We start from the raw sequence: 71,526 nt of genomic DNA, 5'->3' as shown, positions 1-71,526 counted from the left end.
CAACCTTTCGTCCGTGGAGCACTGACTCCTGCTAATGAGACTTCTAGACATGAGCTGGCAAACACACACACACACACACACACACACAAAAGCAAAGAGAAGGCCTAGATGAGCATGCAATCCTGAGAGCGCATTAAAGGGCTTGCTCTCTCTCTCTCTCTCTCTCTCTCTCTCTCTCTCAGAGTCTCTCTCTATCCAATCAGCCCAGTTGCTGAATAATACAAAGCAAACACTGACCTACTTTTACAGGCCGGGAACATGCAAGTACAAAAACCAGGAATGGATCAGCAGGGAAGTGGCATTAGAGAGGTACAGAGCTGAGAAAGACCGGAGACTAGACTAATCTGTGTTTGTTCAGCTGGGGCGTTGGAGAGGCGCTCAGGTATGAGGTGCCTTTGAACGGGCCCAGAGTCTTCAAACACACCTGGCAAGTTCCGACTACTGAGTTAGGAAGTCATGTTTACGACATGGCATGCATGCAAGCAACGAAAGTCCTGAAAAAAAGCCGTTGAACCAGCGGTGAATATGCCTGAATGACTTTTTTGCCCAGAAATCTGCTGAGTTCAGCTTGCACAGATCCTACAAATGGACGCGTAACGGTCATAAACGTTGTCGTAAAAATGTCACAATGCAAAAAAATCTTAACGATCCTAAAAATAGGCTCTCTTTATAGAAAATATCAATTTATTATGGGGTTAAATGTGACCTGGACGTGCTTTCAAGAGATCAAACTCCACCTGAAGGCTACACGTGTGTATGTGTGTGTTGAAGAATTGACTCCGGGTCTGTGGATTGCTGCTCCTCTGCATTCTCTCACTCCGGGTTTTCTGAGTGTTTGTAATGTGATTAAACACAGAGGCACCCAGAATACCACAGGCAGGAGGGCCTCTCCTCTCCTAGAGGCCAGTCACACGTCCTTCCCTCTCTCGATGTGGTATGAACATACACACACTCAGAACGGGGGCCTCACGCATATGTCAGAATATCAATCTCTCTATTACACACACACACACACACACACACACACACACCTCATTATCAGTGATGCAGGAGGAAGGATTTCTCAGTTCCATCCCGGCAGTGCTCCAAACAAGATCAGACAGGCCATTCCTGAGCTCCCCTGAAGCCAAAACACATCCAAGTCTTGCTCCGAACACCAGCTGATGTTGAGTGGACCGAATTCTTCTCAACTACTCTGTCTTTTTTTTTTTTGAAGTCTGGAGAAGTTGAACAATGTCTCCTCTAATGCTGAGAGAAAGACTGCAGTTTGAAAGAAATACTCAATTTGTCAACTGTCTGACAGACAAACGAGGGTTTAAATGATCCCGGATGAATACATTTCAAACACTGAAGCCAATAGCATCATCATTGGGAAGACCTTCATACTAGGCTCAGACATGACTCGGCAGAAGATAACCTGAAAAATATTCCCAAATGAGATCTTTTCCACAAGTTTAGCATAAGAAACAAAGAAAGATCAATGCAATTTTAATAGGCCTTTTTTTAACGCACAGAAATGCTGAAAGACATAAGCAGTCACAAAAGTATATATATCATATTGTGAACTGCTATGCATGACTATTTGTCAAGCTATACCAAAATAGACAGTGTTAGCATGCAAAATAATTATCAGTTTCAATAATGTTCGAATGTCTTTGTAATGTGCGGTCATCACTCACTTTTATTTATAATTAAGAACTGAATGAAAAACATGCAGCTCTTCTCCTTCAGCCGGTCAGCAGATCCTCATTCGTGATGATGATTCATTCATCTCATTTGCAAATGAGTGCAGGAACGAAATTACCAACTGGTTCAGGGGTGTAGAGGGTCAGAGGGTTTGAGTTCAGAGGGTTTGAGTTCAGAGGGTCAAACCAATGACATACTCATTCACAGCCTGATCTCGAATGCTATTGGCTTGTGCTATATTCAGTCTTTACAGGCATGAAAAGCACTAGAGCTCATTGGCTTTGAAAGGGAGAGACGTCAGTGAACCGATTCGTTCACAGAGCGCAATTCCAAATTCAGCGGTCTCTAACTTTCAAACTACGTTAAACTTGACATGTAATACAGCAAATAAAATGCATATTTTATTAACTCTACCCCCCCCCCCAATCCAAACACCAACCCTAAACATAAACGTCAGTGGAGTAAAAATGCAACTCAAAGGTGAAGCGAATAATATTCATTTCCTAACAAGGACACATGTCAAGGTCTGGGTAGATCTGATGTAGCGAACAATCAGTTCTTGTAGTCGACGTGTTGAATGCAGGAGAAATGTGCAGGAATAAAGACCTGAGTGACTTTGACAAGAGCTAAATTGTAATGGTCAGACGACTGGGTCAGAGCATCTCTGAAACGGCTTGTGGGGTGCTCCCGGTCAGCAGTGGTGAGTACCTACCGACAGTGGTCTGAGGAGGGACAAACCACAAACTGGCGACAGAGTGTTGGGCGCCCAATACTCATCGATGCACAAGGGCAACGAAGGCTGTGTATGGAGCTGTGTAGCCACAGACTGGTCAGATTGCCCATGATGACCCCTGGCCACCAGCACAAGTGCCTACAATGGGTGCGGGAGCATCAGAACTGGACCTTGGAGTAGTGGAAGAAGGTCGCCTGGTCCGATGAGTCCCCTTTTCTTTTACATCACGTGGACGGCCGTGTACATGTGCGCCATTTACCTGGGGAGATGTTGATGGCACCAGGATGCACTGTGGGAAGACGACAAGCCGGTGGAGGGAGTGTGATGCTCTGGGCAATGTTCTGGGTCCGGCCATTCAATTTGACGTCAATTTGACACGTGCCACCTACCTAAACATAGTTGCAGACCAGGCACACCCCTTCATGGCAATGGTATTCCATGATGGCAGTGGCCTCTTTCAGCAGGATAATGCGCCCTGCCACACTGCACACATTGTTCAGGAATGCTTTGGGGAACATGATGAAGAATTCAAGGTGTTGCCCTGGCCTCCAAATTCCCCAGATCTCAATCCGATTGAGCATCTGAGGGATGTGTTGGACCAACAAGTCCAATCCATGGTGGCTCCAGCTCGCAACTTACAGGACTTGAAGGATCTGCTGCTGATGTCTTGGTGCCAGATGCCACAGGACACCTTCAGGGGTCTTGTAGAGTCCTTGCCTCAGCGGGTTGGTGCTGTTTTAGTGGCACACGGAGGACCAACAACATATTAGGCAGGTGATCATAATGTTTTGTCTCATCGGTGTATATATACGATTTAATAAAATAATCAAAACCTATCAGGACCTCTATTTAAATTATTGACTCAAAATGATTTATGACAAAAAGACTATAAAACCTTTAAGGGTCTAATTGCAGTCATAATTTTTAAGAGGACAGGTCGTGCCTTTGATCTTCCTGGATGTGCTATAATAACTGCAGGAGGAGAGAGGCAGCAGAGAGGTGTTAGGTGTTCCAGGAGAAGAGGCCCTGAGGTGGGCAGAGAGTGTCGAGAGGCCCCTGAGATTTTGGGATATGTGCATTCATGCAGGAGTAGGACATCAACAAAACGATGACCCTTTCATCCTGACCAAAACCGCTCACTGAAGCTAATCAAAACAGATTGAGCGACAGAGACAGAAAAGGAGGGAGAGAGAGGGAAAAGCTTATCTCCATTGCAGTTATTCAGCTGTTGCAAGCAGCCTTCTTGGCTCATGGACGGAAACAAACTCTGTTCTCAGTTAAATGTTGCAAAAAAACTATTTAGTCAGAATGACATGGCTACTTCTGATGTCAATGGAGAAAGCTGCTTTTGTCCCCAAAATAAAAAGTATACTTACAATCTACCAGCAGGGGTAAACTGGACCATGCTAACAAGCCAAACCGTGACCTCGCGGCCCATCCCAGAGAGCATTTATGGTGTACAGTGACATCTCTGGGATTTACACTTCTGTTGAGGTCAAAATGTTGCTGCAAGTTCAATTTGGGACTCTAGCGATGACGAAAGTGTTTATGAAAGAATCTGAAGCGTTGCCAAAGCACTGTCAAGTAAATAGCAGCTAAACAAAAAGTATTTTTTGTGAGAAGCTACATTATATACATATGAGCTATTGTGCAGTTTATCCCTTCTGTGTGTGTGTGTGTGTGTGTGTGTGTGTGTGTGTGTGTGTGTGTGTGTGTGTCTAAGGTCATGCCCGCACTACTTGTATGATAGATTACCAATATTGCAATACTCAATTTACAATTTACAAAATTGTTCTTGACATCAGCCACGATGTTGTCATTGCAGTGCGAATAATACTAGTTGCATCACATAAATACCTTAAAGAAAGTCACAATTGTTTACGGGACTTTGCCAAAATTGAGCCGCTGGCTCGTTCAAGTTCACATTTATGCATTTGACGTTTTTAAACATTTTAATCCAAATGATATTCATGCAAAATAAAAATTAAATATCAGATTTTACCAATTCAAAAGGATGTTGCTGGGTACATCCTGATTGTTTAAAAAGAAAATGTCATTCTTGCATTGTTCGCGAATCCTAATTGTTTTTGAGCACATTTTTTGGTGGAAAACTCAATTAGGTTGTGACGTGAATTGAAAAAGAAAATTTCGTTGAATATCCAAATTGTTTGCGCAGGAAATAAAATTAAGAAAAGAAGTAGAAAGTAAATATTGCGAAAGAAAATATCGTTCCTGCATCGTTCGTGAATGTCCAAAAAATATTTAGTGGAAAATAAAATAGTGAAGCGGTGAGTGGTAAATATAGTAAAAGAAAGTTGCATTCATGCATCGATCGTGAATGTTCAAATTGTTTTTGCACTAATATTTTGCGTAAAACAAAATGAGGAAGTGGCGAAGAAAGTAAATAAAGCGAAAGGAAATATTAGTCATGCATCGTTCCTGAATGTCCAAATTGTTTTTGTGGAAAATAAAATTAGGGATTGGTGAGAAAGTAAATACAGCAAAACAAAGGGGGGTCTGGGTAGCTCAGCGAGTATTGACGTTGACTATCACACCTGGAGTCGCGAGTTTGAATCCAGGGCGTGCCGAGTGACTCCAGTCAGGTCTCCTAAGCAACCAAATTGGATAACAGTTTTTTTTTTAAAACGGCCTTTTTGCTTAAAACAGAATGAGGAAGTGGCTTAGAAAGCAAATATAGCAAAAAAATATATAGTGTTTGCATCATTTTTGAATATCCAAATTGAATCCAATTTTTATATTTAGCTAAAAATAAAGAACATTTTAAGTAAATATAGCAAAACAGAATATTGTTTTTGTATCGTTCATATCGAAATAATCATAAAAAGGTGCATAAAGTAAAATAGCAAAATAATATACACTACATCGCTCACACTATATAATTATGTTATAATATGTGATATCAAACTTGTTTGAAAATATCGGAACATCTACGACTCAAGATTGCCTCAGATTGCACCGCTTGCATTTAATGTGCAGTGACGACCACAGCAATCACCGATTTGTGTTTTTATCACAGATCTTAAACATTCACCTGCAACAGTAAAAATTGTGTAGTTAGTGCAAGGCCTCAGATTGATCTCACTGTGAATTCGGCGACGGTAGGTAGAAAGTTCTTCAGCTGAAATCAGTGTGCATCCTGAAATTCAAACCACTGCCCCCAGTGGCCGAAGCTGGAAGTGTTGTTAATAATAATAATTCCTTACATTTATATAGTGCTTTTCTAGGCACTCAAAGCGCTTTACATAGCATAGGGATGATGATCATAGTGCCCCACCACACACCAGCTATTGGTGGGGAGGAGAGAGTAAAGTGATGTAGCCAATTCAGGGATGGAGATAAATACGAGGGCATGATAGATAGGGGCCAATGGGGGGAATTTGGCCAGGACACCGGGGTTACACCCCTACTCTTTACGAGAAGTGCCCTGGGATTTTTAATGACCACAGAGAGTCAGGACCTCAGTTTAACATCTCATCCAAAGGACAGTGCCTTTTTACAGTATAGTGTCTCCGTCACTATACTGGGGCATTAGGACCCACACAGACCGTAGGGTGAGCACCCCCTGCTGGTCTCCCTAATACCACTTCCAGCAGCAACCTTGGTTTTCCCCAGGAGGTCTCCCATCCAGGTGCTGGCCAGGCTCAACCCTGCTTAGCTTTAGTGGGCAACTAGGCAACAGCTGCAGGGTGTAGGGGCACAAGTGTGCTCCAGATACTAGGAGAAAAGTTTATAGTGCGGCACCAAATGTGAGTTGTATTTTTAGTTGTAAATGATGTAACAGTTACATCATGCATATTTTATTAACTACTCCATAACCCAAACCTAATCGTCAGTATAGCTACAAAGTAAACACACCTTAATTTATGTAAAAATCACCGAGTTTATTGCAGCATTGGGTCAATTTCAGGGTTTTGGACCATTTGATAGCAACATGTCGATTTCCTGTGTTCATGTTGATGGCCTTAATAAGTGCTGGAAGATTCAAACTTCAAAAACTTTGTGAATGATAAGTGGTTAATTTACAGTAACTCTTCAGAGAGTGTTGTGCGTGGGTGTGGTTGAGAGCACATCCAGGAAGAGGGGGAGAGAGAGAGCTCAGATTGGCTAATGGGAGATGTCATAGCGAGCACTCTCTTTGTTTCCATGGGAACAGCAGACAGCTCTTGTTGCGGAGTAAACTTCATCACGGGAAATGTGACAGGATGCTGGTGGGTATAGATGCATGTGTATGTGTGTTGCTGACAGACGGTTGCAATAAGAGAGGAAAACTATGAAGAGACCAACATAAGCAGAGTCCATACAGCCAGTGGCTTTGTTAAGATTAGCATATTACCACCAACACTATTTCTGCAGTGTCGAGTATGTACACGGTGCACAGTATGTTCATTTTTGGTATGTAGTCAATGCCTTGATGACCTACTTCAAATCATAATTTGAATATGTTATACAATTTTTACTCAAATCTGAATAAAACTTATTTGCTGAGTTAAACATGCAATGTAGTGAGGTCATGTCACAACAAAACGTTTATATTATACACTGTTTAACATACTATTTAAAGAAAATGCAGTATGCAATGAGCTAAATGCTAGTAATCCATTCCATAGCTTCAGTGTCTGTGAGAAATTCCATTAAAATCCTGATCACAGTAACATGATCTTATCGCAATGTTATTATACTCGCTGATATGCACGCTACATGTTGCTTTAGAATACAGATAACATCATAAAACTGGGCCATTTGAAAGCTTTGGACAGAGTTCTCATATGAAGCGTACAAGAGACACAATGTTATGTTAGCATGTTGCTAAGCTAACAATGTGACACTCTGACAAGCATAAAAATGGATAGTACATACATATTGGGTAAAATAATGTTTTCAATTACATTTAAGCATTTTTGACAGTTTTCGGTACACTCAACATTTATCTTGCTTCTTTCACCATTTTAGAGACTCGACAGTATGTTAGCATGTTGCTAAGCTAACAACGTGACATTCTAACAAGCATAAAAATGCATACTACACACAAATTGAGTAAAATAATGAATTTTTTATTTAGATTTAAGTATTTTTGATACTTTGATACATGTAAAATTTTTCTCCCTTTTTCCACCATCTTGGAGACTCGACGGTACATTAGCATGTTGCTAAGATAACAATGTGAAACTCTGACAAGCATAAAAATGCATAGTACATACATATTAGGTAAAATAATGTTTTCAATTATGTTTAAGGATTTGTGACACTTTTCGGTACACTCAACATTGATCTTGCTTCTTTCACCATTTTGGAGACTTGACGGTATGTTAGCATGTTGCTAAGCTAAAAATGTGACTAGCTCTGACAAGCATAAAAATGCATAGTACATACATATTGGGTAAAATAATATGTTTTCAATTAAATTAGATTTTTGATACTATGATACATTCAACATTTCTCTTGCTTCGTCCACCATCTTGGAGCTCATTGCAATGCATTCTGGGATTACCTTCTTTAGCAAAAGATACCTGCAATGCTGCCTTAGAATTTGACCAAAACAAAGTATCTTAGACAACACAATTTTGCCATGAATTGTTTGGGAGTCTTCATCGCAAGATTTCCATATGCATCCTTAAAATATTGTCTGGGTAGGTTGCAAGATGTGAAGATGTGTTCTGTAGACCTGTGATGTCATAAAGATTGTAAAATGATTTGTCTATTCAGCGTACCAGCTGTGCTAAAATACACTAGTAACAGCTATTACAACAATATAGCACAAACTTATGTACCATATTGATTAATTTAGGTGTGTAACAAGTGTGTTTGAGCAGATTTGAAGGTCATGTGACTCACCGCTGGCTTCACCTGGCTGGGACATTCCTCACCTCCACTACCCGTGTCTCAAATAAAGTGCAAATGCAAAACACCGCCAACGTGACCAACACAGACACAGGCGATAAGGAAATGCTAAAAATAGGGGATGAAAGAGATCTACAGAATAATCTGAATTTTATTGACAAGTGTGGCTGTGCTTTAAAAGAAAAGAGAAAACATGGTTAATCTATTTGTATTTCGCTTCATTTATCTCAAAATGGGATTTCCAAACAGGGAGATTGACAGGTAAAACCTGCTTCCTGATATTCTCCTGAAACAGAGATCTCAACAAGACACCGACCGTGTGATTAAAGGGACAGTTCACCTAAAAATTAAAATTCTCTCATCATTTACTCACCCTCATGCTAAAGGGTTAGGAGATGTGACTTTCTTTCTTCAGCAGAACACAAAACAAAGATTTAGAAGAATATCTCAGCTCTGTAGGTCCATACAAAGCAAGTGAATGGTGACCAGAACGTCGAAGCTCCAAAAACCACATATGTGGCATAAAAGTAATCTCCACTTTCAATTTCCCTTCCACATTCTTCTTTTGCTTTTGTCAATTCATATTCTTCGTTTATAAATCGCAATAGTACATAGATACTTTTTAAAGGACTTAAGTATTTATTTGTATCTCACCCACACCTATCATATCACTTCTGAAGACATGGATTAAACCACTGAATTTTTACAGATTATTTTTATGCTGCCTTTGTGTGCTTTTTGGAGATTTAAACTTTTAGTCACCATGAACTTTTGTTCACAGCAGAAAACCGATGGATTGCGTACTCCGGGTAGGGAAGGAGGTATTGCCCCAAGTGAAGGAGTTCAAGTACCTCGGGGTCTTGTTCACGAGTGACGGGACAATGGAGCGGGAGGTTGGCCGGAGAATCGGGGCAGCGGGGGCAGTATTGCACTCGCTCTATCGCACCGTTGTCACGAAAAGAGAGCTGAGCTGGAAGGCAAAGCTCTCGATCTACCGGTCAATTTTTGTTCCTACCCTCACCTATGGTCATGAAGGCTGGGTCATGACCGAAAGAACTAGGTCACGAGTACAAGCGGCCGAAATGGGTTTCCTCAGAAGGGTGGCGGGCTTCTCCCTTAGAGATAGGGTGAGGAGCTCAGTCATCCGTGAGGAGCTCGGAGTACAGCCGCTGCTCCTTTGCGTCGAAAGGAGTCAGTTGAGGTGGTTTGGGCATCTGGTAAGGATGCCCCCTGGCCGCCTCCCTAGGGAGGTGTTTCAGGCACGTCCAGCTGGGAGGTCGTCTCGGGGAAGACCCAGGATTAGGTGGAGAAATTACATCTCCACACTGGCCTGGGAACGCCTCGGGGTCCCCCAGTCAGAGCTGGTTAATGTGTCTCAGGATAGGGAAGTTTGGGGGGGCCAAAGCTGGAGCAGCTGCACCCACGACCCGACTTCAGATAAGCTGTTGAAGATTGATGAACTTTTGTCACATTGTATGGACCTACAGAACCGAAATCTTCTTCTAAAAATCTTAATTTGTGTTCAGCAGATGAAAGAAAGTCACACACATCTGGGATGGCGAGAGGGTGAGTAAATGATGAGAGAATTTTCATTTTGGGGTGAACTATCCCTTTAAGCAACATCTTAATTCATTCATCCCACCTGATCATTTCCTGTCCTGAATTTTAGATCCTCTTATGCAGCTTGTTTTACTGCTGAGCACATTTTGATAATCCTGAATTGAACTTCAAAAAAGAAAATGGTATATTCTGTTCCAGCAGAGAGCCCTAAATAATGAAAATATGCAGGTGGACAAACCTGCTGACCAACGTTTTTACCAGTTTGAGGTATCAGTCATGTCTGTAGCACAAATGCTGCAGGACATGTTACAAACTGAAGTTTATCACTTAAGTGTTAAAGGTGTTTTCAAATCACCCTAAGCATGAGGAATAGTAATAGTGATGCTTGCCTCTCTTAATTCCCCTCTACAGAGAACATCCTGCTTAGTCACGGTTGCACAGATGCCCGAGTCCAGATCACTAGCAGGTCAAAGTCCCAGAGAAACCCTTCTCTCATATTGTGTGCTTCAGAAACACACAAACTGCCTTTTATAGCCCAAAAAGGAAATTAAACATGACATCAGTTGGTGTTTTGGCAAACATCTGTTATAAAACCGAGATATTTAGTTCTTGCCTGATCTTAAGAAAATAACATGACTCTGGCGACATTTGGAAAATTAAATGTCCACTGTGTGGCACTAAAAGTGAGATAAATGTTCTCCAAAACAGATTTATAGATTAAACCTAACCGATAGTGTCCTAAAAAGCAAATGTGAGATGAAAAACACAACGATGATACAGTTTGTGGCGCTTCTATGACACATTCGGCTCATGTCAACTCCCGTTTTTTGCATCACAAATGCAATGCGATATAATAATTGTGATATGCCAAACGTATTGGCAGTGACATAAATTTTGTTTCACAAGTTTTCTGCTTCAGTTGTTGTGGTGTTGATTCACATTGTTTCTAGATTATTGTGCAGAGTGATCAAATGCATTTTAAATAATTGCAAAAAGCTTAATTGGCAAAAAAAAATAACTTTACTGTACAAGGATTGGACAGCAGAAGACTGGTGATAAGTTATTTTTCTCTGATGAAGCCCCCTTCCGAATGTTTGGGACATCTGGAAAATCGATAGTCTGGAGAAGAAAAGGTGAACGCTACCATGAGTCCTGTGTCGTGCCAACAGTGAAGCATCCTGAGACCATCCATATGTGGGGTTGCTTTTCATCACAGGGAGTGGGCCCTCTCACAATCCTGCCCAAAATCACTGCCATGAATAAAGAATGGTATCCAAACGTCCTGCAAGAGCAACTTCTCCCAACGATCCAGGAGCAATTTGGTGATGATCCGTGCATTTTCCAGCATGATGGAGCACCATGTCACAAGACAAGAGTGATAATGAAGTGGCTCGGAGGTCATTAAATTGAGATTTTGGATCCGTGGACAGACAACCCCCCCGGATCTTAATCCCATAGAGAACCTGTGGTCAATCCTCAAAAGGCGAGTGGACAAGCAGAAGCCCATAAATTGTGTTCAACTCAGAGCACTAATACGGCAAGAATGGATCATCAGTCAGGATTTGGCACAGAAGCTGATATCCAGCATGCCAGAGTGAAATTCCAAGGTTATGAAGAACAAGGGTCAACACTGTAAATATTGACTCTTTGCATATATTGAATGTTTTTGCCAATAAAAGCCTTTAAAACTCATGAAATGCTTATCATTTTTTTCCAGTATACCATAGAAACATGTGAAAACGTAATCTACAAATACTGAAGCAGCAAACTTTGCAAAACACAAAATGTATGTCACTGCCAACACTTTTGGCCATGGCTGTAGTTGGTTTTGTAATGCAAATGTTGAAACAAGTCATGCACTATAGTAAAAGTGTTTATATGTCATAATATAGTATGATGTGAGGAACAGTAAGTGTTTATGAACTGATAATCAGCAGTTTTTGGTTGTTTTGTTGGTGATCTGTAAAGTACAGTAGAGTTGGACAGGATCCAAAAACTCATAATGGTATGACCCTTTGCTTGACTCTGGGGTCATGTTGACCTCTGACCTCTGCAGTGTGATTTAAAGAAATAAAATATGGTCTGGATCTGCTTACAAAACTTACCGTTAATCCTGCATTCAGATGGAAGGCCGGTATGTGCAAACAGTTTGGCACAACATCTCCATTAGTGTTCAATTAAAGACTGAAAACACAGATGTCTGCACTCTCACGCTTATCCATCACTTATCCATCAGAGAGCTGTTACAGAAACTCCACACAAACAGACACACTCCGATTCCCACAGATTCACAAAACATCGACAAAAATCACATCTTTCCCCACAAGGCTACTGATGCAACTACTGACTTATTATACTTTGGTTTTCTGTGTAAAGTTCCACAAATGCACATTTTGTCAACAGCACAGTACGTGCATACTGTACGAGTGCAGCCTAATTTTTCCAGACACACGGACAGTCTGCAACTTTGCACGTCGTAGGCGTATGCATCTGCTGTAGACTGTATCAAAAAGCAGTGGTAGTGCGCATGGGCTCCCAGTCAAAATAAGACACTTTGATAAGGATGAGCACTTGACTGAGCGGTTGTTGTGAAATAGTGTGAATCTGGGGCGCAACTATCTGGCTGGATATTAGCGTCTAAACCGAACTTCTGCTCGTAGATCAGTCAGTAATGTGACGCTAATTTTTTTTAATGATTTCAGACAAAACAATTATTGAATACACCACTACTATGATGAACATGTTTTCAATTTAAGTCATTTTGACTTTTTTTCTTCTTAAAGTCAAAAATGTCATGTGGTGTAATCGTGAATGTCAAATATTTCTAACTGTTTTCAACTCGGACAACCTTAATTGTCATTGACCCAGATGCCCAAACTACTCCATTCTTTTTAAGATCTCGCAATGCTCCTATGCGGTTTTAGGGAGTTTTCGCTGATTTGCTGAAATATTTCTGTTCCAATGTAGCTCTAAGGTAATTTGTGCTTTTATGCAATTGAAAAGTGGTGCCATTGGATGTGTTAGACAGCATTGGTTGACAATTTCTATGAGATGTGCTTGAAAACACTGTTACAAATGGAAATAGAGAGCTCTGGCAGAAGGGAATATTGACAGTGAACAATGACAGAAATTTTAGTTATTTAGCAAAACATCTCTCTTTGCATTCTACAGAAGAAAGTTATACGGGTTTGACATGACATAGCTGAGACGAAGGTGTGGCAATGCCCCCTATATTTACCTCGAGCTCCATCCAGAAACTTCTGATTCCCCCACCCTGACTGACAGTGAAACAATCAAGGGGCACTTTGCCCCCTCCCCAGGACTGATGGCAAAAAGATCAACTCAGTTTGGAACAACATTGACATAGCCAGGTCTAAGGCAGGCATTGCCCCCCTAGATTTGCCTCAAGCCCCTGCCAGAAATTTCTGAATGCCCCCGCCTGACTGACAGCTAATAAAGGGCCACTCTGTCCTCCGGACTGATGGTGAAATTATCAACGCAGTTTGGAACAACCTGACATAGCCGGGTTTTTGGGGGGGGGTGGGGGGCATTGCCCACCTACATTTTCCTCAAGCCCCCTCACTCCAGAAACATTTGATACCCCATGACCTGACTGACAGCGAAATGATCAAGGGGTACTCCACATCCAGTGCAGACGGTGAAATGATCAATGCAGTTTGAAACAACATTCCCCCCAATGTGTCCTAAGATTGACGTCCTACATAAATGTCCAAAACTTGGTGATATCTCATTCCGTTCAAGAGTTATAACCATCTAATTAAATGTGGCCATGCCCACTTTTAACATTTTGGCATACCGTTGTGGCGATAAATCGAAAGTTAAAACTTTTTGGGATAATTACTGACATTGGGATTCCAGAGAATCTCTCTTCACAGATTTGGTTCAGATCGGGCAAACGTCCTAGGACTAGTTTGAAAAAGTGGTTTAATTAAATGAAAATATAATATTTAACAAACCTTTGATTCACACCAATGCTTCTTAAGGCAAAGTTGTTCAGAATGAGGAAATCTAACATATGGTATGAATAACACGTGTCTGATTGAAACACAGCGGAATATAAACCAATTTACAAGCATGAAAAACACGATAGCGCCTCCCGGTGGCTATTTTTTTAAACTTTTGCACAGACCTCTTGGGCCAAGAGAAATACAGGCTTACCACGTTTCATTCTGATCTGCCTTTCTAACCCCATCTATTAGCTGCTAAATGTTGATTGGTCAATGGTGGCCATGTTTTTCAAGATACGAGACTGTCCCCAAAGATATTTATGGCACCTTGGACAAAGACACTGCATGCAAAATACCAAGCTGATCGGAACAAGGGTTCCATAGTTAGAGCCATTTTATGATTTGTTTATTATAATAGCGCCACCAAGAGGCAGTGGCATGGATTTTGGTGTGTGTCCTCAGAATGACCCCATACACATATGTACAAAATTTGGTAATATCTCATTCTGTTCATGAGTTACAACCATACGGTTAAACAGTTCAATAGTTATGGCCCAAAATCTTTTGTTTGTTTGTTTTGTTCACTGGAGTGCCCCACTTTGGCCAATTGGGGAGAGTCCATGCGTATGGTTAGCCAGCTGGAGTACTACCATTCCCCAAAGTTTCAAGTCCTTCGGTGCTTGGCTCCTAAAAATCCATCACACATTATACTAGAAACCACTTGTTGGTTGATCAAGGCCATGACAAGTTATTCCAGAAGATGTAATAAATGTTTAAAACAGAATAGGCGAAGATTCCTTTTACAAGATTTAGTCAGTAGACAAAATTTACCCCACTTGAAGAATCACTCTTATAGTGTCTAAATCTGATCAAATCTGTCCAATTTCATTCTAAAATTGTTCCAAAACATGAATTGCTCCAGAGCGCCACCATGAGGGTGTTCATGTATCTGCGCCATTGGCTGTTTCCTTTCGAGACTGCCTTCAATTCCAGGACCCAAGAATGACCCAAGAATGACCCAACACTATTGATGACATAACAGTCACAATTTGTTTTCATAATAAGATATTGATTATTTATTAAACCCTATGGATCCTTAGCCCCAAACCTAACAATTACACAAACCTTTTGACATTATTAGATTTGAAGCAAAATGTGATTTGGCGATTTCTGAGGCGTTCAAGTGAAAAGCAATTCTAATGTCCAGGTTTGGTCATGTTTCACTATATTCATTCAATCATTTTCAAACATCTGGCCCTCACAAGTACAGCCAAACTTGCCCACGTGCACACACAGGCTCAGTTTTCCCACAAACACACCACTGCGACCTCACCTGCTAAAAACAGGCGAGGGTTAGCACTAGCTTATCTTAACTAGTCTAACCTGAGTCTTTCATAATTAAATCTCCATGTGCCAGTTCAGGCCACCCCAGAGCATCAGACGCACCTGAATTCCTCAGAATTACAAGCTGCAAACACAAAAGAGATTGTTGTTTGGCTTGGTCATTTCAAAACAAGGATCACAAGGGATCAATCAATGGGCTAAACGCTGAAAATAGCAGTTAAACACTTGAGCGATTCTCAGCCCGCGTGTTGTTTTGAGAGACCAGCACGTACACACACTCCACCGTGGGTGGCCTAGAACTGAAATGATCAAAAATCATATACTGTAGTAAGTTTTACTCATTTTGGTGCCAACACTGTGGTGATACAGTAATGAGTATCAGATGGTAATACTACATACATTGATGGTAATTTAAGATACTTCAAATAATACTTCAAGTATTGTCCAAAAACCTAGAATACCAAAAATGGTAAATGTCCAAAAAACATGGTATTACTACGATATCATGTGCAAAAAAACATGGCAATACCATAGCATAGATGTTTTTGTAAGTGAAAACAATGACAGGTACATTACCACGCCCAATTGGAAAAGTGACCTAGAATTTAAAGAATGGGACATTTTGAAAAACTAAACAAAAAAACATTTGGTATTACCATGATATCGTGTACAAAAACATAGTAATACCAAATTACTTTTTTGTGAGTAAATACGTCAGATCTAGTGACCAAGAATAACAAAAATGGTACATATCCAAAAAAGCATGGCAATACCATAGTATTTTTAATTGTTTTGTAAGTGAAAACCTCATATCTTTGTAAGAAAACAATGTACATTTACATTTATGCATTTGGCTGATGCTTTTATCCAAAGTGACTTACAGTGCACTAATTACAGGGACAATCCCCCCGGAACAACCTGGAGTTAAGTGTCTTACTCAAGGACAAAATGGTGGTGGCTGTGGGGCTCGAACCAGCAACCTTCTGATTACCATTTATGTGCTTTAGCCCACCACACCACCATTCACAGACTAAAATTTAGTTTGGATGTAAACAAAATTTAGTGACCCAGAATATCAAAAATGGTTCATGTCCAAAAAACTAATTGGCATTACCATGATCAGGGTGGCCAACTTTGGATGCCAGTCTGGAGTGAGTTTTTGATGCCATGGCCAGGGCTGCATTAATGAACAGGCAAATCGATGTTGAAGCCCAGGGGCCCCGTGCCACCTTAATGTGTCCCTGGACATACAGTGTGCATACTTGATACTAGTAGACCTTCTATCTTTAATGTCTAACACCAAAACAAGACCTCATCCAACCCTTCAAGGCAAATAAATTTTTGCCACACATATGCCAATTTACCATAATTCACAATTTCAAAACACCCATACTCTATGACACAACCAGGGAATTGACTCTAGCGGTGGCTGAGGTAACAAGCTCACCCACATGCTCAAAGTTGGTTGGTTACATAATTGCAATTAATTACTAATTAACAGAAATCGCTAATTGGCGCCCAGGGGGAGCGATCTCATCCTGTAGGTCCGTGGTCTGGTCTGCATTGGTGCCCCCCACCACCCCCCAACCCTGACCAGGCCATCATTTCCAAAAACATGGTAATATTGTATTTTTTTTAAGTGAAAGCCTCGTATATTTGAAAGAAAAATATGCAAACTACATTTTGTGACCCAGAATTTGGAAAATGGTACATTTCGAAAAAATAAAGTGTTACTATGATATCATGTCCAAAAACATGGTAATACCATAGTGCTTTTTGTTAGTGAAAACCCAATATCTGTAGCAGAAAAATATGTAAATACAATAACTTTGGTGACCTAGAATACAGAAAATGGAACACATCCAAAAAACAAACAAACTTGGTATTATTATGGAACAGGAAAAACAAATAAAATGGTTATACTATGGTACATGACCAGAAACTTCCACGTAACAGCATATTGCTCTTTTGTAAGTGAGGACCTCATGTACAGTGCTGTGAAAAATTATTTGCCCCTTCCTGATTTCGTCTATCTTTGTGTATATTTCTTATAAACTGTTTTAGATCTCTAAAGGAGATATAACATAAAACAAATGCAGCCACAGTAAACACAAAATACAGTTTCATATATATATATATATATATATATATATATATATATATATATATATATATATATATATTTTTTTTTTTATTGAAGCAAAACAATTATCCAACACCTATATCACCCATGTGAAAAACTAAATGCCCCCTTAAACTTAATAGCTTGTTGTGCCACCCTTAGATGCAACAACTGCAACCAAACACTTCTGATAACTGGAGATCAATGTTTCACAACGCTGTCTGGGAATTTTGGACCAATCTTCTTTCAGCCACATTGGAGGGTTTTCAAGCTTGAACTGCCTGTTTAATGTCCTGCCACAGCATCTCAATCGGGTTCCAGTCAGGACTTTGACAAGGCCACTCCAAAACTTTTATTTGGCTTCTTTTGAGTCATTCAGAGGTGGACTTACTCCTATGCTTTGGATCATTGTCTTGCTGCATACAGACACGGACTGATGACCGGACAATCTCCTTTAGGATTTTGGTAGAGAGCAGAATTCTCGTTTCCCTTTATTATTGCAAGTCGCCCTGAAGCAGCAAATCATCCAAACATCATCACACTGCCACCACCATGCTTGACCATAGATGTGATGTTCTTTTAGTGGAATTCTGTGTTACACCAGATGTAACGGGACCCCTGTCTTCCAAACAGTTCCATTTTCCCAAAAGCTTTGAGGACCATCAAGGTGTTTTGGCAAAATTTAGACTAGCCTTAATGTTCATCTGGGTTTGCAGTGGTTGTCGCCTCTTCACTCTTCCATGGGAGGCGTTTTTGGCCAGTGTCTTTCTGACAGTGGAGTCATGAATAGCGACATATATTGATGCGAGAGAGGCCTGCAGTTCCTCGGATTTGGGCTTTTTTGTGACTTCCTGGATGAGTCGTCGCTGTGCTATTGGAGGAAGGACGGCCACTTCTGGGATGGTTCACTACTGTGCCATGTTTCTTCCATTTGGAGCATGGCTCTCACTGTTGTTCTTGGGAGTCTCAGAGCCTTTGAAACCCTCCCCAAACTGATGTAGTCCAATCAACTTTTTCCTCATTTCTGGAATTTCTTTCGACCTTGGCATAGCGTGCAACTTCCTGCAGCTGAAAAAAGTTCTATTCAGGTGTTGATTTGATTGAACCGGGCTGGCAGTAATCAGGTCTGGGTGTGTCTAGACCAGCTGCACCTCTTTATGAATGCAGATTCATAGATTTGGGGATTTAGTTACTAAGGCACAAATACTTTTTCACCAGTTGGTATTGGATAATCTTTTTGCTTCAGTAAACAACAGATTTTGTCAGATTTTGTCTGAATTTTTGAAACAATTTTGAGTGAGATACACACAAAAACATAAGAAATCAGGATGGGGGCAAATACTTTTTCACAGCACTGCATCTTTGACAAAGATATTTAAACTAAATATAGTGATCTAGTACACTGAGGAAAAAAAAGAGGGAAAAAAGCTTGTTAGCAAACAGCAGCAAGATAATCCGATTGTTGCTTATCACGTGGTGACCTCTCATCAGGGGTCAGTTGCGGCGGGTTTTACCGGCTAGAACAGGATCTAGATTAGTGTCAGAAAAAAATAGCTCTTAAAGACCATGGAGATGATCTATAAAGGTCTGGAAGTTTTGTGGATTTCATGGGTATGAAGTACAAATCCACAAAAATCACAAACAGGTGACACAAAGTGGAAAAAAACGGCATATTTTCAACTATTATATTTTAATCAGAAAACGACATAATTACTTTAGGTAGCTGAAGAGACGACATTAGTAAAACATGCCATTAAATATTATTGAGTTACATTTCTGAAACGGGAATATAGTGTCCATTTTAATTTGTGCAAAAGAAGTATAAAATATACGTCTAATTTCAGTAACGATCCTTTTAGTGACATTAAAATGAGACTTCCTGATGTTAGCGTCTGACATCTCGGGTTGTGCTCCACTCGTTTCCTCTATTGAGCATCTCTCACCGCTCTGTCGCCATGGCAATGCCTCCCACGTCTGTGAGCCAGTGAGATGTGTTCATTAGAGCCTTAATTTACCTCCCACTATCTCTCTTCCTCTATTCTGAGGCTTTATACAGTTTACATTATATATATATATATATATATTTGGCTAAGTCCTGATATTTAATGGTAGAAAACATTCCCTGTCTTAGGTCAGTTGGATCACTACTTTATTTTAAGAATGTGAAATGTCCGAATAATATTAGAGAGAATGATTTATTTCAGCTTTTATTTCTTTCATCACATTCCTAGTGGGTCAGAAGTTTACATACACTTTGTTAGTATTTGGCAGCATTGCCTTTAAATGGTTTAACTTGGGTCAAATGTTTTGGGTATCCTTCCACAAGCTTCTCACAATAAGTTGCTGGAATTTTGTCCCATTCCTCCAGACAGAACTGGTGTAACGGAGTCAGGATTGTTGGCCTTCTTGCTCACACGCTTTTTCAGTTCTACCCATCAGATTGAGGTCAGGGCTTTATGATGGTCACTCCAATATCTTGACTGTTGCCATTAAGCCATTTTGCCACAACTTTGGAGGTATGCTTAGAGTCATTGTCCATTTGGAAGACCCATTTGTGACCGAGCTTTAACTTCCTGTCTGATGTCTTGAGATGTTGCTTCAAAATATCCACATACATTTTCTTCCTCATGATGTCATCTATTTAGTGAAGTGCACCAGTCCCTCCTGCAGCAAAGCACCCCCACAACATGATGCTGCACCCCCATGCTTCACGGTTGGGATGGTGTTCTTCAGCTTGCAAGCCTCACTCTTTTCCCTCCAAACATATCGATGGTCATTATGGCCAAACAGTTCAATTTTTGTTTCATCAGACCATTTCACCTAAAAGTAAGATTTTTGTCCCCTTGTGCACTTTTTTATGGTGGTTTTGGAGCAGTGGTTTCTTCCTTGCGGAGCAGCCTTTCAGGTTACGTCGATATAGGACTTGTATTACTGTGGATATAGATACTCGTCTACCTGTTTCCTCCAGCATCTTCATAAGGTCCTTTGCTGTTGTTCTGGGATTGATTTGCATTTTTCTTACCAAACTACGTTCATCTCTAGGAGACAGAATGCATCTCCTTCCAGAGTGCTATGATGGCTGTGTGGTCACATGGTGTTTATACTGGCGTACTATTGTATGTACAGATGAAATTGCCCCCTAGAATGATCCAGACTTGTGGAGGTCCGCAGTTATTTTCTGAGGTCTTGACTGATTTCCTTTGCTTTTCCCATGATGTCAAGTAAAGAGGCACTGAGTTTGAAGGTAGGCCTAAAAATACATTCTCAGGTACACCTCCAATTAGCCTATCAGAAGCTAACTGCCTTGTCTAAATGCTTGACATCATTTTCTGGAAGTTATCACCGTATTGTGGAAAAAAACTGGAAATGTGCATTAATTATCTTGAACTAGAATTTTATGAAACATTTTGAATGTACTTAGCTACAACGGCTGATAGGATGAATTTAAAAAAAAAATGTTTAAGCAAAATTTTCTAAATGGGGCTCCGGGTTGGTCGTTGCTTGGGGCCTCAGAAATCGTAAACCCGCCCCTGAACTCAAAGGTCAGTCAAAATAAAAGCGCTCTTTCACTGGATCTGTAAAATTAAAGACATTGTGAAAGAAAATTTTTATATTCAAAGTAATAGCAATAACACTACTAATAACAATAATTCAATCAATAAATAAATGGTTTTATTATCATTATTTTAACAACAACAACAGTATTTCATATTTATTATCAATAGCACAAAAGCAAAAGCGTACTGAATATCAGCAGCCCGTGATTCAGTCGGGTAACCAGTGAAATGTTTTTGCAGCATTTTTTCCTATTTGCGTTTGATTAAATTAGTAAGTTTTCATTTGTTGTGATAAAACATGGAATCCAGAACATTATAAATGCACAGCAGAATTTGCAACGGCAAGACTTCATGTAGTGACTTTAATGAAGTCCTTTTCCGTGTCCGTTCATCAGTAATCTGAGGCTAGTTATTTGTTGCCCAAGCATCGATACGGAGGTCCCAGAGCTGGTGTTGTTCCAATGCCAAAATTGTGGTATCGGAGCAACCCTACTGGGGAAAACAAACCCCACTTACCAATTCATATGGGGAAAATGGAGGTATATTTCCAAAATATTTGGCCATTTTTAGAAAGGAACATACAAGTTAAAGCTAAAAGACTGCAGTGAATGCAAGAAATCCAGTGACATGTTAATAAGTGATGCATGTGGAAAACCACAGACTTTAAATGAGTAAAAATGTCAACACTAAAAGTAGGCCTGGATGTCACAAATTGATTTGGTTTCACTGAAATACAGCAGAAAGCTGATAACAGATGATGAGATTATTTAAGAATGGTCAGATATAACTACACTTGAAATGAACGGCTAGATTGCACAGACTCACGTAAAGCCTGGAGTAGTTTGACACCTACTGGATGAATCTAGACAAACACAGAGGACTCAGTCTTTATGTCAGAGTGAGACATCAAACCTCACTGTCTGGACCCCAACTCACACTTTCAGATCTGGTCAAAATGTACATGGGACTGTAGGGTCCCACTCATTGGGACATGAATTGAAATATTCCCCTTTAATATGCTCTCGTGATATTGGAGGCTATTTCAGTTCTGCCTCATATTGCCTATGAATGCTTGCACACTGGCGCTGCCCAGTGGTCATATGAACGACCACACTTCTAAGCCACAGCATGATAAAGGACATGATGGGTTCATGGACCTATCAGGATTCAAATCAAAAACCTTTTCGTTACCAGCCCAGAATTACACCATCCCAGTACGAAGGCTACATATAGATTGCTCAACAAGACTGGAATGTCTGTCTAGAAGTAAGACTGGCATCTAATTTTCAAAGCAAGCCTCTAAAAGGCTGAAATGGCCCAGATAACTTCAGAAACTTGCCATGAAGATGACCCAAGCTGGAAATCAAATTGCTTGCCTACTTTTTTTGTACCCCAATTTTGATCTCATGGGGTATTAATATACATAAACAATATGGAAGAAATAGTCGGGGGTTCCCACAACTTTTAACACCGTTTCCAGCTGATTTTACGATTCGAATTGGGTGATCCGATCCCATGTGGCCAGGTGAGACACACGGCTGGTCAGATTTGGAGGGGAGGGTCTTACATCAATCACTATGTCAGTGTGCTACTGCATGATATTAAAGCGCAACAATGTCAGAAAAGACAAAGCACGAAAAAAAAATGGCGCTCCGTTTCTCCCAGATGTGGATGAAATTTTATCTAAGCACAAATGCAATATGTCCATCAGAACTATATGTTATATTAGTGGATGTATTAAAGGAGCTTCAGGTGTTCACGCTTGTCATCTGTGTTGATATCGGACACACTGAAGAAGATCCGTGAAGCTCTCGTGATTGTGTGTGTATCCACTTTTTTACGTTTTACGATCGGACGGTTATTTCCTTTTAAAGAGGCTCGTAAACGGCAAAGTTTAAACTCTTGTTTTAGCGCAGTGGTTGATTGACAGGTGAGGGGTGGAGCTTCACTGCTGCCAGGGCGCATACAGGACGGATTACTGTTTACACCTCAAATGTGATGTGGTTGAATGCATTTTTAGTGATCCAATCACAAAACATTTTAGACCCCATTAAGACCTGTATTTACGATCAACCGAAATGCATCTTAATACCAGGTGGAAATGGGGTCTTTGACCAATTCATTTCCATTTTCTAGTAGTTTGGGAAAAAAACTAAACAAATAAGGATTTTAAAACTATCTCGAGTATGTCCTCACAAAGAGCACTTTCTAGCCAGCAACATATTTTAGAGCACAGGACAAGAAAAATTGATATTTCGAAATTTAACTAAATTCCATGACTTCTCCAGGCTTCGAAATTCCCATTGTAACATTTTCCATGACTGTGGGAACCCTGTAATGGTGCGTTCACACACAACACGAAAAAAATCGCCTCGCATTGTTCGTGCGAGTTTGACCACTGGATAATAAATGTGTGCTTAAACTTGCGTTTGCTTGAGTAACACAAACCCACGAGTATTCCCGCTTCTCTTCCAGAAAAGGACAGGAGGAGGGGCTTCTACGAGTTGGTTCATAGTAAAGTAAGACCAATAGCTGGAATCAAGTAGACGCGCATATTTTCAGAACTTACCAGGTCGTCCAACTTCCTCGCTCACTTTCCTCCAAGCGACGTCTTTATTCGTCCGGTCTCTGTACATGTATGACGTTGTGTCGTACAACTCCGGGTGTCCACACACCGCTATAACCATTTATTCATCCATTTTTCCAGTTTTCTTCTGCTACTACGTCAGTACGTCAGTGACATCCGGACAATCTCAATACTGATTGACTTTCATGACAACGTGACGAAAGCGGATTTTTTGCTCGAGTTGAAAAATGTCGATTTCGCGCCATTCGCTTCATTTGTGCCACCCGCCGCAAATTCGCATCCATTCACATCTTTGCATTGACTTTGTATGTAATCACGCCGCACGAAACGCTCGCTTCGCATTGTATGTGAACGCACCATTAGATGCCATTATGTCAAAGAAAGACCAGAACATTGCAGACGGTTTTAAATTAATTTATATAAAAAGCAGTTCCTCCACTGAAGCTAATTAAACATTAATCTTGTTTGAAACATATAATCTGTAAGCAGACTGAACAGAATCAAATAATTAAAGCAGACAGATCCAGCCGACACCACAACGCCAACACAGCCTGAAGAAAACAGCAGAAAAAGGAAACAGAACTGTTTAATCAAGTGCAGAACTGGTCTCGTTTACATGTTTAACTGACGGCTCAGGTAAGTTTCTCTCGTCCGGCACATGCAAGTTGGGTGAAATCGGAAATGACACGTCCACTCTGTTCTCTGTGTATGAAAATATGTTGGTGCAACAAGCCAGTTCGCCTGTATTTGGCAGATTTAAAAAACAACAAAAAAAAATACAAAAATCAAGGAAATTTCTTTAACACACATTTTTGTCCATTTTAGAAGTTTCACAACAGAAAGAGAGACAAACATCTTTTCAAATGTCCCATAAACTATTCTGCCTGTATGCTGCTTATTTTATATATATATATATATATATATAATTATTATTGTAATTATTACTTTTTAAAATGTCTCTAGAAATGAAAACACGCCCAGATGCCCTAAGGTGCACGTTTGAACGACAAAATACGGCATATATCCACTACAACGGCTGCAAGAAATTGTTGGGATGCTGTCAGGCATTGCGTACGATGGACTAGCTGCCGAAAGTTTAGGAATATTTTGATCTCTTTAGCTGAAGTCGGGACACCCCACATTCCTAGCAAGCACTATTAAAAAAACAACACACACTCGACACTGGGCTATGAAATATTTGTGGATCTCTGTGTGTAATTCCATAAAGTCGTTCCATTCCAGGACATCACGTTGGCTTTTCACCCTCCGCGAGCGCACCGCTAAACTTTGGAATGTTGGATTGGAGCCAGTGTTCCGCTGTCCGAGTGAGGAAATTCCGATTCCACAAGTCAGAGTTCTGTAATTCTCAGTCGACTGTAAACAACACGAGTTCCAGAGTTCCTGAAGTCAGTTGGGTTCCGAGATCGGGCTTGGACTTCCCAAACAGCGACATTTAAAGCATCAGTCCGCCCAAAAATGAAAATTTATGTCATCTCAAACCTGTATGACTAAAGTATTTCTTACTTTCCTCAAACACAAAAGGAGATTTTTGGGAAAATTATCCTGGCTGCTCTTTTCCTTATAATGCAAGTGAATGACATGCGGGTGAGAAAATGACAGAATTATTATTATTGGGTACGCTATTCCTTTAAGTAGGGTCTCTTGTTCTGGTTGGGATCAACATTTCTTCACCTGGAAGCCCTAAAAGATCATTAAACCTCCCAGATGATGTGCGTTTTGCAAAAGATGCTTCCATATTTTTGGCATGAAGTCCAAAAATACATCATTACCACTCCGAACGGAATCCAAGCCAATCAAACGTCACCTCTGAGCAACATTTGCAGAGTTTATGAACGTGTGTGATAAAATGCCCAGAGTCATGGAACACATGGCAGTTGTTCTGTTTTGAGGTGCAAGTCTTTGTTCAGTCGGCTCTTGATTAATAACACGGAAAACCGGCAGCTTGTCAGAAGAATGGACCACATTCCGACAAATTTTGATGTGTTCTTTTTTGCAAATAGAGTCTGTTTCAATTGGGTTTTCTTATTTTCTTTTTTTTACGTAAAAGCTTTCGGTTTTGGCACCGTGAGTTGAAGAGAAACAGTTATGGCAGAATGAGAAAAAGGAACGAACTCATGACAGAGAGGGACTGAAAGTGTCATTGTGTTTTGAGTAACTAGGCGTGGTTGCCGTGCTGGTTGTGGGTGGAGTCTGTTTCCGGAGTGGTTCCGTTCGCGTCAGACGCGGACTTCTGCTCGTCTTCCTCGGTTTTCAATCGTTTGTTCTCGGGGGGATCGCTTGCTTTTTTTTCTCCGTTCTGTCGCTTCGTGGGGAGGGTGGCAGACGCAGAGGCGTGGGCGGCCAACATATGTAAAGGACTCGACACTGGGGAGAGAGAGAGAGAGAGAGAGAGGTTTAAAGGTTTCATATCTGTTATTTTGTCCATTATAACGTAATATAACATAATATATACACTGATGAGCCAACACATTATAACCACTCACAGGTGAAGCGGATAACGTTGATCATCTCCTCACAAGGCCACAATGGGCCGGAGTAAGTGCTGAGCAACTTTGACAAGGGACAAATTGTAAAGTCCAGATGACAGGATCAGAGCATCTCTGAAACGGCAAGGCTTGTGGGGTGCGAGTACTGACAGCGAGGTCTGAGGAGGGATAAACCACAAACCGGCAAAAGGATGTTGGACATGCGCGAGGGCAAATTAGGCTATCCCGTCTGGTCCGAACCGACAGACGGTCCACTGTGGCACAAGTCAAAGAAATTTGTAATGATGGTAATGAGACGAATGTGTCACAACACACAGTGCATCACACCCTGCTGCGTATGGGGCTGCATAGCCGCAGACTGGTCAGAGTGCCAATGATGGCCCCTGGCGACCATTAAAAGCGCCTAAAATGGACACGCGAGCGTTGGAACTGGACTTTGGAGCAGTGGAAGAAGGTCGCCTGGTCTGATGAGTCGTTTTCTTTTGTATCACGTGGACGCCCGTGTACATGTGCGCCGTTACCTGGGGAAGTGATGGCACCAGGATGCACTTTGGGAAGACGACAAGCCGCTGGAGAGAGTGTGATGCTCTGGGCAATGTTCTGATGGGAAACGCTGGGTACGGCGATTCAATTTGACACGTGCCACCTACCTAAACACAGTTGCAGACCAGGTACACCCCTTCATGGCAATGGTATACCCTGATGGCAGTGCCCTCTTTCAGCAGGATAATGCACCCTGCCACACTGCACACATTGTTCGGGAATGGTTTGAGGAACATGATGAATAGTTCAAGGTCTCCAAATTCCCCAGATCTCAATCCGATTGAGCATCTGTGGGATGTGCTGGAACCAACATGTCCGATCCATGACGGCTCCACCTCGCAACATACAGGACTTGAAGGATCTGCTGCTGATGTCTTGTGCCAAATACCACAGGACACCTTCAGGGGTCTTGTGGAGTCCATGCCTTGGCGGGTCGGTACTGTTTTGGCGGCACGCGGAGGACCAACAGCCAATTAGAGAGGTGGTCATAATGTTTTGGCTTATTGGTGTATAGTAGAATATATCATAACATAACATAATACAAAGGACGATTAGGACTAAGTACTGCATTTTATAAGTGTTAATAAGTGTTTTAAACATAATATTTGTTTAAGTCACTTTATGTAATGATTAGGAATTAATTAATAATACATAATAACATTTCTCTGGATCATCTTTGAGATGTTGCTACACTTTGACTGGAGTCCATAATGAATATTTGTATGAATACCTGAGTTGGTCTGGCTCTGTATCGCTGTGGCAATGGGCACTACATGAGTGCCATTCTGGGCAATGGTTTTAATTGGCAGTTGGTGCTGGCCCAATGGGGCTTGCTGCACTATGGTAACCGTCTGAAGGGGCGTGGCCGCAGAAGTGGTGTGAATGACACTATTGGCTGAGCCTACAGAGGCGTGAGAAATGCCGGGGACCTCCTCTACCTTCACTAAAAAACACAGAAAACATGTTAGTTATTGTACATAAACATGAGATAATAAAACTGTAATTACTTGGGCTCAGAATAATTTGCTTAAAGATCTCAACGTATGAAAACGTTATATCAACGTACCCAAAAGTATCTTGGTAACAATGTTTAGATATTTGTACTAAATTGGGGGAAAACAAACAAACAATATTGCTTGTTTTTTTGCAGGATAGAGCTTTTGGTGTGGACCATCAGAGTCCATCTATGGTTCATTTGTTATTTTAACTTACGCGATGTCTCTCAACAGACAACGCAGTGTGATGCAACGTCTCACCTTTGACCTCCTCATGTTTTCCGTTCTCCTGCATTTCTGTTTTGATGGCGGTCACAGGTCTAACCGCCACAGCCGGGATCTGATGCACCACATGCAGCGTCTGCATGAGCGGCTGCGCAGACGTGGAGGACGTGACAGGGGTGGCCACCGTGTACGTGACTGGTTTGAACGGACGCTGGACCGCGATCAACACCGGCTGACTGCCGATCGGTGATGCTGAGAAATAACGACACACTCAGTGACGTCACTCGAACTATATGACAATTAAATCAATTAAAGTACTTTAAAAACATATAGAGAATAATAAAAACAAAAATGCTATTACTGGACATTACCGATGTGGTCACAGACATTTGGTGTATCCTTACTAAACATCAATAAAAAAATATAGATTAAGGATCTCGAAGAGTAACAGACACATTTAAAGAGGAATGTTGTGTGTGTGTACCGGTGGTGTTCTGGGTGAAACGGGCCTCTTGAATCACGGCTAGTTTGGGCTGGATGGTGGCAGTAGCAGCAGGGGTTGGGGCAGGGGCGGGCTCGGACTCCATGGAAACAGGCGAGCCCTCTCGAGATAGGCTGTCGGGGGTCTGGACGCCGCTGGAGTGGGCGGAGAGAACGCCTGAGTGATTGGGTGATGCCGGAGCGCTTCTGTTGTGAAAGACCAAAACATCAAGATTCAATTCATGTACATATGCAACCTGAGCTAAACCAGAAAGTCTGAAAAAAAAATAAATAAATAAATATATATATTAAAAAAGTTTAATAGTGATTAACCAATATTTCGGCCAGGCCAATTAATCGGACATTATTTGGTCATTTTGAGAATATCGGTGTCATGTGGTCTCTTTCATGGAACAAGAGCGAAACGAGTTTGTGTAAATCGATCGTAAAACCATTCTTTTGTCAATTGTCGCATTTAAATTATTTTCGTAAGCCTGGTCTTTCGAACTACCTACACAAATTTGTTCTGCTTGTATTTTCATGTAAATTATTCGTAAAACCATTTTAACGTCACTTGTTGTCACATTTAATTCAATGCAAATATTTTAATAATTTCATGAACTACTTAAAATTGTTTGGTTTGTATTTCTGTGTTAATCATTCGTAAAACCACATTTAAGTTAATTGTTGCATTTAATTCAATGTAACGATTTACGTAAGAATGGTCTCACAAGCTACTTACACAAATTTTTCTGCTTGTATTTCTGTGTAAAGGCCTGTTCACATCAAAATCGTGACGGTTTTGTGAGACGAAGCTCTGACGGAAGGTCTATTCACACGTAAAAACATGAAATGAAAAACGATTTCACCCCCGTACAGCTGTTGCTATTCTGTACATTAAGAAACAAAACATCTTACGCAGACTTTCAAAAACAGAACGGGTTTATGTTTGCAGTACCAAGAGTTCATGAACTGCAATTATTTATTTTTAGGCATTACATTTTTGGGGGTGTGTATCAGCTGTACGTCCAATGCCGGTGATTTCCAGCTGATTAGCGCCACCAACACACTGGATTGAGCAGCTGTACTTAATGACAAAAATCTCTTATCTCATTGGTCAGTCGGTTTTCATCGCAGTCCGAAGAAATATTAGATGGGAACGCTCTCCGGAAAAAAAAACCTTCAGATTGTCGGTGGGTGATTTGTCGTTCTTGGTAGGAATACAGCCAATCGGAATCCATTGTTCCCATTAAAAAGCTTGTTCGGATTTTTTTTTTTTAAGTTTAATAAAAATCGCACCGAAAAAACGAATATGGTGCGATCAGGCCTTAATTCGTCCGTAAGAGCATTCTTATTTATTTATATAAATTAGTTCATTTTCTCCCCAATTTGGAACGCCCAATTCCAATGCGCTCCAAGTCCTCTTGGTGGCGTAGTGACTTGCCTCAATCTAGGTGGCGGAGGACGAATCCCATTTGCCTCCGCGTCTGAGACCGTCAATCCGAGCATCTTATCACGTGATTTGTTGAGGCTTCACGCTAATCTCCGCGGCATCCACGCACAACTCACCACACGCCCCACCGAGAGCGAGAACCACATTATAGCGACCACGAGGAGGTTACCCCATGTGACTCTAACTTCCCTAGCAACCGGGCCAGTTTGGTTGCTTAGGAGACCTGACTGGAGTCACTCAGCACGCCCTGGATTCGAACTCACGACTCCAGGTGTGGTCGTCAGCGTCTTATATATATATTCTTATATAAATTGGCTCATTCATGAGTGAGGCCAAGTGTACATAATTGCAGCAACTTTGCCAATGTATTAAATATATATTTCTACAGGTCAAAGGTCAGTGTAAGAAACATCACCTGGATGACAGGGGTCCCAGCGGGGTTCTGAAGCAGGGGACACCTCGTGGCCGCCGTTTCCTGAATGCCTGTTCCACAAGTTTACTCTCAGATGAGGGGTCTATCCTCCAGAATGAACCTTTACCCGGCTCTTCCTGAGAGCGTGGGACCTTGATGAAGTACCGATTCAGTGACAAATTGTGACGAATCGAGTTCTGAAACACAAAGAAAGGGATCAGAATGCATGCAAGTGTCAGGAGAGTGTTTGATAGTGTACAAGATAATCTCAAGGTACTGACTTGCCAGCCCTTATCTGCCGTCCTGTAGTACGGGTAGTTCTTGGTGATGTGTGTGTAAATGCCGTTTAGTGTTAACTGCTTGTCCTGCGCCAACGTGATCGCCTGAACGATCAACTGAGCATACGAGTATGGAGGTTTGGAGTCATCCTAAATAGAGAGAACGAGACAGAGATTACGACCAATTTTGCCTATAAGATTTCCCACATTTTCAATCACTAGTGCACAGGTGGATATTTCAACAATCAATGCCAATGTCAATATTGAGAATGCAGGGTGGGCAATGGTCAAAGTAATAATAATTAAATCTGGAAATAAATGAATCCACTTTAAGTTGATATATATCGGTATAACGCTATATAGAACCTTAATTGCAAGGATTGTCAGTGCTCTTTAGGGGTTAAATATTTTGCCTATTAGTTCCTGGGACACCCCAACTAAAAACTGAGCATGCCATTTTGTTAGTCATGGTGGAGCATCATCAGTTCTGATGTTTATAATGAGTGAAAATGTCACCTTTGGGCTGTCTCCTTCCGAGGCGTCTTTATAGATCTCAGACTGTGAGTTTTCGTTCATGAGCTGAAGGTCAGGCACGATTCGGCCCATCCTGTACCCGGACGACCCGGCACCGCGCGGACTGGATGGACAAGAATTAGCAGCGCTGATGAGAAAGAGACAAAATGCATTACCATCCATCCACTCCAAAATCATTTTCTAAAGCTGAGAGATGGAAATAGATGGAACGCAGGGAAGTTTAATTTGCTTTGAAGGGCATGAAAACTGCCGTTCTTTTGCCAGGGAGCCAAACTCAATTAAATCAATTACATGCCATATAAAGGACACAGCTGCAGCCATGATTGAAAAGGCCACTCGAAAATCACCAACTTAAATTAAGCTAACAATCCTACACCAAATTTCACAGTGGTGGCGAGACACTGTGGCTCGTTGGCCTCTCCAGGTCTCCGTCTAACCATTAGATGACCAGGTGGAGGATCGGTGATGATCTGGAGGTGCTTCAGCAAGACTGAATTGGGCAGATTGGTCTTTGTGAAGTCACGGACAGGGTTGTCCTGGAAGATAACTTGCTTCCTTCTGCTCTGGCAATGTTCCCCAACTCTGAGGATTGGTTTTTCCAGCAGGACCATGCTCCATGCCACACAGTCAGGTCAATCAAAGTGTGGATGGAGGAGCACCGGATCAAGACCCTGTCATGACCAGCTCAATCTCCAGACCTGAACCCCATTGAAAACCTCTGGAATGTGATCAGGAGGAAGATGGATGGAAGTCATCAAACAAAGCCGAGCTGCTTGAATGTTTGCACCAGGAGTGGCATAAAGTCACCCAACAGCAATGTGAAAGACTGGCAGAGAACATGCCAACACACATGAAAGCTGTGATTGACAATCAGGATTATTCCACCCAATATTGATGAGTTCAAACATTAGTATTGTGTACATTAGTATCTATATGACAATATTTGTATTTTGGATTTGGGAGAAATGTTGTCAGTACTTTATAGAATAAAACAAAAATGTTCATTTGACTCAAACACATGCATATTTTATACATCGAGTGTACCTGAGAGTCCCCGTGGGTGAGGGCAGAGGGCTCATGAGATGAGAGATGTTATCTGGAATGTTGATGGTCAGAGGAGAGATCTGCGGCTGAATGGCTTTCACTGGAGACTCGGGCTCTCTCTTCTCTCGCTTCACACTCGCCAGCGCCGTGAACGTGATCTTTATATTCGTACTGGGGAACCGGAACGTGCACCTGAGAAGATGATAAATAAATCAAATTATGTCTGTGTATATTCACAGCCAAAACAATACAATTAAAGATAGATAGAAAGAAAGATAAAGTTTGCAAAGCATACGAACATGTTGAACGAGCGGTGCCTGATGGTCCCATCACAAAGAGGCTCAAAGTCTATTTCACGATCGTTCACTTTCTCTGCTCCTCGGAGGTGGAATAAACTTCCAACCTCCACACAACCTGCTGTTACCGTCTCAACGTTCAAGAACCAGCAGACAACACATCTGATCTGTGAGCACTTAACCAACCCACACTAATTGCCCTTACTACCCCACTTAATGCACAGAGAAAAATAATCCTTTCTTCTGTACTAGCATCTTTACTACTCTAGACACCGTGAGAACTACTGCAGATGTTGCTAAACTTTGTAAGACAAATTGCTTGCTATGCGTCTCATTTGCAAGTCACTTTGGATAAAGGCGTCTGCTAAATAACTACGCATTACATTTACATTTATGCATTTGGCAGACGCTTTTATCCAAAGCGACTTACAGAGCACTTATTACAGGGACAATCCCCCCGGAGCAACCTGGAGTTAAGTGCCTTGATCAAGGACACAATGGTGGTGGCCTTGGGGTTCGAACCAGCGACCTTCTGATTAACAGCCCTGTGTTTTAGCCACTACGCCACCACCACGCGCATTATGATGACTACTAACGTTAACAAGTACAACATAAATGCAGTAACTTCTTCAAAAACGAATATACACTCACCTAAAGGATTATTAGGAACACCATACTAATACTGTGTTTGACCCCCTTTCGCTTTCAGAACTGCCTTAATTCTACGTGGCATTGATTCAACAAGGTGCTGAAAGCATTCTTTAGAAATGTTGGCCCATATTGATAGGATAGCATCTTGCAGTTGATGGAGATTTGTGGGACGCACATCCAGGGCACGAAGCTCCCGTTCCACCACATCCCAAAGATGCTCTATTGGGTTGAGATCTGGTGACTGTGGGGGCCATTTTAGTACAGTGAACTCATTGTCATGTTCAAGAAACCAATTTGAAATGATTCGAGCTTTGTGACATGGTACATTATCGTGCTGGAAGTAGCCATCAGAGGATGGGTACATGGTGGCCATAAAGGGATGGACATGGTCAGAAACAATGCTCAGGTAGGCCGTGGCATTTAAACGATGCCCAATTGGCACTAAGGGGCCTAAAGTGTGCCAAGAAAACATCCCCCACACCATTACACCACCACCACCAGCCTGCACAGTGGTAACAAGGCATGATGGATCCATGTTCTCATTCTGTTTACGCCAAATTCTGACTCTACCATCTGAATGTCTCAACAGAAATCGAGACTCATCAGACCAGGTAACATTTTTCCAGTCTTCAACTGTCCAATTTTGGTGAGCTCTTGCAAATTGTAGCCTCTTTTTCCTATTTGTAGTGGAGATGAGTGGTACCCGGTGGGGTCTTCTGCTGTTGTAGCCCATCCGCCTCAAGGTTGTGCGTGTTGTGGCTTCACAAATGCTTTGCTGCATACCTCGGTTGTAACGAGTGGTTATTTCAGGCAAAGTTGCTCTTCTATCAGCTTGAATCAGTCGGCCCATTCTCCTCTGACCTCTAGCATCAACAAGGCATTTTCAGCCCACAGGACTGCCGCATACTGGATGTTTTTCCCTTTTCACACCATTCTTTGTAAACACTAGAAATGGTTGTGCGTGAAAATCCCAGTAACTGAGCAGATTGTGAAATACTCAGACCGGCCCGTCTGGCACCAACAACCATGCCACGCTCAAAATTGCTTAAATCACCTTTCTTTCCCATTCTGACATTCAGTTTGGAGTTCAGGAGATTGTCTTGACCAGGACCACACCCCTAAATGCATTGAAGCAACTGCCATGTGATTGGTTGATTAGATAATTGCATTAATGAGAAATTGAACAGGTGTTCCTAATAATCCTTTAGGTGAGTGTACTTTAAAAGTTGTATACGTTTACGTTAACATCAATGCACTATAATGAACTTCCAATGAACAATATTTTGACAGCAATTGTTCATGCTTAATGTTAGTAAAATACCAATGAATAATTAAAATAACAAATAATAATGAACTACAAATATTTAAGTGCACAATATAACCAAGATTTAGCAATGCTCATAACACCTAATGCATTATAAACGTTAATGTATAAAGCTTTAATAACATCTAAAACTCAGTGTCTGTGATTAATCTGTGCAGCATTAAAGCTTCCTGTTTTCCAGGAAGCCATTCCGAGCACCATTCCGTCATGGCAACCACGAGAGGCTCTTTAAAACAGGAATGTTGGGATCTCAACCCCCCAACATTCCTAAATGTTGTGTGTGTGTTTCGAGCAAGCTTGTTCCTGCATATCTACACCCATCTTACCCACAAGATTGGATTCTACCAAAACACGGTTTTGCACAAAAAATGATCTTATTTGGTTTTCAAGAACATTCGACAACAACTGCAATTTATGGCACGTAAACAGTATCACAGTGAGTAATCTGAACTTCAAAACCAACCCATCGTCAGATTGTGCATGTAAAAGATGTGGAAAACATGACGAATAACCTAATCATAGGGGAATAATTCCTTCACCAAAAAATAACATCTGCCATTGGTCGAACAATCATACAGTCGGAGTGGTGGTGGTGTAGTGGTCTAATGCACATAACTGGTAAACTGGTAATCAGAAGGTTGCTGGTTCGATCCCAACAGCCACCACCATTGTGTCCTTGTGTAAGGCACTTAACTCCAGGTTGCTCCGGGGGGATTGTCCCTGTAATAAGTGCACTGTAAGTTGCTTTGGATAAAAGCGTTTGACACGTGTAGTTAAGCGGTGAAGTCACTGTAAGTAAATGGTCTGCGCTTCTATTAATAAGGCTTTTTTAAGTCTCATTCACACACACATTCACACAGCAATGACGGCAGAGCTGCCATGCTAGGTGCTAGCCTGCCATTGGGAGCAACTTGGGGTTCAGTGTCTTGCCCAAGTCGTGTGGGCCGGGAATCGAACCACCAACCCTGCTATTAGTGGCCGACCGCTCCACCAACTGAGCCAGCATTGCACAAGTATTGTAAGTGCATGCATTAGTGTGTGGGCTGGCAAGCATTATGTTGCATCAAGAATATTATATGAACCATGTGAAATCCCAAGAGCGTTGCCCATAGTTGAGTCGTGGCGCAGCGCCTTTGCCCAACCTCACACCTCACTGCAGCTGCATGTAAAACCATCGCCGTTAATTATAGTAAAACTGTGAAAAAGATCATCTTGAAGTACGGTTCTTTTTGCGCCACAATGTCAGCTTTAGCTGCGCCATTTCAGCGTGAGTATTTTGCCTGTAACGTCAAAAGAAGTAGTGTGATACACCGATACCACTTTCTCTTCCGATCCCGATATCGGAATTCTCAGTATCGGCCGATACTGATCCCGATCCGATACCAGTGTTGTTGTTTTTTGCATAATCAGTTTAGAATATCTTTACATTATTGTGTGGAACTAGTTGGGTTTACTCTTTAATATCTAAAGAAACACAAACCTCTAATGACACATGATTTCAATATAAATGTATACAGGGCTCGACAATAAGGACTGCCAGATGGCCCAGGGCCAGTGTGAGAGAGATTCGGGCCAGTTGCTAGAACGGTCACTTGCCCGATTGGGCCAGTGTTGCATTTATAACATTAGTGCAAGAAAAACAACAAGCGAGAGAGCACAACAATTACACGGAGTGAAAAAAGTATTGTAACCGATGACCAAGTGCGATTCTATTGAGCTCGCAAAGATGCATGAGAGCATAATATACTGGACGCGCCAAGGCACAGTCGCGTGCACACATAAGAGCGTGCAGACACCGAGCGCACTCTCCTAGCGCTGTCCTCGCTCTTTTCCAGGTGTCTTTACACATTACCAATGTGAAGAAAATAGCAGGGGAAAAATACACTTTTGCACATCTTGTGCAACATTAAGTAGGCCTGTCCCAGCACATTTCGTGTTCATCGTGCACGAGATCCCCACATATTTTGTTTTTACATGTTGCCGAAAAGCAGTAATCCACACATTGGAACACAAGAAATCAACAGTTTCTTCTATAGGACTGAAAATCCATCTCTGTCTCATTATCATTTCGCTCCATGCAGCATGGACAGTTTAACGTGCATGTGCTGTCTTAAAGGGACAGAGCGCTAGTTTTATTCCCACTGTAAAAAATCAAACACATTTTCTGTCATTAATTCGCCTTTAGAGATGAAGCACCGAATCAGACGAAATAAACTTTGTTAAACACCGTGTCTGGAAATCACAAGCTGCTCAATATCAAAAATGTAACTATACATTTAATTAGGTAATGTTTCAATACGTAAACATTAATTCCACATGATAATGGAGTTTGATATGAAAAGAAGGCTGTTATTATCATCAGAGCGGTTCAGCTGCGGGGTGAAGATGACTATTTGAAAGTCTACTTCATATCATCCTCATAAAACACTTATTTCTGGACCATAAAGGTCAATGTTGGTCTTGTTTGGGTTGTCTGATTTTATGTTTATATCCACATTCTTATGGTGGCGTAGTGGGCTAAAGCACATAACTGGTAATCAGAAGGTTGCTGGTTCAAGCCCCACAGTCGCCACCATTTTGTCCTTGAGTAAGGCACTTAACTCTAGGTTGCTCCGGGGGGATTGTCCCTGTAATAAGTGCACTGTAAGTCGCTTTGGATAAAAGCATCTGCCAAATGCATAAATGTAAATGTATATTAGACAGTCACAACCAATTTAGTAGCAAGTCTGTTCTCTCCGGGATTAGGGCTGGGCGATATGGCCAAAATCGTTATCACGATAATCTTTTTCATATTGTTCGATATCGATATTTATCACGATATACATTTACACATTGCACTTTCTTTTTTTAATTTCAAAGTTGACGGAAGAGAAGAAGAAATGTATTCTAAACAGTCAAAATAGTCTCTATAAAACTGCACAAGGGGTCCAGAGACGGTCAAAGCAGTGGGGTCTGCGGGATCTTTTACCGATTTTACCGTCTTTTACCGGTTATCAATTGAAAATGAATGTTAAAAGATCATTGGTTTGTTCTGAAGCAGAGTGACAGCAGTCCAGTGTTTGTTGGAATACATTTACATTAAAATTAAATATTTTTAATATTTCTTTACATTCAGATACCCAAGTATGGGGCATAGAAGCCCTTGTGACTGTGATGCAATATGTGGGTTCAGGGGTGTCCCGACTCCCGAGAGAACATTTAAATGAAAAAACATTTGTATATTTTCATGGTTTGGGCATCTGGTAAGGATGCCCCCTGGGCGCCTCCCTAGGGAGGTGTTTCAGGCACGTCCAGCTGAGAGGAGACCTCGGGGAAGACCCAGGATTAGGTGGAGAGATTACATCTCCACACTGGCCTGGGAACGCCTCGAGGTCCCCCAGTCAGAGCTGGTTAATGTGGCTCGGGATAGGGAAGTTTGGGGCCCCCTGCTGGAGCAGCTGCCCCCGCGACCCGACTTCGGATAAGCGGTTGAAGATGGATGGATTTATATTTTCATTAAAGTGAGAGAATAGTCTACCAACTAGTAATTTGAGTCTTTCCTTTTCCAATCCAGACATCTAATTAATTTTCACAAAATTAGAATAGAAATCGATTCATTTATTCGATTTGTTTATTATTAAAGGCTCGTAACATGCGAAACGTAGCCTGAGACCGCCATACTGCTTGTGTTTTAGCGACACGCAGTAAATATCGATTTGCTCAAAAGCTTATCGTGATATATATCGATATCGTGTTATCGTCCAGCCCTATCGGGGATTCATACATTTATTACATTCGGCCAATAATCAAATCTTTAACTCTGTGATTAAATCTTTGATCCTTCTTGTGAAAACACGACACACGGCCAAAAGTTGCATGACTAAATTGGTGACCGAAAACATATAATCTCCTCCACTGTTGGGGCCAGTACAAAAAATCCTTAGCATTGAGCCCTGATATAGCTTATTAAGAAACACCTTATTATTAACTAGCATTCTGGACATTCTGAAGTCTCCAGGACGTCCTGTATGTGTCTGTTTGTAGGCAAGTTCACAGTAGTTTAATTCGCTTCTTATTCACATTCTGGTCAAAAGCACCTCCGGTGCCGTTCTAAATGCATATTATAAGTGAACCGAACTATTGAGCATCTACATCTGAGATGTTGTTCGTGAGTATCGCTAAAAATACCCGCGAGTGCTTCACTAGCCTGTGCGTTTGTATCAACAGATCAGCGCCATTCACTAACGTGCTGGCACAGCGCATACTATATATTTACTCATTAAACAGTCTTTTGTGATTCAGAGATATCGCACGTCTTCAAGCGGCTTTGAATAAAATGCACGAGTCATATGAACCGCTTTAATGGTGTTTTTATGGTTATTTTATTGACCGTAATGAACATGACTAACACACAGTATCGGATCCATCTAAAAGCTTCAGTATCGGAGTCGATACCAATCCACGGCACTATTAAAACACACCCAACACCATGAAAACAGCCGACAACAAACAACCAGCCCTAGAAATTCACAAACCTGCTCATTTTGATTGTGCTTTAAAATACAGGAAAAATCCTCAGATCCCATCTGGATCTGCCCATGACATCTGAGGAAGCATCAGCAGCTCTTTGTGCTGACAGACGCCCAATTATAGAACGACTCTTCACTAATGAAATGCTCTTTAATCACTTCATCAATATGGTCACTCAAACAGTCGCTTCCTCAAACGTGCTGTCCATTATAGTCCATGCAAACCATCTGGACATACTCCACGTCTCAGATGGTGGAACTGATTGATTGCACTAATTAAAGTATGTGGATGTGGCTCCGCTCTAATCGTTAGAGAACTGGGAGACTAAAGGCCGAAGTACACTTCGGTCGTCCGTGTTGCTGATATCTTTAATTAGCACTTGATTCGATCACCATGTTAATACGATTTTATTTGATTCGATTCCGATTCATCTCAGTTATAATGTTCATTTTGCTTAGGCTATGTTTAGCATGATTTGAACGTGATAAAATCACCTTAATAATCTTTAAGTATCTCCAATTATACAACTTCTTTGCCATGATGACTTTACACCATAAACCCTAAAATGACCGTAAAAACTAGGGGTGCACCAATCGATTGGCCACCGTTCAGAATTGGCAGATATTCGTCTTAAATCCGTTATCGGCGATTGGCCGATCATTTCTAGATTTAGAGCCGATCTGTATTACAGCACGCAGGGAATCGCACATACACTGTTCCTCTAACGAATGAGCGCTTGCTCCGTTCTTGATGCATGACAGAATGGCCTTTGGAGGGTGAGTTGTTGGCAATTCTAAGCATTCACGAATTTAAACTTTCAGACATGATGTAATTCACATGAATATGCCGTTTTGTTTTTAAAAATGTGTACGAATGGCACGTGTATGAATATTGAGTTGCCCGTTTTCTAGAGTCATTACGGTAGTTATTGTGACTCATTGCACAGTGAACAGGAAGAGGATAAAGAGGGTGCTAACGGGTATAAAATTTAATTAAACAACAAATAAACATGCAAATACATGACGCGAGTCGCGACAATCAGACGCTGTGTGGAGCGAGAGAGACTGTTTGAGCCATCATGAGCACTTTTATCTTCAATCTCTTTAACATGAGCACTCTCGCTGTCAATCAAACATGCACGCTCTCCAGGTGCTCTGAATATCATCCCAGTGCTATTCTGTGAGGATCCCAATTTAAATCAGATTAATATTAGTCACAATACCACTAATAACAGATATAACGGTTTAACCTTCAATAACGGCACCACGTCATCATGCATTTACATAATAATGTGAGATTTGTGTTACAACAAGACACCAAAGACAGTAAACAATCAAAGATATTAATGATTTATCACTGGAGTGGTTTTAAAGCTTGTAATGGATATTTTTCTTATTTTTGAATGTCTGCTGTGTGTGATGCTCTCATGGTTTTTACTGGTTGCCAGTATGTTGACAACAGAACTACAGTTTTTTCAATACAAATAAATGTTAGCAATTCACAGTTATTGTAAATGTTATGTAATTTTGCTAACACTTGATCAAAGGTTTCATTTCTTTAACATTAGTTAATGCATTAGGTATCATGAACAAACAAGTAATTTTCACAGTAATCATAATGTTAGTTAATCTAAATATAATTGTTCATGTTAGTTCATAGTGCATTTATGTGCATTACCTAATACAACTTAATGTTGAAACTAACATTAAGTTAATTAGTTCATGTTAACGACAGTAAAGTTGTTAAATATTGTTAACAAATGGAAACTTTTTGTAAGGTGTTACCGTAACTTTACTGTGGGGGCATAAACATATAACTGCAGCATTTAACTTGCAAATGTGTGGCAAAGGGCATTTTAAGAAAGAATCTGTCAATCTTAGTGTTAAAAATATAGGAAATATCGTATCAGCCTCAAATGTCCTGATCGGTGTAGGGTTGTGCCGATGGACGATATCATCGTCCATCGTGATGGCTGACCAACATCACGATGTAGAGCCACCATCGTGATGCCACGCCCCCTTTTGCGAGTCTTGCTAGTGTGACTCACTAATCCTAGTCTCTTCTATAGTTAACCTAAAAACTTTGCAGGGATTGCTCTGTAAATTAAATTGAGAATATAACTAATGCATATATGCTATTTTAAATACTGTAGTATATGCCAGAGACGTGACGTGTTAGTCTGTGAAAATACCGTGTCAGGCAGGCTACACAAATATTGATCTTGAATTTGTTAGCTTCTTGTCATTTTTTTTACATGTCTTACACTGTACATTTAGATTAAAATATTTTATGTTGTAGGCTACAAGAAAATAGCCTTTATTAATGAATTATTAGTAGTTGTAGTGTCTCAGAAAATCTTGCTCATCGTCACATAGCTCTTGTATACACTGAAGCGGCAGTTTAAGATAGACCCAGACCAGCGAACGTCAAATAACTTTTGTCTGGTTAATACTTTTAAAGAAAAATGTCCTTGGCCATAAATCCATAATGTCAAATCAAATGAAAGAAACAAGTTGAATATGAATAACACACATTTATTAAAACATAGAAGAACAACAAATGAAAAGGGAACAACACTCAGACCGAAACTCGGCATTAACATTTCACTTATAATTAGCAGCACAATTAACTTCAGCACAGGCTACAAAATAAATTATGTTATTGAAATATTGTAAAGTGGTCATATGAACTACACAAATGAACGTTTAAAAAATAATATGCAAAATCGAATAGCTCCACAACGGATGGCTGAAAAATGCGTAAAGAAGTCTAATATCTTTCACCATAGACCATGTTTAAATTTCGATGTTTCTGGCCAGAAATACCAACATATTGACTTTATCTGGTTTTAATAAGCTGCGGATTGGAGTAACTACACTACCCGCTGTGCTGAAGACCCGCTCTGATGGAGTACTGGTAGCACATATGCACAGATATTTCCGTGCTAATCTTGCCATGAACGGAAACATTTTGTCGTTCGTTTTCACCAAGTCAGCGGGTCCTCTTCCCCATAAATGGCCATTTCCTGCAGGTACATGGTCATTTCTGCCTTGACCTTTTGCTCATCAGTGAGTGAGGCTGTGGCTGCTCTCTTCGCAAGAAGGCTGCCCAAAGACGACTTTTTTTTCTTAGGCGCAATATAGGCCAATTAAAAAGCCCGGATGAGTACTAATTAGTTGGGCTAGTAAAATAACGAAATTATAGTTTTTCAGTAGAAAAAAAATATCTATGTAAAGAGATATATTAAAATAAAAAGTGCTTAAAAGTGCACAACTCTTCTTAAGTGGAAGAAATATTTTTCCCCCTTACGTGCAACCTATTGGAAAGCGCGGATGAGTCAGTTGGGATAGTAAAATAATGAAATTTTAGTTTTTAAGTGGAAAATAGTATTCATGTAAAGAGATATATTAAAATAAAAAGTGCACAACTCTTCTTAAGTGAAAGCTAAAAAAAAATGCTTCACGTGTCGTGCAACCTACTGATAAAGCGCCGACGAGTCATTAGTTGGGTTAGTAAAATAACGAAATTATAATTTTTCATATAATTTTTGAAAATTATTTGAAATTATATAACCCCCCACCCCACCCCGCCCCACCAATGATATCATCGTCCATCGCGATGTTTTACTGTCAACATCGTCAACTGCCAATTTAGGGGACATCGCCCAACCCTAGATCGGTGCACCACTAGTACTTAATATGCAGCCCGAAAAACCGTCAGTCGGCCATGAAATATCATGATCGGTGCATCCCTAGTAAATCAACGATTTAAACAACTTTACAGCTCAAAACATACACAAGTTTTACTGCATGTGATTTTATAAAATGAGTTTCACATTTCTGCCTTTAAACCCTTGGCCCTGTTCACTTCTTTTGTAAAGTGCCTCACTGTAAACTCGATTTCTGATTTAAAAAAAAAAAAAAAAATTATTATTTTTTTCTGGTCACTAACATTACAGTATGCCACAAATGCCGTCCATTGCACTAAACTTGTATTTAACCCAGAATATTCCTTTAAAGACTTTGAATCCAGTCGGGTATAATGGCTGTACAATGGCAACTAAAAAAAAGCCATTTCAGAATAAATACATAAATATAAAAAATATTGCAAGTATCGCAAAAAAGCTGAAAAACATCAGGTTATAGATATATATTTCAGCTTTATTACCCAGCCCTTCATGGGACTTGAAAGAGATAACAGCTTTGATGAACACATGTCTTGTTTACATATCCCAAAGCACCATAAAGACTTTACAACAGGGGTGTCAAACATACGGCCCGCGGGCCAGATCATGCCCGCCAAGGAGACATCTCTGGCGGGAAGTCATGTTTAAAACGTTCACGTTGATTTATCCTGTAACTTAGGTAAGATTTTATTCATACTATTATATAATTAGCAACAGCCGAACAGATAAACATCTACATTGTGGTGTTGCATGAAGCTATTTTAAAGCTTGCATGATCAGTGGAATTTCTTTTAATTATGCGGGACATTCAGTGCTCGCAGAGTCACGCGTATCAGCAAACGCCCCACACGTCTGAGGGTGACACAAGTTCAATGACCATGCATTCCCACATTGAAGTTCCTCTCATGGATATAATGACAACATGGACAGGTCCAAGGATAAATATTAGATGTAATAACGTTTGCATTGTTTCCGTCCCATTGAACTATTATTACATTTAAGCAGGTTTCAGTTTTAGATGGTTTATTGAGGCTAAAGCTCCAGCCAAAGGGCAAGCGGTTCTCTCTTTTTTTTTGGTAAATATTATTGCTTGATTCCCTTCAACTAATTGTGTGTATTTGTGATGTAACCTCTGGTTAATGAAATTAGTAAATCCCATGTTCTTCCTTTTGTTCAGAGTAAAATTAGCACCCGCCAACCCACCAAACGTGCAAATGTTATGAGCAGTGGTGGGTTATTTCTTTGGCGGGCGACTTGGAGTGACGTGACAAGAAATGTCAGACACAAAGACGCGCGTTTGAAGAAACATACTTGATTATAATTCGAAGAACAGACGAAAGACGCCGTTAATTCGCTGTGTATTCTGAAGCGCTCTGACGCTCCATAAGCGCAGCGCTTCTCATTGAACACGTGCATGCCAAGTCAGGGCTTGGCATGCATGTGCAATAGGGCTGGGATAAACGATTATTATTTAAACGATTAATCTAGCAATTATTTTTTCGATGCATCGATTAATCTAACGATTCATTTTTTCAGTCCGATTCGATTAATCGACTTGTGACAACACCGGTAATACCGGTTTCATCGGGGGTGGGGGTGTATAAAATGTAAAAAAAAAAACATTTGCCGGGAGTTTGATTGACTGGCGATCTGATCAATCAATCATAATACGCCATTTTTGTCCAACAAAGTAGTCAGGAGAGAGAAGATTAACGTCGGTGGATTTGAATTTGAATAATGGATTGTAGGCTACCGTACTGACGTCTTTCCGCGATTAAAACAACAGTCCTTCTGATGTAGGCTACATTCATGTTTAGCCTATTTGATGCTATAAACGAACCAAGGAAAAGATGATCGGTTCACGAGCAGCTTTAACTGAGGCAATCTGTCACGACACATTAAAGAGCCACAAAATAGTACGCCTATTTATGGTTTAATTTTCTTTGAATGACCAAATTTGAAAGTTGAGACTTTATTAAATGTTACCTGCTTGGTCCTGTCTGTCAGCGCGTTGTCAGTGTCCTCTATGTATTTTTCACGACATTCATAGCTATAAGCGCATTATTAATAGCTATAAGCGAAAACTTTAGGTGTCGACAACGTATTATAGCCTACTCCAACATCGAGTGCAAAGTGGCGAGTTGAAAAAAAACTTACGGTGCTCTGTCATCTGCAGCTGCAACCGGGTGGCGCCTCTTCAGATGCTGGTGCATTACCGTGGTGCTAGAATGGAAGGCCATCTCCATTTTGCAAAGACGACATATCACGGAATTGTTTCCTTTTAAATTAAAGAATTCCCATACTTTAGAGGAACGAGTGCATGCCGCCTTGCACTTCTGATAGTCTGAGGAGCCACTCGTGTTGCTACTACACGCCGGTGCCAACATCTTTGTTTTGGGTCTGACGAATCGACGCGCATATTTTGCGTCGACGTCATCCCAGCTCTAATGTGCAATCGTTTAAAATCTAGTCGCCAATGGCGACAGTCTGGTTGTGTGCGTTTTTATGCGGTTTTGTCAGATGATATCTTGTATTTATTGAATGCATCTTTAGAGCGTGCACCACCAATGTGTCTCGAGCCTCTTATCACCCCGTTCTGTTGTGATGAGCTCGCAACAACAAACCCAGCGCGAGAGAGTTGCGAACAAATGACTCTTTTGAACCGGGTCTTTTTCATGAATCACTCGAAAAGAACTGGGGTTGTGAAGTGAACTCAGGATGAGCTCAGAAGTTACCGTAGACTTTGTCAGTTCAAACCAGTCTGGCCAGACGTTTCCATCCACAGAACTGTCACTCACTGGGTGTTTTTTGTTTCTGGCACCATTCGGAGTATGTGAAAATCCCAGAAATACTCAATCCAGCCCACCAAGGCAGGTGGTTTTAATCTTGTGGCTGATGAGTGTATATCAGCTCACTGGCCTATTGCACAGCTAAATGTGACACCACATATTGTCTAAACATGAACAGAAACAAGAAGAGTTTTGCTAAACTATACAGTTACACAAACGGTTTAGCTGGTATCAGACGAGTCTAAAAATGCTGAAAATGGTTGTGCTTCGCTTTCAAGCCAGGGAGTGTAGGGTGCAACACATTTTTTTATGTTATATGAGGTATGTGGGTCATCCGTTAAAAAAAGCACAAGGATACAAGTGTACTGAAGTCTGACGCATTGATTTGACGCTGTGCAAAAAAGATGAATGAGAGGTACAAAGCTACACAACTAAATAATTCATTAAACTGAATGGAATAAACATCGCCCTATATAGTAAAAATGCAAGCCTACATACAGGCCCAACAACATGTACACAACAAAATCACAGATACTCAAAACAGGTAACACAAAATCCATAGGTCAGCCTCAGGACAATATTAAGACTTTACTAAGTTATTAAGAAAATAAAGAGCATATGATGCATTCAGTAAGAATATTAGCACCACACACAACACACATCTCACCCACTGAGTGTATGTTTACAAACCAGCTGACCCTAAACAACACCCTACACTCATTCAACACACAGCATGCATTAACACTCATTCAACACACACCTGTCATGCCTTAAAACTGATGCATGCACCTTTGATGCCCCAAAAAGCAACACATGCATATGATGCCAGCCTAAAACTGCTGCACAAGCCAATGTTGCACAAAATTGCCAACTAAATACTATCCATACCTGACCTCCCCCAAAACCGATGCAAGACTTTGATGCACAAAAATGCAACACGCATTTGATGCCCAAAACTACAGAAAATGTCTATGGTGCCCTCAAAATGCTGCTGCACATGGCAAAGTCGCCCAAAATTGCCAACAAAAAAACTAGCCAAGTCTGTCCTGCCCCAAAACTGATGCATGCACCTTTGATGCCCAAAAAAGCAACACATGCATATGATGCAGGCCTAAAACTGCTGCACAAGCCAATGTTGCACAAAATTGCCAACTAAATACTATCCATGCCTGTCCTGCCCATCAAACTGATGCATGCATTTTGATTCACAAAAATGCAACATGCACATTTGATGCCCAAAAAAGCAACACATGCATATGACGCCGCCCTAAAACTGCTGCACAAGCCAACGTTGCCCACTAAATACTATCCATGCCTGTCCTGCCCCAAATCTGATGCAATACTTTGATGCACAAACATGCAACATGCATTTGATGCCCAAAACTGCTGAAAATATCTATGGTGCCTCCAAAATGCTGCTGCACATGGCAATGTCACCCAAAATTGACAACAAAACACTATCCATGTCTGTCCTGACCCAAAACTGATGCTTGTGCCTTTGACGCCCAAAAATGCAACATGCATATGATGCCTAAAACTGCTGTCAATGCCAATAGTGCCCACAAAATGCTGCTGCACAAGCCAATGTTGACCAAAATTGTCAAGAAAAATACAATCCATGCCTGTTATGCCCCAAAACGGATGCATGACTTTGATGCACAAAAATACAACACATGCATATGATGGCCAAAATTGCCACAAATGCCTCTGGTGCCCCCAAAATGCCACTGCACAAGCCAATGTTGCACAAAATTGCCAACTAAATACTATCCATGCCGATCCTGCCCCAAAACTAATGCATATTTTATTCACAAAAATGCAACACATGCAATTGATGCCCAAAACTGCTGCAAATGCCTTAGGTGCCCCCCAAATACTGCTGCACAGGTCACTGTCACCCACAATTGCCAACTAAATACTACCCATACCTGACCTCCCCCAAAACTGATGCAAGACTTTGATGCACAAAACTACTGAAAAGGTCTATGGTGCCCCCAAAATGCTGCTGCACATGCCAATGTTGCCAACAATACATTATCCATGTCCGCCAGGCCCCAAAACTGATACATACACCTCTGAAGGCCAGATAGATTGCAGACATATGACACCCCAAAAGGATGCTATCCAGTAAACAAAGAACGTTACCCTAACTTTAGCGTCTAGTTATATCCTGGGAACCAATTACTAACGTTCTAGCAACGTTATTTTTAGGTTTTAGATTTATATAACCTTAAACTAGCGTTTCCAGAAAGTAATTGTTTATTTTGCTGGGTACACAAGCCTGTAACAAGAATGCTAACGATACCTATGACGCTTAAAGATGCTGTCTATTTAGGGAGTTCAGTTCACTACGGTTTGAGACGAGGCCACAGGCTCTGAAAGCGAAACAAAAATGGTGCAAGGCAGGGAAACGCGCACGTGCTCCCGGTGCGGCAACACAACAATAGCAATGCTAATGGTGATTATAAAAGAATGTGATGATAGTTTAGAAGATGAAGATTATTGTAACTCACAGTTTCGGTAGCTGTAGGGGAGGCGCCCCCCGCCGCAGAAACACGCCGTCCACGAACACCCCGTTCTTCCCTAAACACCGCAGATAGAACTCCCCTCCTCCTCCGGGGCTCGTGTCCTCCAGCGCGGCGGTGAAGATCTCCAGGTGCCGCCGGGAAATGAAGCTCGTGTGGCCCATGCTCACGTCCACCGAGCCCTGTGACGAGTTCCGACCCACCGTCACAGAGCGCTTCTTCATCACATACTCAAACTCGCGGCCCTCCAGCCTGGCCATCGCTGCCATTTTAGCGAACGCGTTCAGAAAACGTCCCGATAATATGAGCGGAGAATGAGGAGCGGGGCGAAGTCCTAAACGTACCCGACCGGAGAAGCAGCAGCAGCGGTGACGACTCGACCCACCGCCGCGATACACCACCAGAGAGAAAGGAGACGGAGGATTAGCCAATCAGAGTGCGCTGGGGAGGGGCTTCTGTGATTGACGTCGCCAATGTCCAATTAGAAGCGTGATAAGGAATGCGGTAATTCAATAATAACCAATGAAATGAGCAACATGGACGGTTTAACGGCCTGAAGGTCGGTTGCGCTGTGCTCAACAGGCGTGTGTGTGGTGATTTGTAAACACTGGCGAATTGATGGAGGTGGATTTATTTTATAATAAAATTAATTTGTCTTCGAAGGCAGAAGCTTCCAGTACAAAACGAAATATGACAAGAAGACAGAATATTACAATAAATAAATGTTTAGAAATGAACAGTGAGACTTCAGACGGAATAGTACAAATAGTGTACAATAGTATAATGAATAATATAACAAAATGAATGAAACGTTGAATAAATATCAATTTAAATTATTTTCTAAAACGAAACATAGAATGCAATTAAACTAGTGCATGATGTTGACTTATTATTTTATTTATAAAATAATATAAATTGTTTTTATTTATATCTCTCGGGTTTTTGTGCATTGATGCTTTGACCAATTTTAATGTAAAACATGCATTTAAAATAATATTTTAGCCCATTTTTAAGAAACTTCCATCAAATTGAATTGTGCAATGTTTAACTAAATTAATAGATACAACTTAAAATATTTAGTTAACAAAAAAAAAAAAAAATGTACAGCGAAATTTGATGGGATTTTGTTATGAATTTAAAATCCGTAAATATTAAAATTATTATATATGTTTGTTGAATGTGTAACAATGGTAAAAATTACTCATAAAAGAAAACGGAGAAACCCATAAATATAAGATTACCAAGATTTTAACTCACCACACATTTAACAAATATACTTGACCAGCATTTTCTTTCTTTCAAATAGAATTAGTATAAAATATATAGCGAAATAAACTTGAGTGATTGAGAATCCCGATTCACCCACAATGCTCCGCGCAGTCAGCGTGTGTTTTGAGGTTATGAGGTCGTATCTAAACGAATATGTGCAATTTCACTGCAACTATATCCACAAAAGCGTTTATAAGTTCAGCAGAGAGCATTTCCACAGAAAAAAAGGCGTCATTGTGAGATGTGAGAGCAAAAGCGCCGAACATGTGCTCCTGTAGTGTGACGTCATCTCTTCCTGGTGTTTGTAAACAGTGCTGCCGGTTGTGACTGACTGTGACCCGCCGGAGCTCATTTACACCCGATATATAGCTCTGAAAGGGGTCAGCCGCGTCATATGACACGCCTATTGGGGGAACAAAAGTGAGTCTTGTGCTAGATGGATCTTTGGACATGGTTGTCTGAGCTGATAACAATTAGAAACATTTTATCTAGTTTAAAACGCATGTGACGAATAAGAAATGTAATATTTGTGTCCAATTTGATTGAATACATTTTTGAAAAACATTTATAGCATTTTCCACAAAACAAAAAGGCTTTAAAAATGTAATTTGATCCTAAACTGTGGAAAATAGTAATAATAAAGACAGAATTGTGCATTGCTATTTTTAATGAATGCATCAGTTCTTCATTAAGACGTTGCCTGCAGTAACCACTAGAGGGAGACATTGATCTGTTTATATTTGTTTGAGGAAAGAGATCACGTGACGTATAAAATATCATTCAAAGGGGAAGCAAGTGATTTATAAGAATTGAATAGAATGCTGACAACACCTGTATTACCTGTCAGATATCACTGAAATGTGTGCCATGAAATATCACACGTGTCTCTTTAACAGCCATAGGCTCATTAAACAGCAAGGGCAATTAAGCCAGATCGTTTGTTTAACCAATAAGAAGATTTTCTGCCTGTCACTCACTGTGCTTGTTCACAGGACAGCCCATATACTTGTATAAGTGCTGGTGTCCTGCTCCCGTGAAACACTCATGGTCGGACGGCGAAATGTTCTCTCATCCATCCGCTCCAACAGGCTACGCCTAGAAGGTAACCCCCGGGTAGCATAAGTCTCGCGAGAGTCTCTCGCTGTTACTAAGGTTAGATTTATTAGTAAGGTTAAGGTAAGGATTAGGTTTAGGGGTAGATGTAGGGTGTCTGAAGGACTCCAAGTAAACACAAAATACACAGTGTGTGAACGTTTAATGCGGCACTCGCGAGACTTTAGGTAACTGAGGGGTTACCTTCTATACACGACCGCTCCGACACTACGGTCTCCAGTGTATTTGTGTAAAACAGCTTTATTAGGGTTACTGATATGACCGGAGTCTTCACCTCATGTGAGTGCTCATGCTTTTATTTATAGGTATCTATATTACTATTAATTTATTTGGGAGTAAAACGTTTTTAATAAAGTAAAAATATATTAAGTGTACTTTTAAGGAATCAGTTGATCAAAATAAATGGACATGCGTTAATTACATTAGTTGGGTCATTAATTATGCTGATCATATGTGTTGAAATATGATTGTTTCCAAAGCTTCTACTTTGTGCCTCTCTCTCTCTCTCTCACTCACTCACTCACTCACTCACTCACTCACACACACAAACACTCACTCACTCACTCACTCTCTCTCTCTCTCTAACACACACTCACACACACACTCTCTCTCTCTCACACACACACAAACACTCTCTCGCTCTCTCTCTCTTGCTCTCGCACTCACACACACACTTTCTCTCTCTCTCTCTCTCTCTCACACACACACACACACTCTCTCTCTCTCTCACTCTCTCTCTCACACACACACACACACACACACACACTCTCTCTCTCACTCTCTCTCTCTCTCTCTCACACACACACACACACACACACACACACACACACACACACACACACACACACACACTCACTCTCTCCCTCTCTCTCACACACACTCACTCTCTCTCTCTCTCTCTCTCAAACACATACACACACACTCACTCTCTCTCACACACACACTCACTCTCTCGCTCTCTCTCTCTCACACACACTCTCTCTCGCTCTCGCACTCACACACACACACACACACACACTTTCTCTCTCTCTCTCTCTCACACAAACACACTTTCTCTCTCTCTCTCACACAAACGCGCACACACATTGTGTGATTTTCTATATCTACCAGTCCCCACCAGAAGGCACATGTGTTTTTAAAATAAGGTGTGCAGAAATCAATATGTTGAGCCCCAGAAAGCTTTACAGATAATTACATTGGAAAGCTCTTGCAGAATCCACACAGGAAACTCTTGTGACAACCCAACTGGGAGATTGTGGTTATCTACTGCATTACAACACTGAGCTTTAGCTTGTACTAAACTATCCCAAATCCTCGTTCTGATTTCTGATGTGCACCTGATCCGAGAGGCTTTATTGAGATTCAATATCGTAGAATAATTATCAGTGTAAACAGCCGTCTTGAGGTTACATTCATTTAGTCTAGATTACATTGATGTGAATGGTGTGATTTGAGGTTCTGGTATTATCTGTGCTCTATTGTGCATGTAGTCAGCAGCTTGAAGAACAGGTGTTTCACATCACACCGGTTACTATACTGACCAATCGGCATTCTGGGACCGCACTGAATCACGAAGAGAGGGCAGGTGAGCTCAACCAGGAGGGAGAAAGTGATGGCAAGTAATGAAGGGCAGAAAAATACATAAATGTTATTTTGACTCATCATGGACTCACTCTGAAAGACAATGAAAAATATAGCAATTTTACGATCTACAAACGTTTTCCTAACGTTCCCATTAGGTTGTGAAAATGTTATTTGAAAGTTCTTGGAATGTCAGTTTGAAATGCTTATGAACAGTGTTTCTTGGTTATAGGAACGTGAACATTTTGACATTTTGCACAATGTGGTAATGTTCTAAAAACGTTCCACTAACGATGTATGAATAACGTTCACATGCTAACGCTTTGAGAGTGACAGAAAACGTTGAAAGAACATTCTATTAACGTACTGCAAGGACGTCTCTTTTCAAAATGTGAATACAACTTGAGCAAAAAGGTAAAAGAACGAAATGTTGTAAGAACGTTTTTTCTTGGTTATAGTAACGTTCTGGAAACGTTTGAAAATTGTGAAATGTTTTCACAATGTGGTAAAGTTTTATTAACGTTCCACTAACGATAAATGAATAACGTTTTGATGCTAACGTTTTGAAAACGTTGAAAGAACGTTATTATGAGAACGTTCGTTCATAACTTTGAGAGAGCGTTGCCTGATAACTCAGCTTCTGATTTTAATTATTTAATAGTTTTTTAAAATATTTTTTTTATACATTTTTATTAAAGTCATTTGATAGAATGACCAAAAATTTAATGCGGTGAAAGTAAAAAACGTCTTTTTCCACATGTATTCACATTTTAAGTTACATTTGAGCATATTTAAGGTAAAAGTAGTTTTAACTTCATAATTAATTTAAATATTATAAATGTTGGTGTTTATATTATTTGACCTGAACTAATCTTACTATGCCATTCAAAAATGTAATAATAATACTAATAATAATACAATTGAACCGACCTCGTCATGAGGGTCAGTGATGTCATTTCCTGTTTTATGTTTTTCTTGTGGCACGACAACACAACTGATTCCTACAGGTTGGTTATGACACACATTTATTAAAAGCTCTTAAAATATTAATCAAGTTTTATTACTCGACCAACAAATGTTTAGAAAATAAATACAAATTAATTACAATTCAGATATGAAAAAAACAAAATTAATTGCAAAAGAGCAGTAATGAAGTCTTCCATCAGCATGAATTGCATTTTAAATGTTTTTAAGCGTGTCACGTCATTTAAACCTAAACTTACAGCCACTCTTTTTTTAAACAAATATCCAGAACATACTCTCGTCAGACGGCGTGGACATATCCTAGAACACACACACACACACACACACACACACACACACACACACACACACACACACACACACACACACACACACACACACACACACACACACACACACACACAGGGTGGATCTCACAAGAAGCATATATGGCATGTGAAGTTGAATTTCCTGTTCGTCCGGTTTGCAGAAAGTCATCTGACAATAACAAGACTTTAAAAGACTTCTTTGGTTATCACTTCACTAATGCTGTATAATCATACAGTAAAACATTTACTCATATAGACAATGCCCAATCGTTTCAGATCAACCCTTTACATTGTGTACACATGCACGGTCTTAATCGTTATAATGGTAACAACAACAACTATGGTTTATATGTAGGCCTATAAATACAGAGACAATGGCATAAGCTGTTGGCAAAGGCAAGATATTTGATGTTCAAAGGAAATCAATCATTAAATCAAATAGCTTTCAATAAAAGTGCAAGTGTCCATTTGTCAAGCTCTACAAGTTTGCTGGAGGTCTTCATTGAGGTGCATGAAAGGATCTCCCGAAAGGAGTCAGGTTTGGCAGTGGCAATCTGTCAAATTCCCACAATGTAGTATTGACAAGATTTTAGAAGCCAGCGGAAACCAGCTGAGAGTGGTGGTGGTGGTGGTGGTGGCGTAGTGGGACAAAGCAGCATACAGCTGGCAAGGTTGCCGGTTCAATCCCCACAGCCACCACCATTGTGTCCTTGAGTAAAGCACTTAACTCCAGGTTGCTCCGAGGGGATTGTCCCTCGGACAAGTGCACTGTAAGTCGCTTTGGATAAATGTAAACCCCCAAACTGTCCAAACCCAGAGTGAGTCCCATCCTTGATTCAGTAGCATCTTCTGGTAGAAATCTCCATTTAAGTTGAAGACATTTTCCAAGATCCAAGTTGACACAAAGACAATCCATCGGTCCACTCCCGTGGCCTTAGAGTGACACGTCACCTCAGCAGCCCCTTCAACACGTCACCTTCTTGCAACCCCTTCAACTTGACTCCCAAAACATCTCCAGTCCATCTTTTTCCTTCACCACGTTAGTGCTCACTTGGGCAGAAGCTCTCGTGAAGTCACAGTGAGGTTCCCCAGGTACCAGAAGATCCAAAACAACAAGCTAAAGAAGATGATGATCGGTCCAGAGAGGACGAACAAGTCCCAGAAACTGAGCGGTGCCAAAATTCCCACGAGGAAGATGACTAGTCCGGCTACATCGAACAGGATAGCCAAGAAGAGAAAGATGAAACAGCGGCCAAATCTTTCTTTGCAGTCCATCTCGGTGTATTAAGGAGAGAGAGACCTGTCGTGCTGAAGGCTAACGGGCTGAAGGACAAATGACAGGAACTCTTTCAATAAAGTCTTGTAAGAAGCAGCTCACCTACATTCTTACGCAGTGCATTTCTAATGTGGCGACAGAGCTGGTATGCAACCACCAAAACAAGATAAACTGCTTGCAAACGCCTACGGAAGAGGTCAAGCATGTTCACCGACCTGATTCATTACAATGACATCATCAACTAGTAACAACAAGGTTCAGATGTTTTAAACGACAGTTGCAGAGATGTGTCTGCCAGAAGATGGCACACCTGTCGCACTACAAGTTTAGCTGACTTTCAGAATCATGCAACAGGATAATAACCAGGACATCAGCATACTATGATACAAGATTTGTCAGAGGTAACATTAATAAGATGTTCATTTTCCAAAGGAAATGCAATGATGTGTTAATAATAAACAAACCAACAGACAATGTTATTAAAATGTTTTCTTCCGTTTAACTCCGACCCCTAAACCTCATGATTGGAAAATCATTTTGTTGTGTAGCACAGAAGAAAACATAGGGGTTGGAAACGAGACGAGCAGGTTGTTTACACATACACCAGTTATTTGTATTGCATAAATAATGCAGTATGATTTCGTCATGTCGTACGAATTATTACGAGTTGTTATGAGATTACGTTGGTGGCGTTCGCCCATTTAAAACTCACAGCCACGATAATGGGATGGTTTGGGAGTTTGTCAAGACACTGTTCCGCGGTTGCTAGGGTGTTCTAGGTGGTTGCTTCCTGGTCCAAGTCAAAAGAGAACACCCCATATGGGGTTTTTCCACCCGTTTCATTTATTCGTCATGCAAAAATCTAAAGTTGAATTGCTTATAAAAGTAACAGCACACCTCTCCTGCGTTCCGGATTGCACCCGGTCGACCGCGTTGCCTTTCAAAGTATACTCTTTTGCCCGCGAGAGAATACGAATGCGTTCGGTGCACTCTGACTCCCGCTGGAGTTCGCTAGTTCGAATCCCAGGGCATGCTGAGTGACTCCATTCAAGTCTCTTAAGCAACCAAATAGGCCCGGTTGCTAGGGAGGGTAGAGTCACATGGGGTAACCTCCTCGTGGTCGCTATAATATGGTTAGTTCTCGGTGGGGCATGTGGCGAGTTACACATGGATGCCGAGGTAGGTGGCATGAAGCCTCCACATGCACCATGTCTCCATGGTAACGCGCTCAACAAGCCACGTGATAAGATGCGCGGGTTGACGGTCTCAGACACGGAGGCAGTTGGGATTCTGGTGGGGTCTTCTGCCACCAGGATTGAGGCGAATCACTACGCCACCACAAGGACTTAAAAGCACATTGGGAATTGGCAATTCCAAATTGGGAGAAAAAGGGAAAGACAATACAGTCAACGGCTGGTGCATGCACAGAGGATGCGTTGCTGTGCACGGCGCAATCTGCAACGCGGACAACCGAAGTATACTTTGGGCTTTAAGACAGTCAATGGCAGGCGCATACAACGACGATGCCAAAGGATGAAGTCTGTGTTTTGAGAAAATCTGGGCCGTGTGTGGACTGTGCTAATGACAAAATTTGCGTCACGCATACTGTGCGCGGAGCGATTAGCAACACGGACAACCGAGCTAAACTTTGGGCTTTAAGAGAGTCTATGGCAGGTGCATACATTGGTGACGAAAAAGGATGAGGTCTGTTTTTCGGGAAAATCAGGGCCGTGTGTGGACTGTGATGATGATAAAATCTGCATCAAGCATACTGTGCGCGGAGCAATTATTATGCATCCCACTATGTCTCGCACACGGTGTATGATGACAATTTCGGCATCAGCACAGTACTCGAGGGCCGTCTGCGTGCAGCCTTGTTGTCTTTGCATGTAATTGCACATGCGACTACCGTGGACTGTACTTAAAACGTATCACAAAGCAGTCATGGGGCACTTACAACGAACGCATTTGCACAGGTTTCACAGAAGTATACCCCATGCAGTCTTAAAGGCCAAAGTATAGTTTGGTTTTACGTGTCCCTCTACGTCTCTCAAGCAGCGTGCAATGCACATTTCGTTACCACAGTACGCGTGGACTGCCATTGACTCCATTAAAGAGTATCGCTAAGTCATTGTAGATGTGTCGAATGCATCCATATGGATGGGATCGCGATCAAAAGAGTATACTTTAAAAGGCAAGAGGAGTCGACTAGGCACAAGACATCAATCCCTTGCTGTAGTCATTGTATGGAAAACAGCAGCTTGGATATTCAGCTATGAATATACTTTTGTTTTCCACGGAAGAAAGAAAGTCATACGGGTTGTGAGTGACATTTTCATTTGTGGGCTAACTACTACTACACTTTTTCACAGATTTGCTTCTTCTAAAGCGCCGCATGGTAGAAGTACAGCATTACATTTCCATTGGTTCTTCGAGATGGACCAAAAAGAACGCGCCCACCATCAAACCACATGCATTCACTATCAAGCTTTTCCTATTGGCTGTCGGACAGGTTGGGCAGCAATCTGTTGTCATAAATGAAAAAGAGAGTTCATATCACAAACATGGCGTTTATTTAATTTTTATCCCCTTTTCTCCCAATTTGGAACGCCCAATTCCCACTACTTAGTAGGTCCTCGTGGTGGTGCGGTTACTCGCCTCAATCCGGGTGGCGGAGGACAAGTCTCCATTGCCTCCGCTTCCGAGACCGTCAATCCGCGCATCTGATCACGTGACTCGTTGTGCATGACACCGCGGAGACTCACAGCATGTGGAGGCTCATGCTACTCTCCACGATCCACACACAACTCACCACACGCCCCATTGAGGCGAGAACCACTAATCACCACCACGAGGAGGTTACCCCATGTGACTCTACCCTCCCTAGCAACCGGGCCAATTTGGTTGCTTAGGAGACCTGGCTGGAGTCACTCAGCACGCTATTTTATTGTATGATGCAGTTGTTAATTTGATCACAGTGATTCAGTTTTAATTTTACTCACCTGTTACTGAAGTAGATCATCGATGCTCGACGACTCATCAGGTTTCGGAGTTTGTACTTTAGTTGCATCCGATTCGGACTTCTCACACCCTTCATTCTGATAACAGGTGAACGGATCATCCTGCGATGCTTCATCAGGTTTGCTCACTTCTGATTCTGTTCCCCGAGTCTGATCGTCTTTCATCTCCTGCAGTTTGGTCAACGACTCCTCGTCTTCGTATGCTTGATTCTGGTGTCCCATGACCTCATCTTCATTGGGGTTTTCCTTGAAAAGTGTATCACATTTGATCATGTCCGATTCGGGATCTTTACACCCTGGGAAATACGTGGATTTGCCCCACGTTATGTTTCGAATTGTGGAAGCTTTACTGGGCGATTTCTCACCTGTGTGAAAAGAAAACAGTCAGCTTAGTTGAATGTATGTTTTGCTTTAATGGGCTGCTGGGAAACTCTAAAATATATTTAAAATATGTATACTACACTACGTGGCCGGGAGTCAGAGCCATTCACGGTTCACCTTGGAGAGCGACAGGGATGTCCTCTGGCTCCCACATTATTTAATATCTATTTTAACCACGTGGTTTGTGAAGCCTTCGATGGCTGTACCGGAGGAATTTCCATCTGGTACAGATATAATGGGAGGTTGATCGATGCCTGGGTGTTGTGTTGTTTTGTGAGTGTGTGTGTGAGAGAGTGAGTGAATGTATGTGTGAGTGTGTGTGTGTGTGTGTGTGTGAGTGAGTGAATGTATGTGTGAGTGTGTGTGTGTGTGTGTGTGAGTGAGTGAGTGAATGTGTGTGTGAATGTTTATGTGTGAGTATGTGTGTGTGAGTGAGTGAGTGAGTGAGTGAGTGAGTGAGTGTATGTGTGTGTGAATGTTTATGTCTGAGTATGTGTGTGTGTGTATGTATATGTGTGTGTGTGTGTGTGTGTATGTATATGTATATGTATATGAGTGAGTGAGTGTATGTATATGAGTGAGTGAGTGTATGTATATGTATATGAGTGAGTGAGTGTATGTATATGTGTGAGTGAGTTAGTATCTGTGAGAGTGTGTGTGTGTGAGAGAATGTGTGTGTGTATGAGTATCTGTGGTCGTGTGTGTGTGTGTGTGTGTGTGTGTGTATGAGTGAGCGAGTGTATGTATTTGTGTGTGTGTGTGTGTATCAGTGAGTGAGTGTGTGTGTGTGTGTGTGTGTGTGTGTGTGATGTGTGTGTGTGTGAGTATACGTGAGTAATGTGTGTGTGTGTGCGTATCTGTGAGTGAGTGTGTGTGTGTGTGTGTGTGTATCTGTGAGTTCTCACCTGTGCTCTGGTTCTTCAGGTGTGTTTTGGAGAGTCTCTCGGTGAGTTTTCTCGCCAGATGTTTGACGCTGTTCGCCGCGCTCGATCTCCTCTTCAAACCTTCTTCCTGCACCTTGATGTTCCCGATGTACCACATCAACCAAAACGCCAGACTGACGAACAGCATGAGCGCGCCGGTGTGAATGAGAAAATCCCCGTAAAACACTCCGCGGATCCGGATGTCGCCGAAGATACCGACGAACAGCAGGACGAAGCCCGTTATGTCGAAAACGATCGCCATGATGAATAACGGCAAACAACCGCCGATACACTTCAGCTGCTTCATCTTCAGGATGCTTCTGCTGCTGCTGCTGCTGCTGCTGTCGCGCGTGTAGCGGAAGAACGGTCGAACTCAGGTGAGACGCACCTGCCGGATGCGAGGGAACGCTCCAAGTGACGTCACAATGGGTGTAGCGCAGGTGCAGGAAACACAGCGGCCGGTTTCAGGATGTGTTGCAAACATGTTGATTACTGTATAAAGTATACCGTTTAGAAAATAGTGCGTGAAACATGCAGTATGCAATAATAAACGTTGCAAACATTAGTACGCTTCATTGATCACACATTACCTCACTAGTTTCTTTGATAATGTAATCATTGTGTAAAAATGTCTATGGTCCTAATAGCATACTACACATACTATTTTTGCAGTAGGCGATATAATTTGTATACTATGCACTGTTAACTGTCTTATTATACAAATTAAAATAGTATGTGTAGTATGCAGTATGCACAATAAACTTTAGTATGCTACATTGGTCTCAACTAACCTCACTAGTAGGCTTAATTTAATTACCTTTGGTATAAAAATGGGTGTTCCAAATAGCATCTATACTAGATATGCTATACTATATATAGCATCCAATAATATGCTACTATTTCTGCTGAATACTGTGCATAATATGCCCTGTTATCTGTGTTATTATTTACAAAATGCAGTAAATACAATGGCATTTGAATACTAGTGTGCTATTGTACTTGAATAACTTCACAAGGTTTTTTTTTTTTTTTTTTGCACATTTCATGTAAAGGTTGTGTTAAAATGGCTATGTTTGGAGTAGCATACTAGTACCATACTATTCCTGTAGAAAATGCACAGTATTCACTGTTTACTGTACGTTATAATAATAATAATATGTTTAACAGTAGGCAGTATGCAATGATAAACATTTCAAACATTAGTATGCCTCAATGTTACTCACATAAGCTCATTATGTATTTTTCATATTTAATCAAAACTTATGTAAAAATGGATATGCCCCAAATAGCATACTACTACCATACTATTCATACTATTTCTGCAGAATATGCAGAGTATGCACGGTTTACTGTGTACTTGTTAAAAATATAATGTGAAACGGCATGCAGCATGCACGGTAAACATTTTAAACAGTAGTATGCTACATTGTTATAACAACAATATTTAATTTACAAATGTAATCAAAAGTTGTTTAAACATTTCTATTTTTATAATAGCATACTACTACCATACTATCCATACTATTTCTGCAGAAAATATGCAGTGTGCAATGTTTCAAATTAGTATGCTTCATTTATTCTCACATAATCGAATTTAGTATTTAGTATATTTAATCAAAACTTGTGTAAAAATGGATGTGCTAGCATATTACTTGCATACTATTCATGCTATATAGTATGTATCTAACGCACATTATGCACTGTTTTCCTGTTTATTGCCTAATTAAAAAAATAGTATGTGAAACAATGTGTAGTATGCACATTATACAATTAAAACAGTCGTTGCTACATTGTAAAATAACTAGAGGTTTTATGAGAACATAGTTAATTGAAGATTTTTGTAAAAAGTTCACTATATATTTTTTTAAATACCTATGCTATACCATTCATACTATTTCTGCAGTATATAATATTCATATGGTGCACAGTATGCACTGTTGTATATGGGGGAAAGTATGTAGTGTGCACGATAAATGTTTCAAACAGTAGTACGCTTCGAGTCACGAGACCAATTGTAATGGACTCGGACTTGAGCCTTTCAGACTATTCGGGAGTCCGATTCAGTCCATTGCATATGTGATACAATTGTGACGCTCTTGTTCTACCCGCTCCGTACGAGACTCGAACCTAGGTCTCCGGCGTGGGAGGCGGATGCTCTAACAAGGAAGCTAAAAGCTATAGCCTCTAGCATCAGTCGCTAATGCACCTCTTGAGGTCTGGAGAGTGAGGTTTACACACTGCACAGCTATCTACCAGCTGGCTCCCATTACACTCACCCCCCTAAACCTCACTCCCATCCGGGTCACGGCACCAATGTGACGCTCTTGTTGTACCCGCTCCGTACGAGACTCGAACCTAGGTCTCTGGCGTGGGAGGAGGGTGCTCTAACAAGGATACAGCCTCTAGCGTCAGTCGCTAGTGCACCTCTTGAGGTCAGGAGAGTGAGGTTTACACACTCCACAGCTGGCTCCCGTTACACAATGAAAAACAAACAAACAAACAAAAAACTAAATATGTTAAAGGATCCTAATGGGATCAAATATGAATCTAAGGATGAAAAAAGGACTTGGATAAACTGGAATTCAGAAAACAAAAAAACTAAACAATGTTTAGTTTTCTTAATGGATTTTTATTTGATCCAATTATAGGATCCTTTAGGGTTGGTTTCAAATTAGGATACAAATCCCACAGCTAAATGCAATAATACTTACATTAAGTGCTTTTTATTTATATACACACAACCATAAATAATGTATTGAAGGCATCCATAATCGTACTCAAAACAATTTCACAATGCAATAAATTAATTTACCACAAAACCTTTTTTGAGCTTCACTCAGCACTCTGAATGTATGGACATGAAACTCAAAGAACTCCATGTCCATGAACTCTATATGGCACAATAATGCTATGTAACTTTAACTGCTGGAGGTGTGTCAATAGGGACTATTGTTCTCCTAACATTGAATGTTTCTAGGTTTGAAATCAGAAAACAACAAATGCACCTCACAGTAGATTCGAATGTTTTCTCAAGCACATGTTTAATACACATTTGCATCATGTATGGAGTTTTTTACCTCCGTGCAAATCTCTTGAAACTATTAAACTCAAAGCATGCAGACTAAGAACCAGGGGTCAAGATATGCCTGGTTTGGTCCAGTTAGCCTCTACCGGTAGATTCTGTAACTACAATATGTGGATCCAAAAAGCAGCTTTCTCAAAATGACAAGTTTTGCAAGCAATGTGTAATTCGTCTCAAATATTTCATTGCAATTAAGTAAATGTAGATGGAGCTTGTAGTCCACTCAGAGGCCGATATTCGATGAAATAATGGGGGTGGTGCATGAACTGAAAATTAGACTGAATGTCTAACAAAAACTATAAGCAGCTTTCACCACTGACAACCATTTAAAAGTAGACAACATGACGTTGATGTTTTGCAACGTGTAATTCATCTAAAATATTTCATTACATGAAAATAGATGTTTTAAAGAGTTTGAAATGGACATATATTTTTCCCTGTCTCTTGCCATCACTAAGGAAGGATTTGGGACTGTGCATATTCTTGTGTTTCCATTAGCCAGTGGGTGTTATTTTTTTTAGATATCATACATCAAATCACCAATAAAATCGGACAAAAATGGTACCATTAATGAATTTTGCATCATTAAACCATATCAGAGTAAAAGCTGCATTGTTTAGGCTAACCATGCTAATATGCATGTGCTTCAAGAACTTTGGTAAACACTTGACGATGTCTTTGCTAATACAGTGATTGGCTCTTTATGGAAAGGAGGGACTTCCTTTCGTACAGCCACAATGTTACATTTCAACATGTCCTCCATATATCAGTATTGCGGGTTTACTGAGGCTTGTATAAGCTACATAGGCGTTTCGTTGCATTCTGGTGCCTCATTTCGCGTGTAATGGGCACCAAAACCACGCCGACTACGAGCACCACCAGACCGATAGAGAGCAGGGCAGGGCCGAGAATGTTGGTGGCCATCGTGGAAACCCCGGCGAAGTACAGTCCACTCAAAACCATACCGCAGATCAGAACGCTGCCCCCAGAGGTTATGAGGAGAATTGCATGCCAGTAAAATTCACAGTTGCCTGGTGACGGTTGAGGGGTCCAGATCGTCTTGTGGTGGGACAAGTTGAAGACCGTGTTATCTGAGTTGGGATTGAGTTGGTCGTGAGAATATGAGCAGGAAGAGTCCCGGAGGGGCAATACATCTGGGATGGACATCATGTCGCCAGGTGTGTCCCGCCTCACACGATCAGTGACGAATGGCACCGGGACGACTCGTCAGTCTGCAATGGAAAAAACAAAGAGCAAATATTTGGGTTTTCTAAGTGAACTCAAGCATTAAATCTTTAATTCTCAAATAAACAGAATGAATAACCTCTTCAACTCTGCGGAACCGCCGACGGGTCATAAAGGGGGGTTCAAGTCTCTGAATACATAAGTCAGGCATATGTGGTATCATTTGAAAACTTAAAATCTGCACTTTTCATAGATAACCATCACTTCTACTTGATAGCTCCAGACATGCACAATCAACGGAGTCCAGACCGCACCCATCCGATCTGAAATCATAACTTGCGCATTTTCATTCATCAGGTTTACACTTTAGAAATATTGGCTGCACAGGGGAAGGAGGTATTGCCCCAAGTGAAGGAGTTCAAGTACCTCGGGGTCTTGTTCACGAGTGAGGGGACAATGGAGCGGGAGGTTGGCCGGAGAATCGGGGCAGCGGTGGCGGTATTGCACTCGCTCTATCGCACCATTGTCACGAAAAGAGAGCTGAGCCGGAAGGCAAAGCTCTCGATCTACCGGTCAATTTTCGTTCCTACCCTCACCAATGGTCATGAAGGCTGGGTCATGAGAGAAAGAACTAGGTCGCGTGTACAAGCGGCCGAAATGGGCTTCCTCAGAAGGGTGGCGGGCTTCTCCCTTAGAGATAGGGTGAGGAGCTCAGTCATCTGTGAGGAGCTCGGAGTAGAGCCGCTGCTCCTTTGCGTCGAAAGGAGTCAGTTGAGGTGGTTTGGGCATCTGGTAAGGATGCCCCCTGGCCGCCTCCCTAGGGAGGTGTTTCAGGCACGTCCAGCTGGGAGGAGGCCTCGGGAAAGACCCAGGATTAGGTGGAGAGATTACATCTCCACACTGGCCTGGGAACGCCTCGGGGTCCCCCAGTCAGAGCTGGTTAATGTGGCTCAGGATAGGGAAGTTTGGGACCCCCTGCTGGAGCTGCTGCCCCCGCGACCCGACTTTGGATAATCGGTTGAAGATGGATGGATGATGGATGGATGGCTGCACAGATTCATAAATTCATTGTAATTTTGGATATTTTTATTTAAAATGTCGATTTATCCTCGTGCCTCTTGGATAATCAGTCATATGAATATTGTTTATATTATTCGGATCATTCGTTCACTTGTATTGCATGGACCAGAGCTGAAATATTCTGCTGAAAATCTTAATTTGTGTACTGAAGAAAGAAGGTCATACATCTGAGATGGCATGAGGGTGAGTAAATGATGAGAGAATGCTTTCATTCTAAGTAGCACATGGGGGGCGACATTGTCCTCCTTTTGAGATACAACGTTCAACATTGATTTAGTTTGTGTATCTTTTAAGCCCAGAAATGTCTCATGCATGATGCACAATTATCTGAAGTTACATTCTTAAAAAATATCACTGTTTTATTCTATTACATTAATACTATTATATATGATATATCTTATAATATGTTATATATGTGTTATAATAATGTTGTGTACACTTCAAGTCCAACATTTGATATGTCCAACAACATACGTTCACTTTCATCCAAACCGACTGTGTTTACATTAATGCTTCATCAAGACGGGCATTGGTGGAATTACGAAGTGTATTTCATCATTTAAGTGTGAACCCGCATTAGTGCACAAACATTAGCCGCCTGTCAATCAAACAGCACGCAGCTGTCAATCTTTTATATTTGATCTATATCAACCAACCATTGGTGCTCTTGCTATCGCGATTGATGAAATGAACACCCCTGTTATAGATGTAGAACATAGGCTAAATATCTATATCAAAAGTATAGCATTAATATCGCGTACATCTCTCTATTTTTCAGATAAACATCAATATTGTTTTATCGCCCAGCCCTATTGATATCATGCATTAATCTCTCACAGCAACCCAATAATCTCAGTGATAGATAGTTACATTACAGGCCACGTTATAGACACACAGAATCTAATAAACAGAAATATGAAATTTACCTCAATATGTTTCTTCAAATTAGAGGTAGGAATAATGCTGATATCTGGCTTGAGCAAGTTAAACTCACATGACACGATCAAGCAATTTACCTTTTTCACTGCGACAAACTCTTTCAGGTGCGGCCGTGATGTTCAGGTGTTGAACTGTGCTCGAGGTATCCTCCACAGTTGGCACCAGATCTGCCGCTGCCGTTCCCTAGCCAATCGTGTTGACAGATAAAACTATAATCATGACGGGGAAGTAGCGAACACAGACGGTGGGAAAATAGTGCAGTAAAAGTACAGTTACAGCACTCAAGTAAAAGTATACAATTTTTAAACTACTTATAAAAGTACAATTCGTGGGAAAACGTAGTTAATGACGTTAGTAACGTTAGTATTTGTAATTTGTTACTTTATTTGATAGTACTGTAATGTCCTGGCATTACTGATGAACTGGGCATAAAAATGTATTATAGTGATGCTGAAAAACCTGCATGGACTGTATTAATAGATGCAATAATCAACAATCTTTATGTACAATGTGTGCACTATATTTATATAAGTTGTACGATAGCTTTGTGCGAGGAATAGACCAAATATAATACAAAATCTTCCCCTCCGCTGTAGCTTTAATATCTCATTTGCACTTCTGAAAGTAAGTCAGTTGTTGACATACAGAATAAAATGTACAGCGCTGTAAAATGAATGTGGAAAGCATAGCTCAGATGAGAAATGTTGAGTTTTATATACTGGAAGAAGAATTATGTACGTCAGCATTCACTTCAGAAACAACATGTTTACCAACAACAGTCACGTCGCATTATATGCAGTGTTTCGTGTAAATACTCCAGTAGTGTAACTAAGTCAATCTGACTGTTAGGATTAGCAGATGTACATGACCACACCCTGAAAAATGAGCTGCTGTATATAAAATAAACAGGCCACAGATGCGAAATACACCAGAGTTACACACTTGACCTTTCAACCACACATCTTACAGTGAGTCTTGTAAGTAGACGACTAAAGCTCAGCACTTCTGTATGATACAAAACATTAAGAAATATATAAATATGATTTGTGTAGACTGGGTCACTATTACTGTTTCTTTATGGATAAATATAGTTGTAAATCTGCAAAGAGTAGAGGTGTAATGAAAACTCTTACCTGAAGGCTGTTGATCTTTTCTTATCCACTTGTATCTGATCTCTGTCCGATCTGTCAGATCAGTATCAACTACACTGATGTGAGACGAGTCATGACGAGTGTGTGTGTGTGTGTGTGTGTGTGTGGTCAAGTGCATTAGACCCATTAAGTGGAAATCTGACAGCATTTTCCCCCTCTCTGTCTCTCCTTCATTACTTCTCTGTGTTCCACTCTCCCTTTGTTTCTGTCTTTATAGACAGAATGACAAACAGATAGAGAAATAATTTTATCTTTAAATATATTGTTGTACCCTTTTATATATTATAATATAATATATATTGTTTACAACCACTGCCTCATCCTCGTGGTGGCGTAGTGACTCGCCTCAATCCGGGTGGTGGAGGACGAATTTCAGTTGCCTCCACATCTGAGACCGTCAATCCGTTACCGCGGAGACGTAGCGCTTGTGGAGGCTTCACTCTATTCTCCATGGCATCCACGCACAACTCACCACATGCCCCACCGAGCGCGAGAACCACATTATAGCGACCACGAGGAGGTTACCCCATGTGACTCTACCCTCCCTAGCAACCGGACCAATTTGGTTGCTTAGGAGGCCTGACTGGAGTCACTCAGCACACCCTGGATTCAAACTCTCAACTCCAGGGGTGATAGTCAGCGGTTTTACTCGCTGAGCTACCCAGACCCCCGGCAATATTTTATTATTGACAGTCATGTCAATAAAGTTACTGCAAATTGAATTAAAAAGTATATAGGTATATAGGCTCAACAGCTGCCTATATACAAATATACCTGAGCCTGCCGTGAAATGTGGGTCGGTTCGGTTGTGTTTTGGTAAATCATACAGCATGAATGTTCTGTGTTGTTATTCAGGACACCTGGTTGACAGAGAAGGGCAAGACTGAATCATTTCATTGACATCATCATCTGGATATAGAATTGATCTTTGTAACTGAAAATAACTCCAAAAAAGGCCAAAAATCCTTAAAATGGACTTCTTTCCATTTGTGTGATCAGAACTGTTAACTTAATGTCTGATTATGTTCTAGAGCGTAGAGCAATGGTGTAGATTTGGCTTGAACATTGGGGGGAGGGAGGGAGGTTGTAATATTGAATCATCAGTGCTGACCCGCCGAGGCATGGACTCTACAAGACCCCTGAAGGTGTCCTGTGGTATCTGGCACCAAGACATCAGCAGCAGATCCTTCAAGTCCTGTAAGTTGCGAGGTGGAGCCGCCGTGGATCAGACTTGTTGGTCCAGCACGTCCCACAGATTCCCAGTCCAGAAACACATGTACTCTTCATCGTGTTCCTCAAACCATTCCCGAACAATGTGTGCAGTGTGGCAGGGTGCATTATCCTGCTGAAGGAGGCCACTGCCATCAGGGGATACCATTGCCATGAAGGGGTGTACCTGGTCTGCAACTGTGTTTAGGTAGTGTCCACATGAATGGCCGGACCCAGAATATCGCCCAGAGCATCACACCCCTTCCACCGACTTGTCGTCTTCCCACTGTGCATCCTGGTGCCATCACTTCCCAAGGTAACGGCGCACATGTACACGGCCGTCTATGTGATGTAAAAGAAAACGGGACTCATCAGACCAGGCAACCTTCTTCCACTACTCCAAGGTCCTGTTCAAACCTTGCGTGTCCATTGTAGGTGGTTTTGATGGTGGGCAGGGGTCATCATGGGCACTCTGACCGGTCTGCAGCTACGTAGCCCCACGCGCAGCAGGGTGTGATGCACTGTGTGTTGTGACACATTCGTCTCGTTACCATCATTAAAACTTTCTGTGACTTGTGCCACAGTAGACCTTCTGTCGGTTCAGACCAGACAGGACAGCCTACGTTGCCCTCATGCATCGACAAGCATTGGGCGCCCAACACACTGATGCCGGTTTGTGGTTTGTCCCTCCTAGGACTGCCGTCGGTAGGTACTCACCACTGCTGACCGGGAGCACCCCACAAGCCTTGCCGTTTCAGAGATGCTCTGACCTAGTCGTTTGGACATAATAATTTAGCTCTTGTCAAAGTCGCTCTGGTCTTTACTCCTGCACATTTCTCCTGCATTCAACACGTCGACTATGAGAACTGATTGTTCGCTTACCATCTAATCTACCCAGACCTTGACATGTGGCCTTGTTAGGAGATGATCAGTGTTATTCGCTTCACCTGTGAGTGGTCGTAATGTTTCATCTGTGTATTTATACTCTGTGTATCATATCAAACATTCAGAAAAAGCATTAGGGTTAATTTTTCAGAACAATATGAACCCTTTCAGAAAATGTACGATTCTTACCTGCTCATATCTGCTTTCCTCACTGGATCATTTATATGGACACCTTTAAAATCTTCACTGACTCCACATATGACTCGTGATATATTTCATGTTTTCTAAACTCATATGAAAGTTTTGTGTGGGTAACAGACATACAGACCGAACTTGCACATGTTGTCAGCCACTGACTGTCTCTTGTGAGACACAGTTTTAGTCCTGCAGGGGGCACTTGAAAACCAAATCTGCCATGCATCAGCATTTAAATCTCTTAGTGTTTTATATCCATTTGGAGACATTTTACACTGGAAAGATAATTGTTAGAATTCATACCTGTGAATGGAAATCCGGCTCAGCGTAATCTTTTTATATCCTCATCCGGTAATAATAAATGACTGTGATTGGCCCATCCCAGGTACCACGTGACACCACCATCTAGGCTAGAGGGGTATTGCGCAACAATAGTTGGGCAATACCAACTTGTACAACAGAGGGGGGACTCAAAAGTCTCAGTCACGTAAATGCAAGGTATCTCATACTAAATAATTTTCAGTGTTGATAAAAAGAAGGACAGAAGCATGATTGGGGTCACCCCCAATTCTACGCCAATATTGCGCAGTACTGGGCAGTGGTGGCTCAGTGGTTGAGGCTCAGGGTTACTGACCAGAAGGACAGGGGTTCAAGCCCCAGCACCACCAAGATGCCACTGTTGGGCCCTTGAGCAAGGCCCTTAACCCTATCTGCTCCAGGGGCACCGTATCATGGCTGACCCCGCACTCTGACCCCAGCTTAACTGGGATATGTGAAAACTAATAAATTTCACTGTATATATGCAAAAAAAAACTGTGTGTATAATGTGTGACCACAATAAAGGATTCTTCTTCTTCTTCTCTTCTACTGTACAAAGCCTACTATTAAAAACAATAGTATGTGAAATAATGCACATTTTGCAACTTTAAACACTTCAAAGAGTGCATTATTGTCACATGACCTCATTGCAGGTGTACCTGGTCAGCCTTATTTTTATGAACAAGTGTCCTTAATCAAAGAGAGAGATGGAGTAGGCGGGAATGCCTGCCACCTCTTCTCCATTTTGAACCGGTGAATATATGTGACAGACCTGAGGAGAGTCAGACCTCTGCAAAAACCTTCGGTAGGTGTAACATTCTCGGCCAAATCAAGTCGTTTATCCAGTCTCATGAGATGCTGGCTTTAATATACTGTAATGAGAAGTTTGTGGACCGGTGCCAGTTCACGGCGGACGGAGTTCATCACTGCTGGTTACGACAAAAACTCTGATTAACATAGAAAATAAACCGTTTATCGTGTGTCGTTTGCCGTCAGGTTTGGGCGCGGTGTGACCATGGCTGCCTGTAGCCTCCTCTATGTTTCTGTTTGATTTCCGAATACTCCGTTCACAAAAATTAAGGCTGGGCATAGAAATGCATCAATTCTTCAACTACAAGCTCTTCAGACATGTTTAGTGAGTTCTGTTCTCTGTTTTGTGTGCAGTTGTGTTGTGTTCTGTTGTCACTATCACTGTTTTTAGATAAACACAACGAGTTTTCTCTTGAACGCCCCAATGTCGTGAGGGGTCTGCGTGAACTGTTGCTCTCGTGCACTCTCATGAACACACACAGGAGATCAACAGTTCACAGTTTCACTAAATAATACATCAGATTTCAGTTTCTCATCAAATCTTATCGTATACTTTCATAACAATCATGAGCTCATGAATAATTAATTAGACTTCTGAATTATACTTTTGTGTTCTTTTGAAGATTGAAGAGGTGCACACTGGACAGGGCAATTCACGTTTTTGTAGCTATACAAAACCCTAAAAATATACCTTTCTACCTATCTACAAAATATACTGAAATAAATATAAAATGCACAGGGGCGCATCATATTTAGTGTTCTGATTAACTTGACCTGTACAATGCTATAATCATCCATCTGCCTCTTTTGCCTTCTACAGACAGCTGGAGGAGAGAGAGGGGTCGGGGAAGTAAAAGCGGAGCTGGATGAAACATACGGCCATTATGTCACTGTTCCTTTGCAATGTGAGTTTGCGAGCAGACTAGAAACAATTGAGATAAACACAGGCACACAGAGTGTTTATAATTGCTTCACGCAGTATGAAACAATCTACTTTCGCTGTTTTGCAGATTCTTTTTAATCATGTTTCAAATGTTTACTCTGACACAGCCACCTCGTGCCCCCCCATTTCATATACAGACATATTCAAGTAGGTATAGCTGCAGGCCGGAGACCTCCAAATGGGGGCAGAATCTCAGAAATGGGGTGGGGTTACTCCAAACGGGGGCGTCACTTCCACTCACGGTTAAGGTTAGGGAAAGGGTTAGGTTAGCGGCTCCCTATATCTTCAATGGCGATTTGGAGCTCACGCCCCTTTTTGGAGCAATGCCTTCCACCGAGCGCTGTTTATCTAAATATTTCACCACAACAAAGAAGATCTGGGACATGCATGGCCAGGTCTAAGGATGTGCTAGTAGGGCACTGGCCTCCCAGATTTAGCATCTTTTTAGGGACCTGTGCAACAACACGAATAATTCAGTGAGTCATTTTTGGGAAGTTTATTATAAAGTAACATTTACACTCTCTCTGTCTGAATCACACATAAAGATGCAGTGCAGAAAATAACTATATAATCACCTGCTTACAGTGTGCCCATTTCAAACATGAGGGTGATCATTCTGTGCAATAATTGCAAAAAATTGGTTCTCATTTTTCAGAGAACTCCCAGTTATTCATAAATAATATTGTATGTGTTTATAACATACACGTTTGTTATTCTTGTTGTTTGTTTGTTGTTGTTGTCCTGACTTTGTAAACATATTTATTCTGGTTCTGTTCACTCAACCTCACTTTGAAAAGTCTCATTTTATTCCACTAGGGGAGTTCACTCCCTATTTAGTGCACGACTTAACCTCCAGTGTGCTGTCTATCTGCACTGGTCTCAGAACAGTTATAGGAGAGCTATAGGATGCTCCCTTGCTCCCTATTTAGTACATGACTTAACCTGCAGTGTGCTGTCTGTCTGCACTGGTCTCAGAACAGTTATAGGAGAGATATAGGATGCTCCCTTGCTCCCTATTTAGTGCATTACTTAACCTGCAGTGTGCTGTCTGTCTGCACTGGTCTCAGAACAGTTATAGGAGAGCTATAGGATGCTCCCTTGCTCCCTATTTAGTGCACGACTTAACCTCCAGTGTGCTGTCTGTCTGCACTGGTCTCAGAACAGTTATAGGAGAGATATAGGATGCTCCCTTGCTCCCTATTTAGTGC

At 41.2% G+C, this 71,526-nt stretch overlaps 2 protein-coding genes across 3 annotated transcripts; both read right to left on the bottom strand.

The window, feature by feature from the left end:
• Positions 1–23,024: 23,024 nt before the first annotated feature.
• Positions 23,025–48,052, bottom strand: LOC127653195 (forkhead box protein K2-like). Its single transcript, XM_052139786.1, has 9 exons — positions 47,655–48,052; positions 31,888–32,079; positions 30,826–30,970; positions 30,313–30,459; positions 30,035–30,228; positions 28,171–28,373; positions 27,723–27,938; positions 27,197–27,409; positions 23,025–25,801 (listed from the first exon to the last, which is right to left on the bottom strand). Exons 1-9 carry the CDS (start codon positions 47,933–47,935, stop codon positions 25,593–25,595), a joined length of 1,800 nt encoding a protein of 599 aa, XP_051995746.1. The 5' UTR covers positions 47,936–48,052; the 3' UTR covers positions 23,025–25,592.
• Positions 48,053–50,873: 2,821 nt separating this feature from the next.
• On the bottom strand, positions 50,874–59,443 carry LOC127653213 (uncharacterized). 2 transcript variants are annotated; one of them, XM_052139818.1, is made up of 3 exons: positions 58,504–59,443; positions 57,200–57,582; positions 50,874–56,722 (listed from the first exon to the last, which is right to left on the bottom strand). In XM_052139818.1, the coding sequence occupies exons 1-2, from the start codon at positions 58,826–58,828 to the stop codon at positions 57,203–57,205; spliced, it is 705 nt and encodes a 234-aa protein (XP_051995778.1). In that variant the 5' UTR covers positions 58,829–59,443; the 3' UTR covers positions 50,874–56,722; positions 57,200–57,202. The 2 variants fall into 2 exon arrangements, with proteins under 2 accessions (XP_051995778.1, XP_051995779.1); XM_052139819.1 differs by having other exon boundaries at positions 52,568–54,244.
• Positions 59,444–71,526: the final 12,083 nt, after the last annotated feature.

The sequence above is a fragment of the Xyrauchen texanus genome, chromosome 12, assembly GCF_025860055.1.
Source record: "Xyrauchen texanus isolate HMW12.3.18 chromosome 12, RBS_HiC_50CHRs, whole genome shotgun sequence".
NCBI classification, from domain to species: domain Eukaryota; kingdom Metazoa; phylum Chordata; class Actinopteri; order Cypriniformes; family Catostomidae; genus Xyrauchen; species Xyrauchen texanus.
The sequence above is the reverse complement of the archived record's forward strand: the minus strand, read 5'-3'. Positions and strand labels throughout refer to the sequence as shown.

Bases quoted from the DNA above. Each gene is read 5' to 3' on its own strand.
- LOC127653195 (XM_052139786.1), bottom strand. From the start codon at position 47,935: ATGGCAGCGATGGCCAGGCTGGAGGGCCGCGAGTTTGAGTATGTGATG. The intron at 30,971-31,887 runs GTACACTCGATG...CTTTCTCATCAG, and splicing joins TCACCCACGGGGACTCTCAG to CGCTGCTAATTCTTGTCCAT. The intron at 30,229-30,312 runs GTCAGTACCTTG...TTTGTGTTTCAG, and splicing joins CGGCAGATAAGGGCTGGCAA to AACTCGATTCGTCACAATTT.
- LOC127653213 (XM_052139818.1), bottom strand. From the start codon at position 58,828: ATGAAGCAGCTGAAGTGTATCGGCGGTTGTTTGCCGTTATTCATCATG. The intron at 57,583-58,503 runs GTGAGAACTCAC...CTTTTCACACAG, and splicing joins CCTGAAGAACCAGAGCACAG to GTGAGAAATCGCCCAGTAAA.